The following is a 71,307-nucleotide window of genomic DNA, read 5'->3' as shown; positions in this document are numbered from 1 at the left end:
GGTTTGGCAGCAGCAGCGCCGGCCACTTTCCGGAGCATAGCATTCACACCTGGGTTATACAGTTTAACATTTATGAAAAGCTGCATTTAAATGCTATTTCTCATGTATTAGTGTGTCTAACACACTGTCTTACATGTACAAAATGTGCTTTCCCATTGTCGGTGAAGTTGTGTGAAATATGCAAATTTTGAAGTTGGAAGGAATGAGAAAAAGCTTTCACAAGCGGAAATACTAAGAAAACCTTCTGCTACCCTGGACTGTTGTTTTAGCCTTGATTCTAATTTAATATAATTCCAGGCTTGCTGTTCTCTTCAATTATAATGTCCTCAGAAGACTTTTTCAATACTCTGCCATGCAAAACTCCGCAAATGCCGAAGGATCCCTCAGGATGAATCTGAGGAATTCTGGGAGTGTTTGAAAAGTTTTTGCTCTGGTTTGGACCGTAGCATGGTTTTTACAGAAAGATGTGAGCGAGTTCATCATTTCTCTCTCATTCTGGGTGTTCCTCCCTTCAACCATCTAAGAGAGATGCAGCATTTGTCGTTTAAAACCATCAACATTTGTCAGAATTTGACATCAGTTTGCAATCAAAAAACACTCTTATGCAGCTCTTTTGCATCATGCAAAATCATAATCTCACAAAATAGTGTAAATCCAATTTGTAACCTGTCCATTAAGAAAAACTCAAAATGAAATAATTTTAATATCTGCATTTGCTCTTATAGGGATAAAATGGAGATCTTTTTCTGAAAAAAAACAAAAAACCTATAGAAATTTTTTCCCATTTTTAAACTTTTATTGTACAGTATGTGAATAATTTTGATATTTGTGACTACATTTTGGGACAGTGTTGTTATTATTACCTAAAACTAAAACACCTTTATTTCTATATAATTAATTATAAACATTTAAACAAAAATTTGAAATGTTGCCTTGGTGACTAACTGAATTAAACAAGTTGAAGTACTAAAATTACAAAAATTTAATAAAAATAAAGCTAAATAGAAATATTTAAATATTTAGAATTTTTTTTACACACACACACACACATATATATATTTAATGATTTAATTTAAAATAATATTTTTTTTTATTATTATTTTCAAAAGCAAATCAGATAAAAATAATAAAAAACTACTAAAATGACAAAAGCTCATAACAGAATTAGTAAAACTTAAATTAAAATTAAAATGAGAACTGAAAAGATAAAAAAAATAACAGCTCATTTAAAATATTAATAAATAAAAAACTAAAACAGAAAATTGTTGCATTGTTTTGAGACAAAGTTGATACCTAAATGAACTAGGCTCAACATTAAATATCTTGAAAAAGAAATCAAATTGTTACCACCATAATGGGTTTGATGCAAGGGAACATACAAATAGATATAAGACAATCCCTAAAATATCTGCCAAATGCATAAATGTCAGATTTGTCACTGTCACACCCAGGCTTTTGCTCCACTCGGATGTTTCTTTCCAAACGGCTCTGCCGTCTTACAGTTAAACAAATTGCTGAAGTGAACGTATCAAACACAAAGCCCTCAGTTAACTTTAACAGCCACATGACCCACTTTAACCACATCGCCCATCGTGATAAATGTGAATAATCAGCCCTCTTGCATTCTACCGTACGATAACATCTTCCCCGAGAGCCGAGTCTAGTCTGCAACATCTCTCGAGATGTTCTAACGTGACCGCCTGGAGCTCAGCTGAACAGATGAAATGAAATATTACCGAGAGCTTTCAGAAGTTCATCGAAATTCTCACTGCTCTTCATTTTCCAGGTGCCGGCGAAGTTGGGAGGCATTTTGAGCTTTGGATTGTCCTGCTCTGTCTCTCTCTCTTCTCCTCTGGTCCCTCGCTACTCTTGTTCTCCTTTTCTACTCTCTTTGTGATCGTCCGTTGCCTTTCTGTCTTATGTTCTCACTCACCCCGTCCCTCCCCTCTCGCCTCAACCGTCTCCTCTCTCTCTCTCTCTCTCTCTCTCTGTCTGTCTCTGTCTCTCTCCCGCCCACTGGCAGTGCTGCTGTCTCACCGTTGAGACTGCTGCATCAAACAACCTGTTCCAGCATCAGCCACAAAACCATCCACTAATGTTTCTTCCTCACCATGTATTGTGGGTGTGTCTGTGGTTTCCATACGGGATGCATCGCCCCATGTATTCCTGCCCTAATGTGTCCGGCCATCCGTGACACACACTCAAGCTGTGATTTTAACTCATGTGTTTGTGCAGAAGCACCTCAGCACAGGTGGTGTGTTTCCAGACTGGAAGTGCAATGCAACTTTCAGATTCGTTTCAATCCGTCTGGATAAAAAAGGGATATTTGTGACCTCACTGCAAAATTCTGGGGGGTTTTGTCTTATTTTCCGGTTTAAATACCTGAAAATTCTTTAAAGAAGATACATTTCCTCAAGAAGCAATTTTGCTTAACATATAAAGACTTGTATCTTTAGTAAGGGTGTATTTTTCTTGATGTTTTGCCAGGTTTATTTACTAAAAAAAAGTATAACATTCTGCCAGTGCACTGAATTTAAAGTTGGCATTAAGTGGAAATTCATCCTATTTCCTTAATGCATATTATTGATTATGTTGTGAGTTCATCCTTGCATGTTTAATTTTTTTATTTTGTAATTTAATTTTTCGTAATTTTTAATCAAATTGTCATAACTGGATATTCCAGTGATTACTCCAGCCAATCAACAAACAATATAAATGTCGTCCCACCCTAAATTGTTTTTATTTTATTTTATTATTATCATCATTATTTACTTTTTTTTTTTTCATAATCTGTTTCACTCAGATGTACATCATAATATGGAAGAAAAGATCTGTCGATACTTCAAAGATTTTTAGGTATTTTACTGGAAAAAGATGAAGTCATTTTTTTGCAATGTTAAAATCTTTGTTTTATTTGAGATATTTAGAAGCAAATTATTATATATATACACACACACACAGAATTACAAAAATATTAGCATATTCAAAAATGTATGAAAGAAATAAAAAAGGGGGAGTGTTTTATTACAGTTTTTTCAACTTCTTACATTTTCAAAACTTTACACTCAAATTCAAGAATTGCACACGCAAAATGCCTCACATCTCGTGCAAAATTAAGCACTGCATTCAAAATATCACAAAACAGCTCAAAAGCAAACATTTGCAAATACCTTTGCCATATTAATTCCTGTTAGATTTTTGTGTGTTACATTGTGAATTGTGTGTTGTGTTTTGCAAAATGTGTTTTATGAAATTGAAAACTGAGTCAAAGGTTCTGGTGTTTGAGTGTCAGGTTTCAGAAATTGTGTGACAAGTAACGATTTTGTTTGTAAGCAGTTGAAAAAAACTGTAATATTACAAACCATATTGTGGCGGGGGTGAGGAATCACACACGACAATGAGACTGTTTTGGGTGCAGGTGTGCACCGTTTGTTGCCAGGGCGACGCTGATGACGGCTCGGGACACGTGTCACACTCCCCCCAAGCGTTGTCCTGGTGTTCCTACACAACGGGGAAGAAGGGGGTGGGTGGGAGTTGAACCCTGACAGACCTGCGAAAGCTGCCCATCCACAGGAGAGTCCGTCTGCGTTGGCGTTGGCTGTTCCCGCTCGATGTTGTACGTCGAAGTGGAAGTCCTGGAGCGCCAGGAACCACCGCGTCACTCGGGCGTTTGTATCTTTAGCCGGGCCATCCACTGGAGGGCGTGGTCTGTGAGGAGGGTGAACTTCCGCCCAGGAGGTAATATCGAGCTCCAGGACTGCCCACTTAACGGCCAACGCTTCTCTCGACCGTGGCGTAGCGACGTTCAGCGGGGTCAGCTTCCGGCTGATGTAGACCACCGGGTGTTCCTCGCCGTCAACTACCTGGGAGAGGACGGCTCCCAACCCGGTGTCGGACGCGTCCGTCTGTAACAGGAAGGGGCAGCTGAAATCTGGGGCCCGTAGGATGGGCTCAGTCGTGAGTGCCTCCTTCACTCGTTTGAACGCTTGGTCCGTCTCCTGGCTCCAAATGATCTTCTCGGGCTGCCCCTTCCGGATCAGGTCTGTCAGGGGAGCAGCTAAGGAGGAGAAGTTAGGGATAAAACAGCGGTAATACCCTGCCAACCCCAAAAGGCTCGTACCTGAGTTTTGGTTGTAGGCACCGGTGCTGAGAGGATAGCCGCCACCTTCTTTTCCTGGGGTCGGACGATACCTCTTCCCACCTGGAAACCCAGGTACTTGGCGTCGTAAAGGGCAAGGTGGCACTTCCGGGGGTTGGCAGTCAGTCCAGCCCGACGAAGTTCCATGAGCACCCTCCGCAACCGTTCGAGGTGTTCCTCCCAGCTCTCCGCATGAATGATGACATCGTCCAGATAGGCCGCCGCGTAGGCCTGGTGGGGCCGTAGTAGGACATCCATTAGGCGTTGGAATGTGGCGGGGCCCGTGTAGGCGAAGGGAGAACCCGGTACTGCCAGTGGCCACTGGGGGTCGAAAAGGCGGTCTTGGGTTTGGCGCTTTCGGTCAGCGGGACCTGCCAGTATCCCTTTGTGAGGTCGAGTGGAGATGAACCGGGCTCTCCAGGCGGTCAATCAACTCCTCACGCGGGCATGGGGTAGCTGTCAAACTCCGATACCTCATTCAAGCGTCGAAAGTCATTGCAGAAGCGGAGGGTGCCATCCGGCTTCGGGACCATAACGACAGGGCTGGACCAAGGGCTCCGGGATGGTTCAATTACCCCTAACTTCAACATCTCCTGTATCTCGTCCTCAATTGCGTGTCGCCGAGCCTCTGGGACACGGTAGGGCCGCTGCCTCACGATGGTCCCCGTCGGGACGCGGATGTCGTGCTGGAGGACGTTGGTCCGCCCGGGCAGTGGTGAGAACACATCAGAGAACTGACTGACCAGATGTTGAAGCTCCGTCTTCTGGGCAGCCGAGAGATGGGGGTTGAGGTCCACAACCACGGGATCCGAGGTGGCAAGGGCCGACAGCTGAGCCCGGTTTCCGACCCATCGTTTCAAGAGGTTAACGTGGTAAAGTTGTTCCTCCCGTCGGCGGCCGGGCTGGCGAACCCGGTCAGTATCTCCGCTGGGATGCCGACTCGGCTACTCAGGAGGAACAGCTCCTGGGCGACGGCCTTGGAGGTGGCCTTACGAAGAGGGATCGCTTCCGGGTACCGGGTGGCATAATCGACAATCACCAGGATGTGTTCGTGGCCTCGGGCGGACTTCGGCAACGGCCCTATCAGGTCCATCCCGATGCGCTCGAAGGGCACCTCGATGATGGGCAGAGGAATCAGCGGGCTGGGGGGAGGAGTCCTCGGAGAGGTCCGTTGGCAGGTCGGACAGGCTTGACAGAACCGTCTCACATCGGCCTCCAGGCCTGGCCAGTGGAAACGGTCCCTGATCCGCTGGGTGGTATTCTGTACTCCGAGGTGGCCGGCCATCGGGTGGGCGTGGGCTAGCTCTATTACAACCTCCGTCTTGGCTTTTGGGACTACTAGTAGTGACTTTTCCTCCCCCCTCCGCTGCGCGACACAGTAAAGCAGGCCATTTTGGATGCGAAAGTGGGGGACCGGGTGCGGCGCTGGCAGGACCTCTTTCCCCTCAATCACTCGCACTTGCGCCCAACAGTGTTTTAGACGGTCATCCCCGTGTTGCTCTTTTGCGAATGACCCCCCTCCCGTTACCTGCTGGAACACATCATAGTACAGGTTAGCATTTTGAGAGGGGGACTCACCGTCTCGGGCGCTGTCAGATGCCAGCAACACGGGGCGACGGCGGAGACTGCGTCTGGGTTTCCTGCGACGGCGGTTCCCGGCAGGGCTGACAGGCTGGCTGGCGGCTAGGGAGCGGTCAAACCCCGGCCAGTCTCTCCCGAGGAGGACTGGGATGGGCAGGTCCTTAATAATCCCCACTTCCACGGGCCAGGTTCCTGGGCCGAGATGTTGACCCGCCGAGCGGGCACCTGCCGCGTGTCCCCATGGGCGCAGGTTACGGATAGGAGGGCCTTGATCTGACCAGCGGGGCAGGACGGCCGGGTGTACAAGGCTTACGGTGCTGCCTGAGTCCAGGAGGGCGGGAATGGGCGCCCATTAATCCATACCTCCGTCTGTGGGCGGAAAAGGGTGGTTCCTGGTGCAGGGTGCAGCCTGTCAGCCAAGCCCTGTTTGGAGGCGAGGGGTTCGGTGGGCATGGGCTCATCCTGGGGCCGGAACCGCTGGCCTGTTTACCGGTCGCGGGGTGCCCTCCGGCGCGTCGCTCCTGGACCACCCTCCGGGAAAAGGCGGCACTCGCTCCCCCGCCTCTCGATGAAGGGTGGCATCCGCCAGTTCGATGGCCTCGACGACTTCCCCGATGGTCAGGGGGTTGCGCATCCCAGCGGCTTGCCGAAGAAGAGAAGAAGCCTCGGAGAAGCCTGTCCACGACGACCCTCTCAGCCACTTGACTGGCCGTGGGGTTCCCGACGAGGAGCCAATGTCGGGCCAGTCGCGAGAGTTCGGCCGCCTGAGCGCGGACCGGTAGGCGGGGTTTGTACTCCCAGTCCTGGAAGAGTTGGGCCGCACAGATCGGGGACAGACCCACCCTGGCTAAGATCTCCTGCCTTAAGTCTTCATATGAGTCGACCTTCTCCGGGGGTAACGTGAAGTAAGCTCGTTGTGCCTCGCCGGTCAACAGGGGAGCGATGATTCGGGCCCATTCCTCCGGCGGCCAATCTTCCCGGAGCGCAACGGCCTCGAACATTTGTAGGAAGTGTTCCGGGTCGTCGTGGGCAGTCATTTTAGGGAGGAGTTGGGTCGCCCGGGATACGCTGGGCGGCGGCGAAACGGAGCTCGGCGAGTCCCCGCTCTGTCTCGCCTTGTCGAGAGGCCACATGCTCCATTATTTGTTGCTGGCGGATGCTCACCTCCGTGAGATGTTTGAGGAGTTCTTCCATGCTGGGGAGGGGAGGAGCGGCCGCCTAGATAGAACAAAGAAGGGAAAAAAAAAAAACACAATTTAGTCCACGTGTAAACAAGGGGTTAATTGTCGGCGATTCCTCACCGTCCTGCCCGCATTCTCCACCAGTGTGGCGGGGGTGAGGAATCACACACGACAATGAGACTGTTTTGCAGTCAAGAAAACCCCGGAGGGTGGATTTATTCGTGACAAGTGGTGAGTTCGGGGTGCGGTGCTCCGTGCAGTGTTCCAACTCAATCCTTTCGTGCTTCTGAAGTGGTGGATCGGTGCAGTGCTCTGTGGTTCGGTGGGGACCGGTCACACGCTGTCTTCTGTTTGCAGAGGAGAGAAAGAACAACATTAGGCGGGAGGCTTCCGTGGAACTCACCAGAGTGTGCGTGAAGTGTGGCTTAAAAAGGGTGGCTTCTGATGAGCTCCAGGTGTGACCGGTCTGCCGCTGATGCGGGGTGCAGGTGTGCAACGTTTGTTGCCAGGGCGACGCTGATGACGGCTCGGGACACGTGTCACAATATGAGTATATTAATGAACCTGCCCAAACATAAACATACATTTTATATCAGAAAAAGTATGTAAATTACACTTTAAAGTATGTAAAATATCCTTTTAATTTCATAGCTACTCAACAAGTAAGTAAATAAGTGCACACAAAATATTAATTCAAGTTGAAATTGTTTATTATATGAGAAGAACAAGAGCATGGAGTGATAGGAGAGACATTAAACTAGCTCAACGGTCACATATTTGACCACAGAGTGCTGCAATTGACCAATCAGAACCAAGTAAGTCAGAAAGCATCTTACAGAACTGATTCTCGTACGCCGTGGTGCATCTCATTATGTTTGCCGGACCAAAGCACTGCTACAGTCCTTCATGATGACAAAATACTTTCTGTACAAGGTCTTAATTAGGTTTAGACACAAGCTTTGTGCTTTGTCCAGCATGAAGGTCTTTATATTTCAATTCTAAAGTTTCCTGCCCTCAAAAGTGCTTGAATGAAAACGCAGTTCCCAGAGATAAACACTCCAGTGGCCGTGAAAAGGCTGCCTTAGTCATTTCTCCCTCTGGTGACGTTTGTTTCAGTGTATTAAGCCATGAGAAACCAGGAGCAGTCATTTTTCAGATGCAGTCTGAGAAGCTTCGAGAGCCTGTACTGACGCCGCACGCTGAGCTTTTCTTCTTGAAGATGGACACAAATGAACTCTACAACCTCTTAAACGCTAACTGGTTTCCAGAAGGCACATTAAAGGGTTTCTTAGTACAATGCATCTTGAGACAAACGGCTTCTTCATCTTGTTTCATTCTGAGAAACCGAACGAGGGAAAATGAAGAGCTGTTTTTACTGAGAAAATGGACTGGTTTGCATGAGCACAAAAACATGATAAAATTAAGCATTAATTACAGCTAAACCTTGATGGTGAATTTAGTTGAGTGTCTTTACTGAGTTAAAGCTCAAGATGAGCCAAAAGCAATTAAAAGCGGAGAGAAAAGAAGGAAAATGCACACAGACCCATATTAAACCCATCATGCAAATGGAAAACAGATGATTGAGTTTGAGGACTTAATGGTACTTAAGAAAATGCATTTTCTTACCATTAAGAAAATGCAACTATTTTACAAAGTGCCGATTGTATATGAATTTGTACGATGAAATTTGTATTGAAATGTAAGATTTAAAAAAATAAGTATGAAGATTCACCCCTAACACCCCACACCTAAAGCTGACTGTCAGTGAGGCGCAAGTCAATCGTACAAAAATTAATGAATGAGATTGTATGAATTCATACGAATTAGTGGTGCCAGTTCAATTTTTATGAAATGAAAGCAGTCAGGACAAACGGACTAATATACAAACCCAATTGTTGAAATGCATGATTTTTAGAAGAAAACAAAAACACCTTGTCTAATAAGCAGATCGTACAAACGAGATCGTACAAATTTATACGAATTAGTGGCAGCAGTTGCATTTTTATGAAATGAGAGTCTGTAAGGCAACACAAGTGACCTAAAAGTAGTACCGGTTTCAGTCGGAATGAGCGGACTGAACAAATGTGATTTTAATGAAAAAATTCAACTATTTCACAAGGTGATTTCACATAAATTTCTACAATGGGATTTGTAGGGAAATGTGCGATTTTTAGGAGAAAAAAAACATAAGCATGAAGATCTACTCCCAACCCCACGCCTAACCGTCAGTGGGGCGTAAGCAGATCATAAAAAAAAAACATACAAATGAGATTGTACAAATTCATGCAAATTTGTGGTTCACGCAAATTACCAGTTGCGTTTCTGAGAAAAAAGAGCACAGGTTCGCGATGTGATACGAGTGACATGAAAGTAGTGCTGGTTTCAGTCAGGATGAGTGGACTGATATACAAACTCAATCTCATGAGAAAATGCAACTATTTTTCAAGGTCGCAATTGCGTATGAATTTGTACGATGTGATTTGCAGTGTTGAGGAAAGATACTTTTAAAAGTATTACAATATTGCTTTACTCCATAAAAAAAGTAACTTATTGTGTATTTTTGCGTTACTTTTTGTTGCCTGGGCTGGCTTACTTATTTGTTTTTTAATAACAAAAAACCCATAGTTATATTTTTAGCAACTGTAAAGGCTTTTTCACACCAAAAGTGACGTGAATAAACCTCAGGCTGAAGGAAGTGCCTCTGTACTTCCAGTTTCTCTCAACATGGGGACAGGAGAGCTGTCAGTGAATAAATTGGAAAACAAAGAACTTGCATTACTTATTTTAAAAAGTAACTCAGATATTTTATTGTAAATTTAAAATGCATTAATTCCATAAAATTTACGGTAAAAAAACGGCACGTGGTTGCCGGGAATTCTATCCTAAAAAATATGGTAGCAAGATTTTAGGTTTTACAGTTTTAACTTAAATTTACAGTTAAATACCGTAATTTTATTAACTGATATAATGTTAATATAACAACCTATTGAAGTACAGAAATCTGTTTTGTACCTTTGTAATGCACTGATAACCACCAAATGCAGGTGTTGATGAGAAAGTCACATGATGAACCAAAGCCCATCACAAGCAGCTTTTAAATAATAACATATATAGAAGGTATACAGTGTCATTCACACAAGCACTAAACACCATCACGGTGAGACTCATTAAACTGAAATATGCAATAAACATTAATTTAACAACATTAGATGTAACATACAACCCTAATAAACATAACTGATAAGAAAAAACTAAGAAGAAACATAGTTATTTAAAAGAAAAAACATCCAATTTGAAATGCAACGCAGGGAATTACGGGAACGTCAATTTACTTTTTTTCCCTGTAAATTTTACATTCTTTTTCACTTCCAAAAACGGCATTTCAGCATAAAATTGTCTGAAATGTCTATTACAGTTTTTCACCGTATATATTAGGGGAACTTACCGTTAACCATTTAACAGGTTTTTACTGTAGCATTTTCACAGTTTTTTACCGTTAAAATCACGGTCATTTTTTACTTGGAAAAGTAATCTGATCACGTAACTTGCATTAGCTACTTGTAATGTGTTACCCCCAACACTGGTGATTTGTACGTAAACATACGATACAAATCATGTGAATTAACCATCATTCGCCAAAACACAAAATACCTACAAATTGCCTTGAGAGTATTGCATATACAGCTTCATGGATGTCATGAATATCTGAATGCTGCAATTGACCAATCAGAATCTCTAATGATTTTCTGGTATACTTAAGGCACCTTGAACTAATATGTATATACCATAGTATGTGAATATGGTAATCCAGTAACATGATATCGTACCATCTGGTACTATCATGTACCATATACAGTACTCTTTTGTAAGGGGGCCGGGTAGCTTATGTCATGCTGGAATGTGACTATATATACAATCATCTTCTTCTTTGTGCTACCCTATCATGGGTTAAAGTCCTTTTTGTCAAGTGCTGCTGTCTTGTTAAGAGGCATAAAATAGACCATATTTCATTCATCCAAACCATAAAGCAGCACATTCTCTCTCTCTTTCTCTCTCTCTCTCTCTCTCTCTCTCTCGCTGGCGTTGTCAGATCTAGGTCAGTCGATGCTGAATTCCCTCTGCGAGGCACATTGCACCTCAAAGGGCATCAGCTGAGAAACTCTCACTGCTCAAGACATAAAAGGATTAAAATCCCACATAGCATATGGACTTCCTTCTGTCCGACTCTCAAACACAGAGGAGAGGTCTTTGATTGGACTTTCCTGTAATCTTAATGCTGCAGTATGGAGAGAAATCTCATCTGACAGAGATTTAGTCTGTGTTTAATTGTCTTCTGCTTTTCTGTTCTGACTCACTTCAAGTGCCTCAATACTGTAGCAGCAGAAAGGAATTATTTTTAAGTTGGCATAAAAATAGAACAAATATCCATTTTAAAATATCTAATTTTAGAAACTCTGACAATAACCACCAAATACAAAGCAATAAAAGAGGTCAATCCAATAAAACAAGCTAAATAATTTTTATTATGTTTTTGTTTTAACATTTAAATGTATTATAGTTAGCATTTATTTAATTTTGTAAACGATTAATACATTTCATGTTTATTATTATGTTATTTATTTTAATTTTAAATATTGATAGTATTATTTAATTACTATCAGTGCTACCTGTTATTTGTATTCATGCTATAACAATATTGTATTGTATTGTATTGAATTTATTTATATCTATCTATCTATCCATCCGTCTATCTATCTATCTAATAAAACGTATTATTATTCTATTTTCATGTATTTGTTTTTATTTAAAATATTTATTTAAAATTTATTATACATATTTATTTATTTTATCATTTATTATTATATTATCTTTTATGTGTTTTATTGGTACTGTTATTACATTCATATCACTAGTATCTGTTATTTGTATGGATGCTTTGATAATATTGTTTGTTTGTTTATTTAAAAAATAATAAATACATTTATTATATTATTATCACTCATTTTGCTTTGTTTTTTTATTTTATTTTAAATACTGGTACTATTACTATCACTGTACTGATTATTTATAATATTGTGTAGATTTTTCGTACTTAGCATTTATTTAGTTTTTATTTATGTGTTATATTTGAATTTATTTGTTTTTATTTAAATTATTTTTAAATTGATTATACTTACCATTTTTTATTTTATTTTATTTATAATTACATTTATTATTATTATTACTACTACTACTATTTGATTACTATCAATGGCATCTATCATCACTTTTTGAAAGCCAGTTCAGGGAGGGCGGAGTCAGGCGATTGTTCCCATGGTACTTTGCGCGCAGGTGTCATGGCCGCTCTCTAGGCAGCATCGGTGCGGGTGTTTATTATTGTTAATAAAGCGCTTTGATTCTTTATCGCATGTATGTAACAAATCTTAAGGATTATCTGACTTTACCGCGAGCGCGCTAAAACTTCTTCAGGACGCGTCGAAGCCTTACAGAGGCAGTATATTTAGTCATAAGCTAAACTACGCTAGCAGTTTTGCATGAAGTGAGTTTATAAACTCAGAATAACTCATAATCCAGCTCACACACGCGCTTAGAAACTCAAAGGAGCTCGTTTCCATTACAAACAGCTTTTGATACGGAGACTATGAGCACACAGGTAAATTCAGCTCAAATATGAACAAACCCTTGCACCTTTTCTGTCTTACTGTATAAATGGTGATCAGAATAATGATTGAGTGTGATATAAATATGTTAATTGTTCTGTTTTTAGTACAGTATACTATTCAAGCAGGAGCATGGTGAGTCCACAAACACACACTTAGTCATCTGTTCTGATTTAGAGCCCAAAATCTAGTGAGCTGTCTATCTAGGCAGCATATTTGGGCACAGCCAATAGATCTCTGTGTTTCTGCAGCTCATGAAGATGCCATCTGGACGGCGGCATGGGGTCGCAGCGAGAAGGATGGGTCAGAAACCATTGTGACCGGCTCTTTGGACGACCTGGTGAAAGTGTGGAAATGGTAAATCAATGAATGAAGTGCAATCCAATTATTGATTAAAAAAGTGTTTGTGTCTGAACATACGCCACTTGTTCTGATGGCTCGCAGGTCGGATGAGAAGCTGGAGCTGCAGTGGACGCTGGAGGGTCACCAGCTGGGTGTGGTGTCGGTGGACATCAGTCAAAACGGAGCGATCGCCGCCTCCAGCTCTCTAGACGCTCACATCCGGCTCTGGGATCTGGAGACGGGCAAACAGATCAAGTCCATGGATGCAGGCCCTGGTGAGCTGCTTATTTCTTTCTTTTCAAAGATAGTTTTAAATGTGTGAGTGTGATGCAAGGTTAATGTCATTAACTAAAATTAAAACTAAAAGCGTATCAGACCATTTTTGATATTTGAAGTAAAATAAACATTAACCGAAATAAAATATTAAAAACCCTAACTAAAAATTTGTTGAAAATGAACTAAATTAACGGAAACAAATTGCTAAAACTTAAAAAAAAAAAAAAATTTTAAAGTAAACTCTAGTATCTAAATATACTAAAATAACACTGATGAACTCTTACTATACCGTCTGCAGTTGATGCCTGGACAGTCGCCTTTTCTCCTGACTCCAAATACATCGCCACCGGCAGCCATCTAGGGAAGGTCAACATCTTCGGCGTGGAAAGTGGGAAAAAGGAGCATTCGCTGGACACCAGAGGGAAATTCATTCTGAGTATCGCCTACGTAAGAGTCTCTGAGTGTCTGGAATAATGCTGCATGGACAACATTAATCTCATCTAAAGCCAGTGTCACTGATGATTTATTTCTGTTAAACAAAAAACTGAATATTCAGTGGATAATAATGTTGGGCTAGAATCATTTTATCCTTTTGTACTGAATTGTATCATTAAAATATAAATTTTTTTAAATATATTTTGAATTCTATATAAACAAAGTTTGGAGTTGGTAAGGTTTTACAGTAATGTACAGTAATATTATTACAATTTAAAATAACTGTTCTATTTGAATATATTTAAAAATGTAATTTAGTTCCTGTGATGCAAAGCTGAATTTTCAGCATCATTACTCCAGTCTTCAGTGTCACATGATCCTCCAGAAATCACTCTAATACGCTGATTTGCTGCTCAATGAACATTTCTGATTATTATCATTGTTGAAAATAGTTGTGTTGCTTAATATTTTAGTGGAAACTGGTTTTTTTGTTTGTTTGTTTTGATTAATAGAAAGTTCAAAGGAACAAAATAACTTTTGTAACATTATAATTGTCTTTACTGTCACTTTACTGTCGATTTAATGTATCCTTGCAGAATAAAAATAATTCCTTTCAAAGAAAAAATTTTACATACTCCAAACCTTGAAACTGTAGTGTATATCACATTTAATTTTGAAAAATAATTATTGTATTTATTTATTTAGAATATGTTCTTGTTCAAATGCTAAATAACAAGGTTTAATAATAATCCAATGAATTCAATTAAAACATTTTTTAAAAAGCCTATATTGAATATATAAATGTTTTGTCATGCTCAGCTCTAAAAATGTTTGTCAGCAAAAAACGTCTTTTTGAGTGTAATTGCTAATCCAGTAATCAAACCACATATGAAGTATTGGAAAAAAAAATCCTAAATATGTATTGGTTAAAAATTGTGGGTAGCATATAAATAAGTACCAGTTTAACAGTGAGCTTCAGTGTGTAAAAAGGAACTGATTTCACAAATGACACATTAGAATGAATATTTGAGAAAACGCTGATTTTCCATACAATATAAAGTTTTCCAGACCCTAATAATTGTCTCTCTCTCTCTCTCTAGAGTCCAGATGGAAAGTACTTAGCCAGCGGTGCTATAGACGGAATCATTAATATCTTTGATATTGCGACTGGGAAACTCCTGCACACGCTGGAAGGTGAAAATCGTCTCCCACGTGATTCAAGCCATCTTTAGTTTCCTTTATTAAAACCCTCTGTAGACGTTCTGTCCGTTAGTCTGCTAGATGCATTTAGGGTGATTATGGGTTATGTGAATGCGGTGGAAAAACCTGTTTGCGTCTCTGGCCGTCCCTCAAGGGTCGTAAACCTCGGCTCCTGTCACCGAGCGACTCCATTTTTCCTCTTTGTCTTCCTGCATCCTTCCATCGCTCACTCATCCCTTTCATTTGCTCCAGCAAGTACAGCTGGTAATAATGTTGAATGTTAGATGTAGTTCAGTTTTTATTGTATTACACTGGCGGTCAAAAGTTTGGAATAATTTACAATATTATTGCACTTTAAAAGAACTGTTTTCGATTTTAGTATATTTTAAAATGTAATTTATTCCTGTGATGGCAAAAAAATAAATTTTTCAGGATTCTTTGATGAAAAGAAAGTTCAAAATAGCAGCATTTATTTGAAATATAAATCTTTTGTAACATCTAGTAAGTCTTTACTGTCACTTTTGATCAATTTAATTTATCCTTGCTAAATAATTTTTTTAAATCTTACTCTCCCCAAAAATTAGAATGGTATGTGTATCACAGCTTTCACCCCCCCCAAAAAATGTGAATAATAATCAAAAATGTTTCTTGAGCAGCAAATCAGCATATTCGAATGATTTCTGAAGGATCATGTGACACTGAAGACTGGAGTAATGATGCTGAAAATTACAATAGAAAACAACTCTTTTTAATATTAATATTTTTCAGTTTTACTGTATCTTTGATCAAACAAATGCAGCCTTGATGAGCACAAGAGACTTCTTTCAAAAACATAAAATCATAATTATTCCAAACTTTGTCCACTTATGTATATTTGTACTGCTTTATTACTGCTTATGCTATACTATTTACATTCAGACATCTTAAAGGTACAGTAGCCAAATTGTGGGATTAATGTAAGTTTTTTTCCCCAGGGCATGCGATGCCTATCCGGTCTCTGACTTTCTCTCCAGACTCTCAGCTGCTGGTAACCGCGTCAGACGACGGCTACATCAAGATTTATGACGTGTAAGTTGCAAATTTGTGTGCATCTTTGGCCTCCTAACACATTTGAATCTCACGGTCTGGTTGTTTGTGTGTGTCTCACAGGCAGCACGCTAACCTGGCCGGCACTCTCAGCGGTCACGGATCCTGGGTGCTGAACGTGGCCTTTTCACCCGATGACACACACTTTGTGTCCAGGCAAGAGTTGATGCACTTCAGATGAACGGGAATTTAAAATGTAGTTTGTGTTCTTAACTGTTGTTTGTTTCTTTTTTTAGTTCGTCTGATAAGAGTGTAAAAGTGTGGGACACAAGCAGCAGATCCTGTGTAAATACATTCTTTGATCATCAGGATCAGGTGAGAGATGCATCACGGTTTCCACAAAAATATTAAGCAGCATAACTGTTTTCAACATTGATAAGAAATGTTAAGGTCATTGCACACCGAGTCCAAAATTTTCGCACGTTACCAAATAAATACGACCTCACGTTGTGTCAATCACGTTTACACACTGCCTCTGAAACTTTCGTCCGTCATAAAAAATTCGGATCAGGTTCGATTTTCTGCGTTTTCGCATCTGTAGCAAGCATTTTGATAGGAAAGGATGAAGAATATGAAAACACGCATACGAAAACTTCGGACTCAGTGTGCAAAGACCTTTACTTGAGTAGCAAATATTAGAATGTGACACTGAAGACTGGAGTAATGATGCTGAAATTCAGCTTTGCATCACAGGAATAAATTACATTTTAAAATATATTACAATAGAAAAAGGGTATTTTAAATCGTAATAATATTTTGCAATATTACTGTATTTTTTTAGGGCATGCTTATGTTCAAATATGTGTGTATTTGCAGGTTTGGAGTGTGAAGTACAACCCTACGGGCTCTAAAATAGTGTCTGCGGGTGATGACAGAGCCATCCATGTTTACGACTGTCCCATGTGAATCACCACAAAACTACAGCCTCCTGATGAAGCTCTGTAAGAGTCACAGCCTCTCAAGACCACAGCATGCATAAATGATTTTTTTTTATTTCATTGCCAACTTCAACATCTGTATATGGTGATACAAATAAATGTCTTTTTTTTTTTAGTTGTTGCTGTTTGTCTTGTTCAGGATTCACACATTCATTTTGACCAATGGTGTTGTGTGACATTTTTAGTAGGATATGTATTTTATTATGAAATGTATATTCATTATAGAGTTTAATTACTTAAAATCAAAATGTTAAATTCCCTGATCTTTCCAGCTTTTTCACAAAACTGATCGCTGTCTGCCCTCTACAGGACACTAAATGTTACTGTGCCAATTCAGAGTCCTTGATAGTTTGGTCTGTATTATAGCAAACGTGTGTAAAAATGAATTATGATACATAAAGATCCAAAGTAGAACTTGTTTGAATGTTGAACCCTTTCGGCTGTTCACACTGCTCTGTGTCTGTGCGTGCGTGTGTGTGTGTGTGTGTGTGTGCGTGTGTGTGTGTGCGTGCACTTTGGATGGGTTAAATGCAGAGCACAAATTCCGACTTGGCCACCTGTCACGTCACTTTCATGTGAGCAGCACTAGCAAAAAAAATCACAAAGTGTTTCATTCTCATTTAATTCACTCTCCATTGAGACACAAAGGATCAGTTAGAAACAATCTTATAGACAAAAACGACTACGGCAGTTATTTTTAAAACATGAAGCACATTTATAAAGCATTTAAACTGTAAAAGCTTTGGCCCCAAAATTGCTGACTGTTAAAGACAAGGCATAAAACAAACACAAAATATGACAATTCAAAGAAGATTCAATCAGACTGAAATATCATTCAAGAGAACATGACTCATTTTTCTCACAAGGCTTTTCACGTAACGTTTAACCCTGGGTAAAGACCACTTTTAAAATTAATTTACATGTTTTTACAGTTGTTGTTTTTTTTTGATCAACAGATAAAAGATTTTATCAATAATTTCAGCCTATTTCAATATTTAAGAGCTGAGCTTAATATATAATTAGTAAATTTGTTTTCCAAGTCTGAATTTAAAAATGAATTGCCTTATTACTTTTAATATGCACTGATATTTCCAGATTTTCATGACCATGGAAATGCTAGTTAAATGTTTAGTCAGTTATTGCCTCATTAAATATTCATGAGCACAGAGACATGAGGTTCAATATTCATGTGAAAAGTCACAAAACTCTTACACATGAGATCAACACTTAAACTGGAACATTAAATTAGACAATATTTAGTGTTTCAGAAGACTGAGAGCTCTTATACAAACAATATTAATAACCTTGTAAATAAGACAATACTGACTATTTGCTAGGGTTAAAAACGACCCAGGGTTTCAAGTGTGAAAAGCCATACATGTTCTCATTCTTCCCATCAATGTAACAGATGTGATGATCTCACTTCCTGTCAGATGAAGTGAAGAGCACTGCATGAGACTCAGAAGAAAGTGTCAAAGTCACCATTTCAAAATGATTTTCACTTCAAAACCTCTGATAAACAAACACATTCCAGGCGAAAAGCACAAGTAAGGTGTTCCATGATGTCTCATTACAAAATACTAGTTTGGGCCGGATGCGCTCAACTGAGTTCACAGGTTACAAAATATACAAAATCCACAAAAAAGGGAGAGAGGAAATATAGCTTCACATTTGAGCGCCGATTATTGCCTGGTCCTCATAAAACGTGAAAATAATAAAAGGCAACAGTTTAAAAGGCTGAGGTATGTGCGTTTTCACCAGTGTCTGCTGTCCACCAGTTCAGGCCGCAGACTGAGTCTCTTTAGTGTCTCGTACCCGATGACAATCATGACTGACGTGGGCATGGAGGAAATGATGCGTGCAGACAAACCCTTGGAGAGACCCCACATGCCCTCTTCAGCCAGGAGCTGCTTAAACGTCTCCATCACAGACGAACGACCTTCGACCTGCAAACACACACACACACACAGTGCATTAACTCACAAAGCTTAAATCTACAGTAATTACATCAATCATTTTAATGAGCCATATCAACAAGAACCATTTTGCTCTTTTGAAATACAAGCAAAAATGTCTCATTCAGAAATGAGCACATTATGGTTATGAGCACATTAACATACAATTGCTATTAAGCAACGTATTATCTACTTTATCTTAAAGTTAACATTTATGTTATTTACATATAGAAGTCTTAAAGTTACTTAAAGTAGTCTGTTAAAATGAATAAGAATAAATTATGCATACATGTTTAATACATTAATAAATCTATTAAAACAAATCTGTCATTTTGCATTATTGATATACTGCTACAGTTTTTTGTCAATATTTAAAAATAGATTGTTATATTTTCTGTTTTCACTTTTAATGAATGTTCTAGTAATTTAATGCTTTTGCCATTTTCATTAGTTTTTATGTCTATAACAGTTTAATTTTAATAATATGTTATTTTAGTATTTCAAGTTAAACTAAATATAAATTAGAAGAAAATAGTAGAAGAAATAGAAAATACTAAATGAGAAATATTAAATTTTATTTTTTATATTTCATTTCAAGTAATGTTTCAACTATAATATAACTATAATAACAACCCTAATTTAAATAAATATATTTTAAGCATTTTAAAATGATGTAAAATAAATAAATAAAAATAAAGAATATGACCTTTTTATATACTATTATTCAGAGGTTTGGTGCGAGTAAGACTTTTTGTGAAAGAAATTAGTACTTTTATTTAGCAAGGATTGTACATTATAATTTTACAAAATATTTCTGTTTCAAATATGCTGCTCTTTTGAACTTTCTGTTCATCTAAAAATAAAATAAATAAAAAATCCTGAAATAATAATAAATGTTTCTTGAGCAGCAAATCAGCATATTAGAATGATTTCTAAATGATCATATGACACTGAAGAAGAAAAAAGATCACAGGAATAACTTTATTTTATTTAAAAACTAAATTTTAAATTGCGATAACATTTCACAATATTACTGTTTTTACTGTACTTTTGATCAAATAAAGCAGTATTGGAGAGCATAAGTAACTTCTTTCAAAACCATTAAAAAAAACATCTTACTGCCTTATACTTAAATAATAACAATATGAATTCCAGCAGGTTATGGGTGAGTTTCTACCTGTACTCGGGCTCGGACCACATCCATGGGGTTTGTGAGGGTGGAGGCTGTAGCTGCAGCCATCGGTCCCGCCACGGCCTGCAGGAGGAGGTGCGGACAGTCCGCTGGAGCCAGTCTGGAGAGCTGCTCTGGAAAGAGAGAGAGAGAACTTTATTGTTACTGTACATGTACAATGAAAGTTAGGTGGCGGTGCCTTCTTGATACATACAAATAGTGGTGTACCATGTACGAGTCTGCACACACATTAAACACTAAAGACTGTACTATTATACAATATAATATACATAATACGCTATACAATACACTATACACAATGCAATATACAATATGCTATACAACACAGTACACAGAGGACACCAGATGTGCATAAATGCAGACATTCTGTGTGTGAAAAATAAACATTACGTGCAATTAAAGGGTTAATTCACCCCAAAATGAAAATTCTGTCATTAATTACTCACCCTCATGTCATTTCAAACCCGTAAGACCTTCGTTCATCTTCTGAACACGAATTAAGATATTTTTGATGGAATCTGAGCATTCTCTGACCCTGCACAGACAGCAACGCAACTGAAATGTTCCCAGGTCCAGAAACGTAGTAAGGACATCGGTAAAACTGTCCATGTGACATCAGTGGCTCAACTTCAATTTTGCGAAGCAACGAGAATACTTTGTGCGCGCAAAGAAAACAAAAATAACAATTTATTTAACAATTCTTCTCCCCCGAGTTACGTCTTCAGCCATTTTGGAGAGTAACCTAAGAGCGTAATCAGCGTTGTTTATGTTTGGGGGGGGAAGCACGAGCATGAACATAATCGGCGTAATCAGCATTGTTCACGCTTAGGGGAAAGCACGCGTATCATTTTGGGGTGAATTAACCCTTTAAGCAGGAGGCGACAAGTGCTGAGGTAGTGTAGTTGACATCTTGACCATGACAAATAAGATTTTACACAATGAAATACCGCACAGTACGGTGACTAAAGGCAGTATATTTACAGACCCACGGAATGTAAATCCGCCATCTCTTCCTCTTTTATGGTGGTTAAAAAAATAAACATGAATGAACATCAGAGATTACATTGAAAGAAAGAGTATAATTTACTGAAATATGAAAAATACGCTTAAAGATGCCAATAGCTTGTAAACAATCTCACGTAATGTTACATTAACCTCAGGAAAGCCATTCAATGTCCATAAACTTGACAGTCAACTAAAAAAAATTATAATAATCTGGAGATGAGCACGGTCCTAAATATATGCATTATAATACATACTGGATGTTCATTTTTTAATATATTTTTTACTTATCTTAATGTCGTCGTTTTTTATTGTATGTTTGAATAATAAATGTCACATAGATTTTTTCCAAAGATACTGATTTTCAATATTAAAACAAATAACCAAATGAATATTACTTATTCAGGATATATTTTGCTTAACCTGTTGTCAGTTTGAATACATCTGTTATGAAAACAAGTTATGACGGCCATTTAAATGTTTATATTTCAACGATGAACTGGATCATTTTATCATTAAAAAGTTCATATAAAAACTTCAACAATGTCAACTTGTTCATATTGTTCATTGTAACAAAAAAGCAACATTTCTTTTAAGTGCAACATTCTTTTTAGTATTAAAAATGTGTTCTTATTTTTTAAATGGTTGGTTATTTTTTAAATGTTTATATGCAACTCTTATTTGAGTGCTGATTATTAAATTAATTGTATTAATTCATTGATTATTCATTGATTATTAATTCATTGATTATTCTTCTTTTCAATAAGGTTTTCAGCTAAATTAAAGCTTTAATATCAGTTTTAATGTTGGGATCCAATTTTTTTTCTGCATCATTAATTATGTGACCCTGGACCACAAAAGCAGTCTTAAGTCGCTGGGGTATATTTGTAGCAATAGCCAAAAATACATTGTATGGGTCAAAATTATCAATTTTTCTTTTATGCCAAGAATCATTAGGATATTAAGTAAAGATCATATTCCATGAAGATATTTTGTAGATTTTCTACCGTAAATATATCAAAACTTCATTTCTGACTAGTAATATGCATTGCTAAGGACTTAATTTAGACAACTTTAACGGCGATGTTCTCAATATTTAGATTTTTTTGCACCCTCAGATTCCAGATTTTCAAATAGAATTTCAAACCATACATCAATGGAAAGCTTATAGAAGATGTATAACTCTCACTTTCAAAAAACTGACCCTTATGACTGGTTTTTGTGGTCCAGGGTCACACATTTTGTTTACCTCCATAAAAGTGATAAAACGGCCACCAGATGGCGCTGTTGGGTATGTAGGTGAGGAGCGACGCCACATATCCACGATAAAAGCCCCGGAATCCATCCGCGTGGAAAATCTGCACCACAATGTCTCTGGTCTGGCCAAACGTTACTTTGTGTTTGGACGTGGCCATCACCATCTTGGGCTTGAGTTTGAAGCGTGTGAGCTGACACCCCTGACCCTGCACCATCAGCTGCTGGGACACCACGTCGATGGGCACCGTTATGCTCTGGGCCACCAGCGAGGCCGCGCCGCCCGCCACCAGAGACTTGACCGTGTTATTGGACGAGTAACAGGACACGTATTTCCTCACCAGCTCGTAGGTAGTGATGTAGGCCTGACCTGAGATCAGCGTGAGCGAGTTGACCATGAACCCTCGGTAAAGGCCACGCGCCCCCTCGGCCTTCAGAATCTTCCAGAAGGCGTCAAAGGTGCCGTTATAGAGCGACTTCCCCTTCTGGACCTGCAGTCTGGTGCGGATCAGGGTGAACGGGTAGACGGTGGCCCGTGTGGTCATGGTCATGAAGACGCCCAGAGAGTAGAACTTCCTCTTGTCCAGATCCTCCCATTCGATGATCTGAATGTTGCGCTTCTGTTGCATCATTGCAGCCGATGACCTCACACACAAAATCACACGCTCACACACTCGCTCCGCTCCTGCTCGACCTGAAGAAATGACAAAATCACAACATTTCTCAACAGAGTTCAAAGGTCATGTGACTGTAGTGTTATGCTATAATCATATGCTCTGCAGATAAGAGATAATTTCTTGACACGTGTAAACAAAAAGCAGATATTGAACGTTTTAAATCTATGAAATAAGCACATTTTTACACCTCAGCAGTTTTTATTTTTGTTATATGAAGGTTTTTTATATGAATGAACCCTTTAAATGCATTTTTTGTACAGATGTATTGTTTTAGACTTATCGAAGACCAAGATTTTCAATCTTAAACAGGCAACTTTAACGAGATGAAAATATTTTTATTTTTAATAATTGCATTATTTAGTAATATAAATGTATTCATTTTTGTTACAGTGAAGAAGATGAACAAGTTTACTGCGAGCACAAAACTAAAAATTTTAAAACTAAAAAAAAGTGTTAATAAAAAGTGAAATAAAACAACATCCATCATAAAAATATAATAAATAAAAATAATTACGTTTTAGAAATAATGCAAATCTAAATGTAATGTAAATCTTTAATTCTAAAAATGCCACACGTTCTCTGGGATTATACCTGTCAAAATGATAATAATAATAATAAATATTTGTTTTTAAATGATATCTTTATTGTTCCAAAGTAAACATTAAAAATCATATTTATAGCATCACATTCGGAATTAATTAACCAGAATAATAAGGCTTGGCAAAACTGCATTAGATTACAAATTAAATACCACCAACCTTTTAAAAAATAAAAAGTTGTATTCACAAAGTGAATGTAGTGCTTATATGAAGCATTGCATATTTGTTACCATGAACAACACTTAAATCAGAATGTTTTGAAAATCTTAATTTCTATATTAATTTCTAAATCACTAGAATGCCATAGTTTCCACAGAATTTTATTTGTCAAAATAAATAAAAAATTAAAAATAGGGCTTGGCATTTAAAAATAAAACATTTATATTACTAAAAAGAATGTAATCCTTTTATATGAATCTGTAAATTACTAGAATACCACACATTCCTCAGGATTATACCAGTCAGAATTAAAACAAAAGTTTTTAATAAATATTTATTTTTAAATTATACCCCTGTTGTGCCAAAGTAAACATTAAAGAGGAGACAATTATTATTTTATTAATATTATATTATGTAATTGATATATTATTTAAATTTAGAATTAACCTGATGACAAATCTTTATAACAACTGGGAATTTGTCAAAGGAAAAATTGCATTAGAGTAGAAATCCAATAGAAAAAAAATATTTTTTATTCCTAAAAATAATAATTTAATCTTTATGTTACTGAATTTTGAGGGACCACACTACCTTGATGCAGCTCTTTTCATATGACATGCATAACCATAAATAGCCAATGACAAATCTAACAGACACTCTTTCTTCCACTATCTTCTGTCCTCCATCAGTTATTTGGCTCTGACACAGAGCTGAATGTTTATCAGAATCATTGTGACCTTTTCATGGTGAAGCATGGTATCTACTGCACACGCGCATTGCGCATTACACAAGACACCAGACACCCCCCTGAAACAAAAAGCAGCTTATGTTATGTCCCTCCCCTCGCCCATCAGAAGTACAGGACACTTCATTTGACCTCTCAGACACACGCTAACTCACCCGGTTAACTCGCCATATTTGCTGTTTCTCCATCCAGCGGCCTCAAGCCGAGCTGCGCGGTCTTGTCATGAGAGAAATTCGCTGTTATGCCTCTAAAAACCGCATTCTGCCTGATCGACTCGCGGCCTGCAGCTCCTGACAGAAAGTCATGCCGAGCCCGAGCGCTCCTCCACACTTCCGGCGCATGCTCAAACGTCACTGACCGCTGCTGCCTGTTGATTGGTCAGTGACACAGGAGGAGCTGTTTGATGATTGGGCGGTGATGTGTGCCATTCAAGTTGTTATTTGTGACCCTGGATCGCTGGGGTATATTTGTAGCAATAGCCAAAAATACATTGCATGGGTCAAAATTATAGATTTTTTCTTTTATGCCAAAAATCATTAGGAAAGATCATGTTCCATGAAGATATTTTGTAAATTTCCTACCATATGTATATCAAAAGATAATTTTTGATTAGTACTATGCATTGCTAAGAACTTCATTTGGACAACTTTAAAGGCGATTTTCTCAATATTTCGATTTTTTTTGCACCCTCAGATTCCAGATTTTCAAATAGTTGTATATCGGCCAAATATTGTCTGATCCTAATAAACCATACATCAATGGAAAGCTTTCAGATGATGTATAAATCTCAGTTTTGAAAAATGAGCATGAGCAATGTTCTTCAAGAGAAATGTTGCATTCTTTTATTATTACAAAGAACAACATGCACAAGTTTACATGATTTAAACCGACATGACAATATCCAAATGACGTGTCATCATTAACCCTTTAAAATAATCAATAATTATAAATCAATAGATTTTTTTGGAAAAGTGTGTGAAAAATTGTGTTTTATGGTCGGTCACAATTTTTTTGTTTTTTTTGTTTGTTTTTTAATATTTTGTTTATTGAGTTTTCACATTACAATTTTAAACAGTACTCTCCCCCCCACCCCACAACCACGGCCTTAAAAAAAAAGGCACATAATGTTGAGTCAAAAACATTCCAGAATTTTCAGAGTTTACAGTGAAAAAAAATAAATTAATTAATTAATTTTTTTTTTGAATAGAAATAGTGTCCCATGCTTGTTCAGTCCATTTCATTTAACGCAAAAGGCCTAACAACATCCAAAGATAAATAAATAAATTAAGTAATTAATAAAAACAATAAATAAATAAATAAATAAAACAAATTGCAGAAGAGGTACATCTTCATTAAGAAAAAAATAAATAAAAAATAAATAAATACATAAATAAATAAATAAATAAATTAAGTACACACTTTCAGAATACCTGTCTAGATAACATAGTAAAGGAACTAAAATTACTGGTAACAGAGGCAGATATACATGCATACATATATACTCAAACCTAGATATATTAAATAAATAGGTGACCTTTAGAAAAGAAAAAGGAAAGGAAATAAATAAATAAAACAAGATATAGAAAAAAGATATAAAAAAAGAGGTGGAGGTTGAGACTGGCTACTCCATCCTAAAGGCCAGGGAGCTCTTCAAAGTATTTAATAAAGGGAGACCATTTGGATGGTCGGTCACAATTGTGACCGGTGGGATGAGTACTGAATTAACATATTTCTGTGGTCATAAAAATTGTTATATATTTTAGCCCAGCTATTTTAAACTGTTTGATCACATTCTAGGGTTGCTATTGTGCATTAAAAAAAAAATACAACATTGATAAGAATACTGAGATAAAAGGCAAAAAAATACAACCATCAACATATTTCAAAATTTTTAATTTTTTTGTAAAATGCATCATCAAATTTTTATATTAGTGCTACCAGTATTACAACATCAATATTGTAACTTATTTGTAACATTTGAACTTTTAATTTAGTGCAATATTTTGTCATTGCAACATTTTATTGCAATTTTCACTAACAACTGCAATTGGATTTATATTGTATATCTAAGTTCACTGTTAACCCACCGGTCACTATTGTGACCGTCAACATGTTTACTCATTCTATGACCACACTCAACAAAACTGAATATATGTGAATTCATATATTAATACTAGACACCTTAAAGATAATGTGTACCAAAAATCTTTGTCATATCTTTATGTTAACATACTTTACTAGCCTCTCGTTTTGGAGCTTTGATGCTGCCATCATCTTCTCCAGGTGCAAACAGGAAATAAACTGCTCTGGTCATGTGACAATTTGCACTAATCATGTGAAACTGCACATATTAAATTTTTCCATATTTGCAGGAAGTGCACTAAAACATCAGTCAGTAAGGTTTTTAGAGCTATATAAATGAAAACCTTTTTTATGGGATTAAATGGGCACATTTGTATGTTATATATGTAATAAATACAATATAGATATATATATATCAATTTTAACAATATTATCTAATATTACTTCAAATGTAATATAACACCATTATATAATGTTATGTAAGATATTATATAACATTATATTATATTATATAACATATATATATATATATATATATAACTTATGTATATAACACACAATAAGATACATTTTACAAATAAAAAAGTGTTGCAGCATAATCCAAAAAAACACATGAGGAAAATGGGATCAAATTGGGGTCAAATCTTCTTTTAAAATGCATTACATTAATACAAAACACAAATATAAAATATTGATTAAAATAATTGATTAAAAATGTACAAAAATGTAGACAGGCATTTCTGTGAACTTATTTTTCAACTTTTATATGCATATAAACATTAACAACAGGCAAAATGGTGCATTTTTGCTGCATTTAACAATATGAACAATATTTTAAAAATAAAATGAGATCAATTAAAAATAAAATGGTTCAACAAAAAAGTCAGATAAATTAAAAAATGTTAATAAAACAACACAAAAGAAGAAAAATCACTACTTTCCTATTTAGTTAAAATTGTACATACAAAACACCAAAAGAATATTGCTTGAAATAATTTCTAAAATTAAATAGACTAAATGGTTTGTATTTATAGTAATGTATGAATATTAATGTTCTCTCTCACACACACACACACACACACACACACTTATATATGATAAATAAAAATAAATTTGATGTCTTCAGACATTTACACTTGTAAATACTGTCGATATAAAGTATTTAACATTATTAATATAGATAGGATAATTAAAAAAAAAAAAAAAAAGATAATCTCTATATCCACTTTCATATCCATTATATTAAGATTTGTTGATAGAAGAGTAGTGTAGGAGATACTGTTTGTTGATTGGACGACGCTGATCGAGATCCTGTACTCTGATTGGACAGTCCTCCAGGGAGGAACTGTTTGCTGATTGGCTAGCTGTCGTGGCTCGAGCGAGTGGAGTCGTGTTAATATTAGTAGTCATCATGGCGCTCGGTTCACCTCAGCACGGTAAGGGCTGGTTTTACAGATAAAATAACAATAATCATCTCATTTACGCTCCGACAGAGATATATATAACCGGTTATATGCGAAGTCACAATTGTGTGTTAAAACAGCCCTTAAATATTCATATTTAGAAGGATGAAGACGGCGGTTTTGTCGTTAGCAGTGCGGCTAGCGGCGAGAGAGCGACTGACATCCAGATCGCGTGCTAACATACAGCTCACGAGATCACAAACTGATGTATCAAAACCTAGTGAAATGCCCACCTTGACAACATCTGTTTTATGCATATAGGATGCTAAAAATGTTGTCTTGGCAGGGAGCTCATTAAGCATCGAGACACAACCTATTATGTACAATGTTTGATTATTATGCATTGTTTACTTTACAATAGCACATATGTACCATGAGTGGACACGTACCATGAGTTTCCGTAGTGTTCTTACTTTACTGTACTATGTAAATAATATAGTATGTGAATATGGTAATCAACATTCTTTTATGTGCATATATTTGATTTGAAGTAGTATTACTGTCGTTTATTGTCACTATACTATGGTAAGAGCAAAGCATAGTCTTTCTCTCTATTTATTTATTAATTATTTCTTCATTATACAACAAATAATACATTATATAACAAAACCTCTTTATCTTAATATGAGGTTGTACTACCTGCTGTAAAACGTTCATAAATGTCCCAAATAGTGTCTTAAAATGAACTTGAAAATTAAGTGACATGTATACATTGTGTGAACCAAATGTCCCCAAAACTGTAAAACCTGCATTGTGGGAAACTTTGGGAGGGAATTATCCTCAAAAATGTTCTATATGTTGTCTTAATTAAGGTCTACAATGCCTAAAGCTTTCTTTTAGAAGTAAAAAGTGTGTAATTATAATTAACTGTGTGTATGTCAGTGGACTGATCCTTCTTTAATCTGATTGTCTGTTAGCGAGAGTGTTATTTACTTTTCCCACCCAGTGTCTTTATCTTCCATGTCTTAAATATAGATCAGGCATTTGTGTGTGTTCGTAGGTGGCATTGTAAGTTTGTATTCTTTGCTGCAGTTTCTGTTTAATCTGAACTCGTCTAGCCTAATCTAACGCATGCAGCAGACGCAGGCTGTGAGTGATAAGCGTGTGTCTGTGCATGTTCATCCACCACACATGCAGTCACATTGTGTCTCAATATACTGCAATACACTGCTGTGCAGCAGCACTGGTGTGTTTATATCATGCACAATAATGAGGATTTTTTTGTTCTCTCTTTTTTGGCGAACTGTCAAGCCTTCTGCATGGATAGTTTAAATTCTTCTCTCTTTTTTGTGTCAGAATTTCTTGTGACAGCATGCAGATCTGACTGCAGCAGTGCTAGTGTTACTTTAACACAGCCTGTTTCTCTTTTGTGTGTGTGTGTATTAGGCATTTTAGTCTGTGAAAGACTATTTGATCAAACTGATTCGATCTCCTTTGAATGCAATGTCATGAGAGTCAACCAAATTAATGAATAATTATTGCATGTATGTTGGCATGATTAAAATAACATTAAACTTTAAAAATATGCATTTATTATTTATTATATTGGCTACTTGTATATAACGTTGGTTCAAAAGCTAGTTTTTTCTGTTTTTGAAAGAAGTCTCTTATGCCCACCGAGGCTACAATTATTTGATTAAAATAGTTTATTTGTTTGTTTGAATTCTAAATTGAAACATAATAAATGTCTTTACTGTAACTTTTGCTCAATTGAATGTGTCCTTTGCTGATTAGAAGTGTTTATTTTAATAAAAGTGCATGCATATAGATAGATCGAGAGAGAGATAGGTAGATAGCAGTACTATTATGGATGTATTTTTCCATGCATTGTTGACTCTAAACAAAGTCTACTCCAAAAACATGATAAATGTTGTTTTTTAAGACACAATTAAGATAAAAATAGTAACAGTGATCTTAAAACTTTGAATTTAAATAATAATAGAAGTGTTTTTTAACAATAGACTGTTTGGCAACACACAACAATGGACAAAATGCCTATTTTTTCTAGTTTTGAATAGAAAATAGACAGGTTCTTTAGTAACAGAAGCATCTCTACCTTCTCCAATGAGAAAACATGAAAATGGTTTATTACTGTCCGCAGTATCCAAAAGGGTTTTTGCTTCTAGGCACAACTAGGAAATGCAAATGCTTAATTGTGTTTGAATTTTGATCATAATATGTTTCTATAAATGACAATGTCTGGCTTTGTACCTGGATCATATCACTTTTTTTGTTGCTAAAGTTTTGGTGCATTTCTAAATTGAATGTTCAGATGTCTTTTAATGCTTGTGTATCTGCCCTAAACGGCTGTGAATTGGGCTTGTAAGCTCTCAGTACTCACTGCCAACACAAGTCCCACAGCTGTACACTTGTGCCTTCTAAAGGGGACTTGAGGAGGGAAGAGGTGAAGGCCTGCGAACAGAGGAGGTTTAAGAGAAGATACTCTCTCTTTGAGTTATATAAGCCTTGCAGGTGTTGGTCTGCTGTAATCTGGGCCAGTTTTTGATTCTGTTTGGTCGTTGCAGGTGCACATTACACAGTCACAGCCAAACCCAAATCCAGATCAGATTAATGACTTTCAAACACACAAGCCGTTCTTTTCCTGTCACAGTTACACAGATGACATTCATTTATCAGCTCGAAAATTCTTAATGAAGTCTTTTTATTCTGTACAGAACATCCATTCGGCCATTTGATCGACACTCTGCGGAGCGAACAATATGAAGAGCGGCGATATTTCAACCCACAGAAGCTGAGTGATGTCAGATACGGTGAGTTGCTCAATGCTTTAATGGAATTAAATCATGCACGGATGCAAGTGACTTCACATGTTTTAAAAAAAGTGTAATTAAACTCAATAGATTTCAGATGTAAAAATAAAGTCTTGCAAAAATACTAACTGGCTCTTTCTCTTGTAGAGAAACTGCCGTTCTGTGTGCGGGTTCTCCTGGAGTCCGCCATCCGGAAGTGTGACGGGTTCTACATAAAGACAGATGATGTCTCCAGTATTTTGGATTGGCAGACACAGCAGAACCAGTCTGAGGTTGCGTTCTCGCCCGCCAGGGTTCTGCTACAGGATTTTACGTGAGTAATTGACTCGGTCGGCCTTGATTTTGGGTGAAAAAATAAATGGAATTTTTTCCCTGATAAAAACTGTGATTGCTATTTTTGCTATATGTGATTAAAAAAATTCCAGGTTTGCTGTGCTTGTTTGTATGGCAGTATTTTGCTATTAAATATCAAATATGGTTAGTTATTATTAATATTACTAAACAAAAATTTATAAATGAAAACAAATTAAAATGTTACTATTGTAATGTTTCACTGTAAAACAAAAAATCATATAATAATCATTTTATTTGTCTTAATTTCTTCATTTTCAAAGGATAGCATCTTCATTTTCAAACGAACAAACTCCTTTAACGGAGGGAGCCTTTAAAGCTTCTATTTTGTTGATAGGCGTTTCTTGTCAAGTATGGTAATATTGCTTAGATCGCAATAAATCATATCACAGTGCTTTATTTAGATGAACAGCCCTATCTTCAGTCGCACACTAACTGGGCCTGTTCATAAGGTTGGATATATCCTGATAGCTCCATTGTGTTCACAGGGGAATTCCTGCTATGGTGGATCTGGCAGCCATGAGAGATGCTTTAGCTAAACAGGGGGTCGATCCGAACCTGGTGAACCCCAGATGCCCCACAGACCTCATCGTAGATCATTCTCTGCAGATCGACTACAGCAAATGGTGAGAGTGAACGCAAAGGCTAAAGGACGGATTAAGGCAATGTTTATGTTTTAAAACCCAATAATTACAACATTAACATAAACAATTATTACGGCTAGAACTCCTAACGTACACAGCAATTAGGGCGATAATGTATTGTGCTACTGTTTTTGTGAAAACAGTCCCTTTTTATGAGCTTAACCAGGCACGATGCAACACGTTGTTACCATCAAGCGACAAAATTGCTAAAAAGCATTTGCCTCATTTCTCAGTGCCATCCAGAGCCCTCCAACCCCCACGGACGAGAGTCACGGTGCCGCTGTCAAATCTCCTGCCGGCCGACCATCTCCACGAGGGAGCAGCAGCGGTCACTGTTCAGGTCAACGACCGAGTCATCGGGGCGGCTGCAGTAAAGCCTCCTGCTCCGACGCTCCTAGTGGCAGAAGCGCAGCAGTACAGATAGAGAACACACCCCTCCTGTGCCCCTTCCACCTGCAGCCCGTGTCAGAGTACGTCTCATCTCACACACACTCTAGCATGAATTTGTCTGCATTCTTTGATGCCCTGATGTCTGTCTGACCCAAACAGGCCTGAAACGATGGTCAGAAACCAAGAGATGGAGCTAAGCAGAAACAAAGAGAGGCTGGAGTTCTTTAAGGTGAGCTTTCGGAGCTTTCTGTGATTTATATTTACACGAAAATATTACAAAATGCAATTTATATCACATTGAAGTTATGAAAAGTGAGATAATCGGAGATTTATCAGGAAGTAAATTTAACTGGATCGTGAAAAGTATTTATTAATATTATTTCCTGCCTACTTGGTTACATTAGCAGAAAAGTGTTTTAGAGGTGGATATCATTTTTAATTATGAAAACAAATATTGGTTATTCTTTAAAGTAACATTTACAGTCATGCGCAATAAAACCAGGATCATTTATTACAGAAGTGAAAATTCACAAACGTTCTGTCAAAGTGCTGTCAAATGATTAATCGCGTCCAAAATAAAAGTTTTTGTTTACATAATATATGTGTGTGGTGTATATTTATTATGTATATATAAATACACACACATGCATGTATATATTTCAGAAAAATATGTTATGTTCATGTATTAAATATATTTATTTATAAAATAAATTATATGAATATAAATATGGACATGTAAATATTTTCAATATATACTGCATGTGTCTGTATTTATATATACATAATAAATATACACAGAACACACACATATGTTATGTAAGCAAAAACTTTTATTTTGTATGCGATTAATCATCTGACAGCACTAATTCGAATAGAAAACGACTATTTTAAATGGATAATGATATTTTACAATAATAAAAAAAAAATCTTACAGACTACAAACTTTTAAACAGTACTTGAATGCTTATTTTTCACTATTTTCTCTCTAGTGGTGTTCAAAAGCCTTTAAAAACATCAACGTAGTTCCTCCAGACATCAACACAGTGCATCAGGTGAATCTAGAGTACCTGTGTCAGGTGGTACAGGAAGGGGAGGGGTTTATTTATCCTGACAGTGTGGTGGGAACAGACTCCCACACCACCATGATCAACGGCCTTGGGATCCTAGGCTGGGGTAAGCATGATGTTAGTTATTGTGTTATATTTGTGCACTATTCTGTCTGGTTTATCTCACATTGTCTCTCTCGTGCTCTCTTTCAGGAGTTGGAGGCATTGAATCAGAGGCGGTCATGTTAGGTCAGCCAGTGTCTTTGACTCTGCCACAGGTCGTCGGCTGTAAACTCGTGGGGACCATCAATCCTCTTGCCACATCCATTGATATCGTACTAGGCATTACTAAGGTACATCGAGGTCCTTGTTTCCTTAATGTATAACATCATCAGTGAATTTGCAAATCTCGAAAAATGACGTATCATGCACTGATCAGATCTTTGTGTCTCAGCATCTGCGTCAGGCAGGAATTGGCGGGAAGTTTGTGGAGTTCTTTGGGCCTGGTGTACAGCAGCTCTCGGCTCCCGATCGGACCACCATCGCTAACATGTGCCCGGAGTACAACGCCACTGTGAGCTTCTTTCCTGTGGATGACATCACCCTTCAGCACTTTAAACACACCAGTACGGCCCATCCTGTGTACTTTAGATTATCAAGCTTCAAGTTTTTGTAAGGATGTAACTTGACGCAAAAATGTTTTTCTTATCAGTTTGCAGTGAGGAGAAGCTTCTGGTTTTAGAAGACTATCTGAAGGCTATCAAACTCTTCAGAAGCTACGGCGACCAATCAGAAGAGCCACAGTATTCAGAGGTTGGTTAAATTAGTTTTTAATGAATATTTTGAGAATTAAACAGGCTGTTTTTGCTACTGTACCTTTTATATGTCTTTATACACAACAGTTTAAGAGTTTGGGGATTTATTGTAATGGAAAGTTTCTTACGCTCATCAAGGTTGCATTTATTGGATCAAAAATACAGTAAAAAGAGCAATATTTTCAAAATATTATTACAATTAAAAATTGTTTTAAAGTTGTTTTCAAGATATTTTAAAATATAATTTATTCCTCTGATGCAAAGCTGAATTTTCAGCATCATTACTCCAGTTTTCAGTGTCACATGATCCTTCAGAAATCATTTTAATATGCTGATTTGCTGCTCAAGAAAAATTCTTATTATCAATGTTGAAAATTGTTCTGCTTCTTGAAATTTTTTGTGAAAACCCTGATCTTTTTTTTCAGGATTCTTTAATAAATAGAAAGTTCAAAAAAGCATATTACTTTCTTTATTGTCACTAGCCCCAAACTTTTCGATGGTAGTGTAAATCACTGAGTAACCGAAAAAGCAATAAAAATTCACAGTTTGCCCCCTATAAAATTTCCAAGTTAAGTCAAGTCTGTTGTGATGCGGTTGGTGTCGTAGGTCATCGAGATGAACCTGAGCTCAATTGTGCCTCATGTCAGTGGACCCAAACGGCCGCAGGACAGAGTCGCTGTGACATGCATGAAGGAAGACTTTATAAACTGCCTGAATGAGAAGGTGAAGGCACATATTAACATATTCAATTGAAAATAATATTGGTAGCCTTTGACATCACTAATACCAGTGTATGTGTTTTGTGCCATCCATGTCTTTGTAGGTGGGTTTTAAGGGCTTCCACATATCCAAAGAGAAGCAGGCAACTCAGGTCCCCTTCCTGCACGAGGGGGCCGAGTACAACCTGGCGCACGGATCTGTCGTCATCGCTGCTGTCATCAGCTGCACCAACAACTGCAACCCGTCCGTCATGCTGGCCGCAGGTCAGACGTCAACACGCCTCTAGATCTGATATGAGCTGTTTGCACAGTGTTTAGTGCATCTCACATGTATGTCTGTATTTTGTTCAGGTCTGCTAGCGAAGAAAGCTGTCGAGGCTGGTCTGACGGTAAAACCGTACATCAGGACCAGTCTGGTGCCCGGCAGTGGAACTGTCACACATTACCTGAACACCAGTGGAGTCCTGCCCTACCTCAGGAAACTCGGGTACACACACACACACACATACTCACTCACTCACTCACACATAACAAGGTTATTGTTAGCAAAAGCTATCATTAAAACCCAAACTCTACTAAAGTGATATAACATTTATACATTTATAAGATGTATGTAATGGTAATATGTATGTTTTGAACATCAGTAATTATTGTTGTTATTTTGTATTTATTTTATTTCTAAACATTATATACATTTTATTATTTAATCTGCATTTTTAATAACTTTTTATTTGTATTTTTGTTCAATTTCTCTAATAAATATAACACTTTGTTATTATTATATAACATTAGTATCTCTCTCTCTCTCTCTCTCTCTCTATAAAGCAAATTAAATAATAAATCATATTCAATATTTATAAATGTATAAATTAAAAATGCAAATTAAAAACAATAGCTCCAAATGCCATATATATGCACCCACATAGGTTATTATCATTAATGACAGCTATCACTAAATATATATAAGCACACACATTTAAATAATAAATATTTTATGCAATCAAAAAACTCATCAATCCAAGGCACTCGAAAATATTATGAAAAATTAAAAAGCCATGGCTGTGAATAAAGGCTTTTTACTTTTTCACAATATATTTTTTGAGTGAATTTCTTTCATCCAAAGAGCACCGATTCATAGAGTTCACACCCCTGCAGAATTTTGTGCATATTTTTGGATGAATAAGAATTTTATATTTATTACAAATAAAAATAAGAAAACTAAGTGGATGTAACAATAAATATAAATGTATAAATAATAGATTATTTAGAAAAAAAATAATAATAGTGACATTTTCAAAATTATATATAAATTTTGTTGCACATAAACACATTCACAGTTGTCTGAATAAGCATTCATTGTGATGATTTTTTTGTTTCAGGTTCGAGGTGGTGGGTTATGGATGTGCCACTTGCGTGGGCAATACAGCACCTTTACCTGAGAGTGTGGTGGACGCCATTAAACAGGTGAGACAGTTTAATCTTATTCCTGTCTCACTTCTCTCCGATCTGCTGTGTATTAATCTGTCTGCTTGTGTGCAGGGTGATTTGGTGGCTTGTGGTGTGCTGTCTGGAAACAGGCATTTAGAAGGACGCCTTTGTGACTGCGTTCGGGCAAATTATTTGGCTTCACCTCCACTGGTGGTGGCGTATGCGATCGCAGGCACAGTCAGCATCAACCTGGAGACAGAACCGCTGGGGATGAACTCAGAGGGGAAGGACGTGTATCTGCGGGATATCTGGCCGTCCAAAGAGGAGGTGAACCACACGGAGGAGAACATCGTCATCGCCTCCATGTTCAAAGAGCTGAGGAGCCGGATGGAGGTGCGAGATTATAATGGCACATGTTCCTCAGAAAATATAACAGTATTGGTTATTTGAATTGATTGATTCACTGAATCAGTTGACTCAGAAGAGTTGTCTGTTAATAATGGCTGATTTGTGTGATTGCCTGCAGAAAGGAAGTATGTTCTGGAACAGATTAGACTCTGCTGAATCTGCCCTCTTTCCGTGGGATCCCAAATCCACCTACATTCGATGTCCGTCCTTCTTCGGCAAACTGGTGAGTGTCATGCAGTATTATTTATATATTATTATAGTATTTTGTTAATGTTTTGAATTAGCTTCTGTTTTTATATTTTCATTTTCATTTTAATAATTTGGTAATTTAATGTTGTTTTGTAATTGTTATTAGTTTTTACTTTTAAATATTTCTATTTAGCTTTATTTTTATTTCAGTTTAAGTTTTAGTAATTTTGTCGTGTACTAATTTTTTTATATTACTATTTAGCTTAGATTTCTTTTTATTTCAGTTTAAGCTTTAGTAATTTCATTATGTATTCATTCATTTTTATTTCTTTATTTCTGTTTAGCTTTAATTTTTTTCTTTCAGTTTCAGTTATTTTAGTAGTTGAACTTATTTTATTTCAGTTAATTGCTAAATGCAAAATTTTTCATTTCGTATTTTATTTCAGCTTGATTTCAATTAATGAAAATAATTTGTAATAGTTTTAGTTAACAGTAACAACACTAGTGTTATGTAGATGCAGATCTCCCCATGCATCACGTTCACAGTATTTTGATATTAACACAGCCCCGTTTCTATCAGTCTTTTTTCTTCTTATTATTATTATTATTATCAATTTTATTATAATAAAATATATGTATAATGCAATGCTAATCGACATAGCCTTTATCACTGCTTTTTTTTTGTCTCAGTCTAAAGAGGTGTGCACTCCTCAGTCCGTTGAGGGCGCGTACCCGCTCCTCTTTCTGGGTGATAAAGTAACAACCGATCACATTTCTCCAGCGGGAAGCATCGCAAGAGTCAGCGCTGCCGCCAAATACCTTCAGAGCAAACGGTGAGATGATTTGGAAGGGTTTTTGTACTGTTTCTTATCAGTATGTTCATATATTTGTCCTTAACATCATTCATTATAATTCCATTGCATTTAGCAGTAAAAATGATTTTTCGTTCATATGTTTATAAAGATTATTAGAAACTAAGTTCAGTTCCTTTATATATTTGATTCAGTTTGACCCCTCGTGAATTCAATTCCTATGGTGCACGGAGAGGAAACGATGCTGTAATGACTCGAGGAACATTTGCCAGCATAAAGCTTCAAAACCGTCTCATTGGGAAGACCGGACCCAAAACACTGCACATTCCATCAGGACAGACGGTCAGTGACTAGACTGAACCGGTTTGAACTTGATTCCTTCTGAGTCTGTACTCGTGGTTTGATGTATGTTTTTGTTTTCTCATCACAGCTGGATGTGTTTGAAGCTGCTGAACGCTATCAGAGGGATGGAGTTCCTCTCATCATCCTGGCAGGAAAAGAGTACGGCTCCGGCAGCTCACGCGACTGGGCCGCCAAAGGACCTTATTTAATGGTACTGGTCCCATAATCCTTTTCCTGAGGAACTACTTTTTGTTCCTGTGATTAATTCTTAACATACGGACTTGTCTTGACTGGGTTATTTAGGGTGTCCGTGCTGTGATAGCGGAGAGCTTTGAGAAGATTCATAGGAATCATTTGGTGGGGATGGGAATCGCTCCGCTGCAGTTCCTGCCAGGACAGAATGCTGACTCGCTGGAGCTGTGTGGAAAAGAGCGATTCACTATCAACATCCCACAGGAGCTCACGCCCAGACAACAGCTAACAGTACAGGTAGAGCGACTCACAGTGGATAAAACAGTAGTGAGATGTGCTCACAAGTGGCACACAGTAACAGCACAACCAGTGTTGTATGATTGACAAACAAACAACTCTTATGAACTGTTTTTTAGTGAATTGAAAACAGCCAATGTAGTCTGATTCACAAATAAATGACTCTTGGGAATCAATTTTTTTATGAATTAAAACATACAGCATCATCAGTTTAGTCTAATTTAAAAAAAGAAACAAAACTAAAGCATCTGTTGAACCAGTTGATTGTAGTGAATCAAAATCATTCAGAATAACAGGTGACTCTTATGAAACACATAGGAGAATCAGTGTAGTCCGATTCACAAATAAACAACTCTGATGAAAAGATCTACAACTCAGCCACTGTAGTCTGATTCACAAATAAATGACTCTTGGGAATCTTTTTTTTTTGTACGAATTAAAAAGTACATTGCAATCAATGTAGTTTGGTTCACAAACAAATGATTCTTTTGAACTGATTCTTTGTAGTGAACCATAGCCACACAGCACAACCACTGGAGGCTGATTTAAAAAAAGAAACAAAACTAAAGCATCGTATGAACCGGTTCTTTGTAATGAATCAAAAGCATTCAGAATAATCAGTGTCATATGATTCACAAACAAATGACTCTTTTGAACTGATGATTATTTATAGTAAATCAAAAACACAGCACAACCAGTGTAGTCTGATTTAAAAAAACAAACAAAAAAGAAACAAAGCATGTTATGAAACCATTCCTTTAGTGAATCAAACAAATGCATTGTATTCTGACTCACAATGAAATGACTCTCATGAACCAGTTCTTTTTAGTGAATCAAAAACACATAGCACAATTAGTCTCATGTAGCCAGACCTTCAGACTGACGGCAGAAGGTCTGGAAACCTTGGATGCTTTGAATAGAGTCCATAGAGCCCATATGACAGACAGGTAAAGCAACCAACCACGTTTCGTTTTGTGCCACGTCATGTTTCGGGGCGTGGAAATGTCCCCACAACAACAGACTGGTTTGTAAAACTCTGATATATTTTAAAGATTCTGTGCCGCGAACTTTAAATATTTCACATACTTTATAAAATCCAGCATTTAGTTGATCCTGATTAGCGCTCATCGTCACAGTTGTAAACACGACGTCTTTCTTCTTCCATGAGGGGGTTTTGCATCACGGCATCTTTGTTTCCAGGAGGAACGTTAAAGAACGCGAGACATATCTAGCGGAAATCCTGTCTAATTTAACCAATCCGGTGACGACGTCGAAATTCCTGAAGTGTTTCCAGTTTTGTGTGCTGTGTGCATCAGACATGACGTCTGAGGCTGAGACTATATCACAATCAGTGTAGTCTGATTCACAAACAAATTACTCTTTTGAATTGATTTATTTGTAGTAAATCAAAAACACAACAGAACCAGTGTAGTCTGATAAAAGAAACAAAATAGCATGTTATGAAACAGTCCTTTGTAGTGAATCAAAAAGAAACAGCTCAAGTTTAGGTTGATTCTCAAACAAAATACTCCTTTGAACTAGTCCTTTTAATGAATCGTTCAACAAGACTCACTAACTAATCTGTTAGATAAGTAGCAGTGGCACTACATGTTTTGTGACCGCCATCATTAAAATTAATATATAGGCGTTAGAAGTTGTTTATAGCAATAGCTAAGAAAGAATTTCTTTTCTGCCATTACATTTAGTAAATTGTTACCAAAATAGAAAGCTTGTGCCCAGTCCTGCTCTTAATTAAACTGCAATTGCTTGCACACACATTTTTGTCCATGCAACATCTAATATTCATGTCTGCCTTTGTTTCCAGGCGAGCACAGGGAAGAGTTTCAGTGTCACGGCTCTTTTCGAGAACGACATGGATGTGGCGTTTTTCAGGCACGGAGGCATCCTGAAGTACGTAGCTCGTTCTCTGCTGCCGTAGAACAATCAGATTCATAGCCACAGAGACGCCCATGGACCTCTGATCAGTACAGCGCCACCCAGAGGCCTTCTGGAGGCCTTATGAACTCTGAACGCTGTGCCTCTTGTCTGCCGAATCCTCCCGTCCCAGAGGACGTCATTGTTTTGCACTTAAAAGCAACAAATGTCCAAGGTTTCTCTCCAAATCATTCTCTCCACACCCAGATGTGCTACATTGTGTATTTCTACGGTCTGGATGTGGAGCGTAAACTTTGGTAGGTTTGATTTGGGCATTTCGTATTGCAGTGCCTGCAACGCGTGTCAAGAAACTGTTCTTCTGAACTGAGCTCTTTGGTGCTGGACGCGAAGGCTGCACGACGACCTCACAGCCAATGGAGGCTTTGCTCTTCTTTCATGGTGCTGATTTTAACACGGCCAATTTGATGGAGCGAAAATGTCCACATATTCAAAGCTTTTTAGCGCACTGTTGTTTCTTCATTTCCCAGCTCTCGTTTCTGTATGAACGTCCACATATTGCCGTCACGGCAAAAAAAGAACTCTTCAATTTCATCCGATCCAGTAGAATATCGATTTATTTATTATGAGCGTCCACTTAGTGTTTTCTGTTACTGGGAATATGAGTGACAGTGATGACTAAGGAAGTATGTTAATCCATAAACATAATATATTACTCTGAGCTCACATTAGAGAGTGAACGATGGCTGGTTTTGGTACTATCAGTGCTGTTTGCCTTGTTGCGATGTTTGGCTTCAGTCCTTGTGTTCTGTATCAGTATGTGAAGACAGTATGCAACTCCTCAGCACAGGAGTGAATAATGCAGTAGAAAAAAAAAATCATTCTTTTTTTTTTTGATTATGCTGTTATTGTAAATAATTTTTAATAAATAATGAGATTAGCATGCTGAGTTTGTCCTTTCTGTATTTATAATACCACAGGCTGTCAATACAGCACAATCAGTGTAGTTCAAATCACAAACAAATGACTCTCATGAACCAGTTCTTTGAAGTGAATCAAAACCATGCAGCGCGATCAGTGTAATCCAAATTACAAATGACTCTTGTAGTGAATCACAAACATACGGGGTAATCAGTGTCCAAATCGCAAGCAAATGACTCTTGTGAACCAATTATTTGTAGCATGACAGAATATTTCATTTAATCTTTGTATTTTAAGTATTTAATATTCAATTGTAAAATTAGATTTAATTATCTGAAATGATTTGAAGTATTTTAATATGCAATTTGGAATAGATTTTTGGTTTAAAATATGCTCTGAAATATTCACAGTTGGTACTTTATGATAAAATGTATGGCATTGTAGCTTCCCTTACGCTAGGGGCGCTGTGGAACTGAACGATTCATTTCTGTAGGATGTACAATCTAGCTCACCCACTCTCATCAGCACAAAGAACCTGTAAGCAGACGGTAGAAACTAATTATTCTTATGAACCAAAAATGTACCGTTCGACTACTGTAGTCTGATTTCCCAAATACATGACTTTTATGAACCAGTTCTTTTTTATGTTTTAATTTTAACATAAAATTAATAATATTAAACAACGTAAAAAGCTAAATTGCGAGCACTTCCGCTAACTAAAGAAAGGAAACCAATCACAGTGCTTCACGTAGCACACGTGACCGTCCATGGAAGTGAATCCAGAGTGGACGCGCTTCTCGCTGCAGTGAGATTCTTTAGCGGAGTCGGAGTCGCAGCAGTGAACAGGCAGCGCGAACTCAGGCTTTAGGTATGAAAATAATTATACTTTGCTATATTTTACACACTATATATGATGCCCATTACAAAGTAAAGCCTTCTGTGCGTGTGTGAAAAGCTAAACAGATGTAAGATTAATTGAGCGTAGGATATATTTAAATTAAATGAAAAGTTGCTGCTTCATGCTGTTATGCAGGTGCTAATGCTAAAGCTAAAACACATTCATACAGGAGAAACTGAAAGCAGCTTTAAAATTCATATTTATGCTTACGTTTCTCGTTTAAATTAATCTAAGACTGTAAAATAAGTGTATCTAGTAGGCTGGATGTCGGTTATAGTTGTTTTCTGCTACTTTCTGTTTCATTTTGTTGCTCTATGAGTGTGCAAGTTAAGTTCTTTAGATTCTGACAGCAGCGCAAATCAACAAATTATTAAATGTAATAAATATAATAATTATAAATATTAATGTATGTGGAATTTGTTGCTGATCAATTAAGCATATTTTCTCCTGTTTGCAGGATTCATTTTATTTAAGGGCATAATGGTAAGTGTTGCATTATTTGTGGATTTTATTAATCTATTTTTAATCCAGTTTAATATTGATTTGCTATATGTTCTTATCACAACGATTCACAATTTGTTTTTTGTTTTGTTTAACAGTCTCGGAGATATGACTCAAGGACGACTATCTTCTCTCCAGAGGGTGAGAGCCCCCATATCACTATTTTATTATTTTTATTGTGTGTTCTTATTATTCTAAATGTTGATTTGTTGTCATTTGGAGAAGGTCTCAGTTTGTGAGTGTTGTGTTGTTGGCAGGTCGTCTGTATCAGGTAGAATATGCCATGGAGGCCATCGGTCACGCTGGCACCTGTCTGGGCATCCTGGCCAATGACGGCGTGCTGCTGGCGGCAGAGAGGAGGAACATCCACAAACTTCTGGACGAGGTGTTCTTCTCCGAGAAGATTTACAAACTCAATGAGTGAGTCCAATAATTCAAATTCAAGTCATTTATGTGGCCTTAAAATTATTCTCAGGATTACTTGAACACAAATAATTTCATAATTATGGCATTTGAGGTTTCCCAAGAGAAGCTGAAGTTCTAATTAAATTATAGTCTTTATTCATATTTAGATTTTTCTATTTTATTTCTGTAGATAATGCTAAAGATCGTTATCTTTTTTAGCTCTGGTATGGGAGAAAATGCATTAATTTTTAATATTTGAAATAAATACTACTGCATTTTTTAATATTAGAATTAATATTTAATTACATTTCTGTCTTTGGCAAATCTCTTTATGGCAGTGTTAATTTAGTATTGTTTATATATTATTATGGTGTTTGTTAATATTTGAATGAGCTGTTATTTTATATTTCCAGTTTATTTTAACTTTTAGCTAAATATTTAAGCATGTGATATGAGCTTTTTGTCTTTTTTTTTTTTAAAGGAAGCAATGATTATTTAGCTCTGATATGGGAGGAATTGCATTGATATTTGAAAAGTAATAAAAAAAAAAATTCTAGCAGCATTGATGTATGGTGATTCTGTAATGCAGAGACATGGCATGCAGTGTAGCGGGAATTACATCAGATGCCAACGTCCTCACAAACGAGCTGAGACTCATCGCACAGAGGTGAGTGAAGCATCACTTTGACTCCTGCTGAAGACTGCACTTTTGTTATTAGGGCTGTCATTCGATTCAAATTTTTAATCTAATTAATTACATGATGTGTCGATTAATTAATCTAATGAATCACAAAATAAATTTGACTGTGAAAATAGCTATTGTTGTGTTAAATGAGAAAGTATCAAGTAGACATCACAAATTGTAGCTTTAGAAAGAAATATTTGATTTGATTTAACATATAATGTATTATACGTAAACATTTAGGCTATAACGGCCTAACATAAACTATGGAACATAACAGAAGATAATTTGAGATGACAGATGACAATTAAAATTTTTTGGGGTGGACTATCCCTTTAATGTTTTAATATTTATTATTATTATTTTCATTTTTTAATGAAATTATAGTCTAAATAAGAAACTAAAACTGCCAGATTATGCGGTAAATGTCTTTGAGTCATTCATTCATTCATTCGATTTGTTCAAACAGCTGATTCATTCAGGAATTCAGTAAATGGCTCACTTTATAAATCATCGATTCACCCGATTCATTCAGAAACTAAACTGAACTAACTATGTTGCTCACAGATGCACAACAGTTCTGCTGTGGCTTTATAGGTAACATTTTTGTCGGCAAAACTGAGCAAAAACAGACAATATTGTTTAAAATATAACATAATATTAACTTCTTATTTACTGTACTGTTGTATAAAATCACACATGCACTCGTTATATTCAGGACAAACGGCTCTCATGTGATATTGCTCTCGCTGCTCGTGTGATATCGCTTATCATGTGATATAAATATGAGACAGAAACTCATACAGGAGCATTTTTGCCCCAATATCTTGAATTTTAGGGCATAACTGCATTTATGGAGTTGTTGCCCTGCATCATATTTGTCAACTGTATGAAATGTAAGATGACGTACAGGTCTGGGGGCGGGGCCAGTGCGTTAAATATTTGAATCGCATTATTTTTGCATAACTAATTAATTAAGCTAACACGTTAAACTGACAACCCTAGTTATTATAAGACAAAATTGGTTTATTGTGCATATGAGAGTCTTAATATTGATGTAGCATGTGATGTTTGTGCAGGTACCTGCTGCAGTATCAGGAGCCCATTCCCTGCGAGCAGCTGGTTACTGCGCTGTGTGACATCAAACAGGCTTACACACAGTTTGGAGGTATATTTTAATCTATTTCTAACGTGATCCTGGTGAAGGTTTGGGCTGTGGAATATAAACCGTACGTGTGTTTTGTCAGGTAAAAGGCCCTTTGGTGTGTCTCTGCTGTATATGGGATGGGACAAACACTACGGCTTCCAGCTCTATCAGAGTGACCCCAGCGGAAACTATGGAGGCTGGAAAGCCACTTGCATCGGCAACAACAGCGCAGTGAGTGAAGCGCACGCATTCAGATTCTTATGCTGGAAACAGAGTAAACGAACGCTTCATTGTCCTGTTTGAACTTATGACACACTGAATCTGTCCAACTAGTTCATATGAATCATTTGATTTAATGAATCAGTTCAAAAATAGAAAAATAGTCATTACTAGGCTTTTTTTTTGAAGAAGAAATTAATTCTTTCATTCAGCTAGGCTGAATTAAAGGGGGCATAACACACAGTTTCACTCAATCTCATGTTAATCTTGAGTACCTATAGAGTAGTACTGCATCCTTCATATCTCCAAAAAGTCTTTAGTTTTATCATATTTATAAATGAAAGATACAGCTTTACGATTCTCTCCAATAAAAGCCGAGCTCCTGGAGGCGAGCCGTGGGCGGAGCTAAAGTGTGACGAGCACTTGAGCACCGATTGGGGAAAAAAAAAAAAAAGAGACATTTGATGCCGTTTCACTTACCGTCTGCAGTTCTGAATCATGACCGGGGTCTTTTATCGCTGGGACTGCTCCATCTTTCAGTATCAAACGATGTGCAAATCCAGCGTCAAACTGGGCCTTGTTTACAAAACGTTCATCAACAAACACACTTGAGAAACTCTGTTGCTGCCCCGAAAAAACAAACTGCATCCACTGTTTACGTAACGCTGGGTTCTTCGGGAGCTGAACAATGTTATCTTTCCCTTACAACCAAAAACACTTCTTTAGAGACATTCTTCCCGAGCGAGTCCCGTGCAGTGTTGAAGCGCGCTCTGACTCTGGTCGATGTGTGCACGGGCGCGTTCTTCCAGGAGAAATGCCCATATAAGGAGTTCCACCCTCGTTTAAGTCATCAAGAGCCATGATCGAAAATACTCTCCGAAACCTGTATGAACCCGGAAGTAAGATTTTTGGCACAGAAATACTGTTATACATCCAAATTGTTTTTTGAAACTTTGTCCATGCTTAGTACCAGAATCCAACTCTTTAACAGTGTAAACAACTCTGAATGCATAAAACAGCATTGTACCCCCCCATTTAAGGTAATCAACCGTGACAGTAAAGACATTCATAATTTTACAAAAGATTTCTATTTCAAATACATGCTGTTCTTTTGAACTTTCTATTAATAAAGCAGTCCTGGGAAAAAGTATCGCCGTTTTCACAAAAATGTTAAGCAGCACAACTGTTTTCAACATTATTAATAATAATAATATTTTTTATAGAATGTTTTCTGAAGGGTCATGTGACACTGAAGACCAGAGTAATGATGCTGCAAATTCAGCTTTGCATCACAGAAATAAATTACATTTTAAAATATAATAAAATAAAAAGCAGTTAATTTAAATTGGAAAAAAAAAAAAAAACATTTCACAATACAGTTTTACTTTGGTCAAATTAACTTTGGTCTTTAAAAAAAAAAAAAAACGTAACTGCTCAAACTTTTGAACAGTGGTGTATAATATTTTGAGTATTTATTGAACGTTTTGGCTAATTTGATTATTTCAGAAACCAATAAAAGTGTAGTATTCTCAGCTCTATTTAACATATATTAAAATGTATCAGATTTTCCCCTCAAAATCAACACAGAATTTGCAAGAAAAAAACTACTAGTTATATCCTCAAAAAGCATTTTACATGTTATACCGCCTTTTGTCACTGATTAAGCATGTAGATTGTGTCAAATATTACTTTCTTTGTAAAACTGTGGGGCTGCATGTTGGAATCAATGTTTCTTCTTAAAGTTGAGTGATTTGTTCATGCTGCTTAAAAAATAAACTGAAAAAAAAAGACAAGTCGGACATCACAATGTCCATCTACTAGTGTACTGTAATATCATGATTTGGCCAGTAGATGGCGACAAGGCACCTGTCCGTAATTCATGACTTCTGTTCTGAACTCTGACAAAAAAAAAAAAAAGATATGAAAACATTCAGAAACGTAAAGTGTGTCTGTGTGTTTCAGGCTGCTGTGTCAATGCTGAAGCAGGACTTTAAAGAGGGAGAGATGACTCTGTCTTCTGCCCTCGCTCTCGCCGTCAAAGTGCTGAACAAGACCATGGACGTCAGCAAGCTCTCAGCAGAGAAAGGTGTGTGTTTGGAAATACGGAGATGGAATAAATGTTTTAGCATGCAGACGAGGGCTGGTAGATTGAGGCAGTCTAGCGGAGAGCAGACTTTGCATTATGAATGATAATGACACCATGTACAGACCCACAATCCATCTGAGCTCTCAGCTTAATACAGCTGATCACGTGCTGAATTGCGGTAACAAACACACTGCAGTCAAAATGGTCATGCAGCAACAAAATAAGTCAGTTAACTATCTATTAACAATTTTAGGAATTTTTGGTGCATTTGTGACTTTGTGTCATATATATATATTTGACAAAAATCTAATTGCTCCCTTTTTCTGTCCATCTTCAAAGTGGAGATCGCCACACTGACAAGAGAGAACGGCAAGACCAGAATCAAAGTCCTCAAGCAGAAGGAAGTGGAAGAACTCATCAAGAAGCACGAAGCAGAAGAGGCCAAAGCAGAGAAAGACAAGAAAGAGAAAGAACAGAAGGAGAAAGACAAATAAAACACATGCACTTGTTTTCTATTAAAATGCAAACGCCCACTGGGATTCCCAGAGAAATTCATATTGCTCTGTCTGTCAATCTGTCATTTTCTTTATTAAACACAAAACGAAAAGATAAACATGTCTAGTAGTTTTGTTTCTTCAAATCGAATGCACATTCTGAGAAAATTCTAGAAGGTTCCTCAATGTCCACATCTGGTGGTTTTATGTTGAATAATAGATAAAATGTAAAAGCGTTCATCTGGAAATCTCTGCCTCTAATGTGAGTGTTGTGTAACTAAGAGTTTTCAGGTTGGTGTGGGCTAAGACTGCATTTCGGTAACCATGAAACGACATTGATGCTGGTCAATTGTACTACATACAATATGTGTATGTACATATAATCTTTGACAATTTATAACTTATAGACATTAATCAGGTTAGATGCCATATTGAATTTAACACATTTAGTGAAACTGGTTACTATACTACTTTAAAGCGCTATAGAAATGACACTAAATTGTCACAAGATACTTCCAAATAGAAAAACATTCTGTGTGTGGTGTAAGAGTTAAGACTCTTATATCAAAGAGTGAGTCTTTTATGGGGGATTAATCAAATCTCTGACTGACTCTGACTCGCTTTCTAAGAACCGCGGGAAAATTCGGCACGTGTTGCATAAGCGCGGGAACGGATTACGGTCTCAGAGGTCAGACCTGAACACAAGGACGAGCTCGCACAGTAACCCGGCAGCACAAAAATCTTAACGTGTTCCAGACTGAGAGAATGTAGGTCATTTTAATGGACGGGATTACTATGATGTAACCCAGCACGGATCGTTAAGTGCATATGGCCTGTAGGTCTGTTTACAGCGACAGACGCTCTCCAGTTCAGTCTGTCAACGGGAGTTTCTGAATGAAGGTACCTCCAAAATAAATTGGTTTCAGATTTTTTTTTTTTTTTTTTTCCAAGATGCCATGAAGTCATGAATAAATAAATTTAAGTGAGCTTTAGAAATAAGCAAGCAAGCATATTAGAGTTTTAGGTTCAGTCTATTTGTGTTAGCTTTGAGATCAACATAGCTAGTGTATTTCTAACCCAATTTAAAGCTTAGATTTGATATTTACAGTCTTCATCTTCTGGTAAAAAGCAATAAATTGTAAATATGCCAACACAGAAAAAAACTGCAGTCGTTAAGCAATTGATTACGATTGTTTCTTGTCAGATAAACATGGACATTTTATAAATTAGTGTGATTAATTTTGCCATGAATGTGTGTTATTTATGCTCGTGTATTGTATTATTGTGCTGCCTCAGAGAATGATGGGAAATGTAGTTTGGTTGTAGCTGTCAGCTTATAAACATACTAAATGAGTAGTGTTTTCTGGTGAATTTTATCTGTTTTTTATTAACATTACACACAATGTGTACAAATTAAATTGTACTATAGCAAGTTAGCAACTAAATCTTAATTAGGATAGCTATGTTTAATAGATTCCTTGTCACTGATTGGAAGAACACCATTTTCTGAAGACCAAGAAGACCATTTTCTGTTTTAATGTGAATGACATTTGAGAACTATGAATTATATTATTTCAATAAATATCGACCATTTTTCCATAGAAGACCCCCCAAAAAACCCGGTAAGTACACATTTATTAAGTTTTACTTTAGTTGCAATAGTTTAGTCTTAAAGTTCACCTTTTTTCCCCACTTTTTATTCAACTTCAATAGCTAATTTCTGACAAAGAATTCATCTGGAATAATCAAATTTTATTTGTGAAAGAAAAACAGGTACGTCATGAAGTTTTGTTTTATCACGTGTTTTATTTGGACATAAGGAAAAAGTTCAAGGTATACAAGTGTAGATTGTCATTAAATGATATCTGATTTACTCTAAATTCTGCACTACAAAAAAATCAATCGGTATAGACAAAATAAATCATATAGATAAAAATAAAATTTAAGTGAATGAACAAAAAACATTCTCTAAAAGCTTATTGTCACAGCCCATGAGGAAAGGTAAGATCTATTTACACATGCAAAACCTAAAGGCCACCCTGCTGAGAAGTATACAGAACTGGATTCATTGCACCTAATTTCCACAGAGATGACCAAGTATTAAAGAAACAGAGGCTTCCATTTCAGGGAATGTTTTTGCATGTTATACCTGACTACACTGGGACCGAGCCTGCTATCTGAAGGTGCTGCTACGGTAGATTCACCAGTCTTATCTGAATGAAACTTGAGGCGTTCTCTTTGAATGGAGACCATTATCTTTGGCAAGTATGTCAAGTTCACTAAACACTGCAAGACATCTTGACAGCTCAATGCACATCTCTCTGTAATGAATGTGCAATGCACCGTCGGCTGAATTGCTTGTGTTTTCCTAAAGTGCTTGTGTTAAAGCCCCTGAGGGGCAGAGGGTGGGGTTGGTTTGCTCTCATGTTTCCTTTTGGTTTGGGATGATGAAGACAAAAGGTGTGATGGACTACGGTAAGACTCACGCAGAAGACCTCTGCATCTCCCTAAATAAAAATAAGGACCTTCGGGATTTCTAAAACCAGAATGATTTCATCACAAACATGCTCATGCATCTAGAAGTTTTCAAGTCTGGCTTTGTTTTAAAGAGTAAAAGCAACAGGCCTGATTGAACAACTTCTACTCAAAGAATTCTTGAAAAGCAAACCTCACAACCAGACTCAGAAAAAATTCAACTAAAACTCAATCTAAACTTACACTCAAGTGCCTTGTTGGGGTCTGGAATGATGCACAGTTTTGAGGAACTTACGCTAGAATGCTGCGTTCCATCCAATATTGAAAGATATTTCTTATACTTAAACATTTATTGCATGACGTTTGGATGATGTATATAAAATGGTAATGTGCAGATGTGTGATCGTCAACAGTGAGCTGTGCACATCATGAAATAGCAGTTTTCATAAAAGTCTGAAGTCCAACTTTGCATTCTATTGCACTTTTCTATATTGGAAGCTAGAAATTCAAACATTCTCAATTGAATGGAACACAGCATGAATCCTAATGAGTGTTCGAAGGGCGAACTACGCTGCTGAAGTGAGTCGAGTCTTAGTTACTAAGAGCTATTCAGCTTGTTTCCTCTGAGAACATTGAATGATTAACAAGTGAAAGTTTTAGCTGAAACGTCTAAAGAAGAGTAAAACAGAGAAGACCTGGAATAAACAAACCAAAAAATCCTGATTCACCATTATCAGCCACCGGAAACAGTCTACAACCGGTTACAAATACATTCCCTTCTGTAAAAACTATCGTTACTATGTCTGCAATCTGTATCCTGTTCTGAATGTTCTATACATAGTGTACACAACAGTATAGACAGTTTGATATATGGTGTGAATTAACAGAGAGGATATGCTAGATTTCTGCTTTAGCACCAACCCACCTGCTGATGGAACGACCAATCAGAACCGATCGGTGGGATAATAATGGAAACTGAACCAATCAGAGTGTTAGTTGGCCCAGCTTCGCCCCTCCCCCTGTCTTAAAAGTCACTGATGCAGAGGTATAGAGGGGGAGGAAGTGGGGTGGGGGCATTTTAAGAGTGAGCGAGAGTGTGATGGTCACTCTTCATCAGAACTGCTGCTGTCTATGGAATAGACCATAAAGAGAAGATCAGGCCGGGGTGGCACCAGTGGATGACCTGGTTTCACCACTTCAAAACCCATGTAGTGGAAGGTCTTCATAATGGACACTGCACAAGTAGAGACAAAGACAGTTCCTTGTTTAGTGAATTATGGTATCAGACTCATTATTCAATTTAAATGATTAAATAACCCAAATGAAAGTTCTATTATCATTTACTCACTCTCATGTTGAAAATGTATGTTTTTAGAGGGAACATCAATCCTCTCAGTGATGGAGTTTAGGTTCCTTGCCACTGAACTTTACAGTTATTTAGCTGAACTGAATGAATACTAAACTGACTTGAGCTGAATAATGTCACTATTGTTTTTTTTATAGAGCTGCATTACAGCAGAATTTAAATTTAACTCATTTGAATAAGTTTGCGTTGCTGATTCTGTTATTTTCCTGTTTATTTCTGTGAAGCTGATTTGAAACAATCTCTTTTATCGCAGTCATAAGGCTGTCAAGCTCCAAAAATGACAAAAAGCATCATAAAAGTGATGGATGAGCCATATTTTTGGAATCCAACTTTGCTTTCCATTATGGATGAAAAAACGTAAAATATCTCTGGTTGTGTTGCACAGAAGAAAATAAAGTCCAGTTCACACCAAGATGATAACTTTAACAATAACTATGAAGTTGTATGAGTCCACACCACAAATATATCGATAACGACAGAAAAACAATATTGTTGGATATCGATGAGCAATTAATGACATTTACAGCCAATCAGAATCCTTACTTCTTTAAAGCGCACAAGTATTTAAAGTGACAGACGACAAATCTGCAGCGCATGTTTATAATTAACAGAATGTTATCAAGCATTGGTTTTTGGTGCAAACTGTGCTTTAAATCATATTGAATTGGTACAACATGAGGGTGAGTCAATGATGACAGAATTTAATTTTATTATTTTTTTGGTAGAATACTTCTTTATCGTGTTTAAATGTATCTTACATCGATCGTCTCTGTTTTTCTGAAGCCACAGGAACACGTAGCTGACTTTCAACTGCTCCTCTGCAAACTCCAACAGCCTGGTGAAACTGCAGCATAATGAGAGAGACAGAGATGGTGACGCACTGCTGCTTTTACATAATGTCTGCCTTATGTAATAATGCAGATGTACTAGCCACAGAGCAACACACACACATATTTAATGCTTTCTGACAGTCCACCACCTGCTTGTTGAAGGTAAAACACTCTGTTTTAATGCCAGCAGTGACCTCACAGACAGCACATGCCTGGACGTGATGGACTTAAATGAGAAATTACTGGAAGAACTTTCATCATGCATATTTTACAGCTTCATACCAGTGATGAAACGTCACATGGAAAACCAACTCGAGCTGCTTTTGACTAAAATTAAACCACCCGTTCGTTCTACTGTGACCTAAAACTGTCTGTTAAAGAGAGACAGATGGATATGGTTCTGCTGTCATCTTCAATATAGAGCTGCACGATGACAGGCTATTAACCCAACGTACCCTTCTCTGCTGCCACTGTGAAGAGCTCCAGCGGGGATTTCCAGGTAGAGTGCGTCGTCCGACAGAACCGTGTCCCAGCAGGAGGACCGTCGCTCGCTTAACTGGTACTGGAAGTGCAGGACAGGGGGCGCGCCGCTTACCGACCCCACCTGGGTCACTGTCAACTTTTCGTCCTGGAGGAGACATAGGCACATAGAGTTTACACACAAGCTTGTTTTCAAAATGTTATTTATAAGAGCCCAAAAGTAAATGTTAGCACAAAGGTTGTTCTTTAGCTCTTTAGTCCTAATGGAGATCTCAGTTACGTTTTGTTTAAATATCAACTGTGCCATTAATGTTTCTCCAAAAATGTAACCTAATGACACAATTGCTGTTGCATGAATTAGCATAGTCTTATTCTCACAATATAGCATCCATATTTGTCCCTAGAAATATATAAATAGCAATATTTTTTTTTTATGATACACATATAATTTCCAACGGTTAAAGAGATAGTTCACCCAAAAATGAAAATTATGTCATTAATTACTCACCCTCATGTCGTTTCAAACCCGTAAACCTCGTTATTTTTGTTTTCTTTGCGCTCAAAAAGAATTACTGTTGAGCCGCTGATGACAAATGGACAATTGTAACAATGTCCTTACTACCTTCCTGGGCCTAGAATGTGGTAGTTTCATTGTTGTCTGTGCAGGGTCAGAAAGCTCTCGGATTTCATCAAAAATATCTTAATTTGTGTTCCAAAGATGAACGAAAATCTTATGGGTTTGGAACGACATGAGGGTGAGTACTTAATGACAGAATTTTCATTTTTGGGTGAACTATCCTTTTAAATGTAGACTTTAGACAGCAGCCTTGAACCCAGTTCTCAGACGGGAGAGCTACATTGTATTGAATTGTGACATCTGTAGTGCAACATGTATCGCATTGTGAGTTGGAAATACCCTCGGTAATGTGGGAGTATTTTTGGTAATGAACCCAGTGTTATCCTATACCTTTTCAATTGATTTTGTCTAAATGTTACCAGAGTGGTATATTTAAACAAAATCAATTGATATAAAAAATGAGCTCAAGAGCAGCCAAAAGTCACTTGCACAATAGACCGTTTCACAGGTGTGCGTGATCCAAAACCTCAACCTTTTTGAGACGGTCACATGTCTGCACACAGACAGTACTGACATCTATAGTCTCACACACATGGTCAGCTGTATTCAGAGCTGGAGTACCAAGTGCCAACACCGTGCGTATGTAGGCCAGATGGAAACTCTAGCTGTAAATATGGCACAGAGCTACGTGACAAATAACAAGCTCTAGAGATCTCTTCACACCAGTCTCCTCCCTTGGGCTGGTTGTCTGTGTGTGTTTTTTGGAAATGGCATGGTTTGCCGCCCCAGTGTCTTACTGACTAAAGTATTCATTTACTGTTTAGGGTTTTTAATTTAGGATCATGCTGTGGTAGTAAAGTAGTAAACTGAGATGGACTGCATCCCATTTTGTCTACTGTAAAGTATTGATTAACTAATATATCTACTGATATTCTAAAATGTTGAGTAAATATTGTGTTAAAAACAGTGTATTTCATTACAAGGTCTATATCTTAATTGTATTACTTCACATCACATGCTTACTTCACCAGTGGATCTGCAGTGAATGGGTGCAGTCAAAATGAGAGTCCAAACAACTGATAAAAATGCCTTGTGAAGTATAAAGTTTGTAATAAACAAATCCATCAAGATGTTTTTAACTTTGAGTCCTCCATCCGTAATTTTGCTTTCTTCAAATAAAAAAACTCAACATGTTTGAATCAGGAGAGAAATATGCACAGATCAAGCACCATTTACAAGCAGCCCAAAACAGTTCTAAATGAATATGTCATGGGAGGAAGCATTATTATGAATTAGGGACTAATATTTTGTCCAGAAGCTATGGTTTAAAATTAAAGTGTCTTAATGATGGATTTGTTTATTACACAGCATTTCACTTCACAAGACATTAACTGATGGACTGGAGTTGTATGGATTACTTGTGGATAATTCTGGTGTTTTTATCAGCTGTTTGGTCTCTCATTCTGACGGCACCCATTCACTGCAGAGGATCTGTTGGTGAGCAAGTGATGTGATGCTATAGTTCTCCAAATCTCCAAAACAAACTCTTGGACAGCCTTAAGGGTGAGTACATTTTCAGTAATTGTTTCATTTTTGGGTGAACTAAGCTTAATGTTAAAATGTGAAAATTGTACAAATCTGTGTTCTTACCTTGTGCAGTACGCTGTGAGGGAGATCCCTGCCTGTCCCTCGCCCACCCGGGATCTTCGTTAGTGGGAGAGGGGCATCAGGAGCACCACAGAGGCCCTGGAGCCTGCTGCCTCGAGCCCAGAACGGCACAACTACAAGACAGAGAGAGACAGATCATTTTAAAGCTGTGTAAGTTTATCCTCAAGTGCATTAACAAAAATTGGCTTCTAAAAGCTTCCTTCACTCTGTTTGTCTCCAGAATCATGAGTCGAGTGCATGACGCAGCTTGGCACAGGCCTCAGGGTGCCAGCTGATAACAGATACCCATCCTGCCAATAGCATAACAACAGTCTGACTGTCTGCTTCACAGAAATGTTGGCACTTTTAAAGCCTCACTCTCTCTGTATTTCTTTTTATGCCTTATCAGATGCTGTCACCTTGTAATATTTTCTGCAGCACTGTTTTCACATTAACACTCAGTTCTCTGATTACAGACTATGGCAGCACTTGAGACATTCAACTGGAGAAAAACAAATGGTGTACTAATATCACGCCCTTCACACTAATTCCAGAAAGGTATGCAGCTTTTTGTTAGCCCAACACTAACTTGGCAACATTCTAACGTTCCTAACAAGATAAAGTTTGTCAAGACAAACTTTGATGTTGGCTTGAAAAAGCCTTGCAATGAGCATTTTTGGAGTTTCAGGAGGCCAACATCTAAGACTTTATGGAAAACAAGTAGGCTACTGATTTTGCACAAACTGCATCAGGTCACAGTGGACGAGCGTAAACTGACCCGATGTCATATTTACATTAATGGTAAGCAGCGACATTTAGGTTCTTGGAGACAGATGTTTCACTTTCAACGAGACAGAAGGGAGGCAGTTCGTGCAGATCACAAACAAGCACATGATTTGAAAACAAGTCTGTAAATAGCAGCTTGGCTGAGAACATTTCACATCCCAGGGGGCTTGAGTTACAGCACTGGCTTTTAGAGATGGTAATAACAGACATTTACGTCCCCATGACACATTGGGAGATCTTTGGATCTGATGTCTCATCTGAAGCCAGCATAAATCTCTCATGATTGAAAGCATTCCCACTTTTCAAAACAGCCCTGTTTATGGAGATCTCATGATCACTTATTGCCAGTGTGCTGATCAGGAAACAGAACATTGATATTTTATGCCATTATCAGCTGACAGCCATCAATGACATGGTTACAGCACGCTGGCACAAATGAAATGGCTGTTCAAAGCCAGGGTGCTTTTTCACGTCTCATGAGCCAGATTACCCAGCAGGCAAAAGAAAGGAGGGAGGCGTAGTGCTTTCTGTGCCCTGGTAACTGAACGTAACCCAGGTGACAAAATCTGCATGGTGACCACATGAAAACAGGTGAAGCTGTTACCGAGGATGTTTACTTTCTGTATTTGGTTACTCTACAGATGTTGTTCCTTAAGCACAAAGAATTAGTATGACTGATTTTTCAATATACTTTTGAGATGTTCTTTATTTGTTCCTTCTCCTCCCCTGGTCTCTATATAGAAGCGGTGGGTATCTGCGAGTGAAATGTCAGCTTGTTTTGAAAGCCGACACTTTCACCCTCTGACATTCAAGCACCTTCCCCCCCCTTCACCGTTTCAGATTATACGCTCTGGATCAAAAGAGATTCAGGACAACTTTAAAGAAAAAAAAGAAACTAAAACTTTGGGACTTTCTTGGATTCATTTAACATGCAAAGAACTCGATTGTTGCACTTTCATGCGTGTCCTCAATGTTTGCATGAGACTTATATTATTAGGATATTTTGAGTGGTTGATTTTTTTGCACTGTTTGGTCATTTCATTGATCACTTGAAAATTTATTAGCAAAATTTCCTCAAAAAGCCATAGCAATCTAGTCTGTTGCACAGGGCATGATGATTGGCATCATGATGATTGGTTCCACCTTTAACATCCATGAAACCTTTCCACTGGACAAAAAGTTCTTTAGGTTAATAAAAATAATTTATTTTCAAGAGTGTAAATGGGCTTTTTTTCAAATTCCAATAATGAACAACAGTAATATAAGATAGGAATAATGTTTGATTCATAAAATCCAAAAGCAGAATCCATCTCCAAAACGATCCAATATCATTGAATTTCATTCCTGACTCCAGCTGACCTCTAGACCCGCACTGGGTCCGGATCTGTTTAAAGACTGAGATTCAGGTTAATCTTTAGAGCAGTAATTACTGGCTCTAGTGAGTGTTTGGAGAGGGACCAGGAAACAGTCAAAACCAAAACAGGATACTGCAAGTCTTCCAGGAAAACAGTTATCATTTGGCTACAGAGAGTGTCGAAGGGTGACATCCAACCTTCAACTCACAGCGAATGTGTTTTGGACCAATCGCTAAACAGGAGAAATGGCAGGTTTGTGTTTTTCGTGTATCAGATTACAAAGCCACAAGCAAATGGCCTTCTTTGACAACAAGTCTGCCGTGTTTCTATTTTGTCAGACTTAGTGCTGCTGCAATCTTCAGTAAAGTGTTTCTCTTTTGAGTGTTGCAGGTCTGGATGGAGTCCAAGTAAAATAACAAAAACACAAACAGAACGTGAGGTTAAGAAACAAGACTTTGCATGAAATGTAAGTGTGGATGGATTTGGAGGAAATATGAATATTAATTCAATGCAATGAATTCACAGTGATGTTTGAATTGTGAATGGTTCTATAAACAGGGCCACTGCAGTGATGTTGCAGCTGAACAACAGAACTTTCCAGGTACTGTCTTATGTAATGTTTATCTAATGTTCTGTCCCCGTATTCCTCGCTCAGAATACCTTAAATCTCAGGTTTAATGTGGTTTATCAGCTTCTCACCTGAACTTGCACTAATCTTGTTACAAAAACAAAAACAACTGCTGATGGTGTCCAGAGTTTCACAACAGCATGCTTGCAGGTGATCTGTGCTGGGTTTTCCATCCTCAATCCAGATTAAGAAATTGCAAAGGAGAAATTAGATTGTTTAGGAAAACTAATGAACTTTGGGGCAAGGCGAGCGATTTGGTTCTGTTACAAGCTCATGAATTCTAATTGAGTTGATGGGGTTATGGATGAAATATTTATAGCATCAGTTCTCTCTCTCACGCGCACTCATCTGTCTGCTCGACATTAAATCCGCTTTGATAACTGTCTGTGAGTCTGATCCTTCAGAACATCACAATAAATCATGCCCATTCATGATTTACATGCATGACATTTCTATATCCAAACAAAGCATCAAATAGATTTCAATGTGAAATATTACTGAAAATATAATTATACAATTATGTAAAGGGAAAATTATATTGTAGAACGTTTAATTATATTTAAATATTTTATATTATGTAATAAATATTTAAAATAAATATTAATGTTCTGAATTATTTAATAAATCAAGTTTATGTGTGCATTTAAATAGGCATTTATGATATTAATGGCATATCAAAAGACTGAACAGATATGTCAAATAATCATAATCATCAGCTGCAAAAACTTGCACGAAATTAAAATGTTGCATGACTGTGAAAAATTAAATATAATAGTATATTTTCTCACCTCTCCTCTGTGTTGCACATGTTTTCCTCGTAGACCGCTTTACTCTGGTAACCCAAAGAGTGACTGTTGTGCAGAAAGTCCACGGAGAAATGCACCATCTATATAATAATTCTCACTGACGCGTTCTGCTATAAGCGCTCCGTGCTTTGACGCTGAGCACTGGCTGCACGCTGACGTTGAGGAACTGCTGCTGAATATTAATGAGACTCTGGAACGTCTGCCAATCGAACGTCGCGTGAGGCTGTCGACAGACACGCAGCTTTATTAATATTCATCGACGTGCAGCGCGGAGAATCATGGGAGACAGACACAGAACAGGGAAGTGACAGTGTATCTATTGGTATTATTGTATTTTTAAATATCAGTGAGGTCAGCATAGTGAATTTGCAATGTGTTATTCCAAAATATATAGTATTTAAATGGTATTTTAGAGAGATTCAGAAGTATAATGTTGAAATTTGATAGAGGGTTTCTGGGAAATGAAGTTTTCAGCTTTGAACATGCCAACAGAATTTCTGAATAACCTAATTTATGTGTAATTTACCTAAAAAATCATATTTTACCTGCTGAAAAATCAACAGAAAAATCATTTTAAAAGTCAGATTACTTACAAATTGTAATATGTTACTGATTCCAGATTACATGACAAAAAATTGTAGTCATTAACGTAATCCGTTACAATTACACATATTATGTAATGTAATCAGATTACTTTTAGATTACTTTTGATTTAACTTGTTTATCACATTGATTTAAATGGGATTATCTTGTACCATAATGATGTGAAAAATGCGAGTAAGAAAATGTGTTCCATTCATTGTAATTTACAACATGAAGTGCATTAAACATTATATTACATCAAGGTTTCCCAAACTAGGGTTTGTTAATGAAAAGTTAACAATTAATTAAATCATAAAAAATTTAAATTAAAATAAATATTTTAATGAATTTGAAAGACACAAGCGTTCCAAAGACATAACAAACCTGAAATGATTTTCGTAAATCCAATGGTCAAATGCTGTATCGCCACCTGACTAATGACTGTGTGAATGTCCACAAAACTGGACTTTCTGAATGTATATAATCGGTAGGCTATTTTAGAAAGGAAAATTTAAAAGACGAAAAAGAGAAATTAGGGAGAATCAATGGATTATGAACAATTTATTGCTATTGTGTGAATATGTAATCCATAAAAAAGTAACTGTAGTCTGATTACGAGTATTTTAAAATGTAATTTACTCTATTTAAAAGTACTTAATTTTTGGAATCTGATTACATAATCCAGATTACATGTAATCAGTTACTACCCAGCTCTGTTCTCAATTATCATGTGAAATCTATGAAAATATGCTTAGAAATTAAACTGACGAATCATCCGAAAATACTTAAAATATTTTTGAAGACTTCTACAGGACTTTTGGAGCAGGACTTATGTAAGAGCTGATAATGGAAACAACCCTGGGCCAAGAGATTAAAGGATCAGGAACCGGACACCAGGCGATGTGATCGTTACACGGCGGAGGGTGAAGATCAGTCTCAGTGAGTGAAGTGTATGACCTCCAGAGAGAACCCACAACACGACGCAATCGATATCTTATTGGGTTTAACTCTACAAGGCACTAGGTTTGAATTTTCAGTAGTAATGGAAACCCAACAGGGTCCCAAATCATTCTAGATAGCATAGGGCAGGGGTTTTCAGCTGATTTTGCTCCAAGTTCCAGTACATTTTATCCTAAATATGCATTATAATTTATTATTTGCGTTTGCTGAGGTTGAGAACTACTGCGGTATGGGAACTTAATCAAGATGGGCTATGGCCGCCTTTATAGTTGAATCTCATTATGAGAACAGAAACCACAGAAATGAGAGGCAACTTTTGCAATTTGCTTCATTTGGTTCGGTATTAGATTTCATAGCTCATTTGTTCTTGTTGACATGTGATTACGTTCACTGTGTGTTTGATTGCATTTTCTTATGGGCTACAGTAGGTGTGGCGTTAGCAACCATCTGGTTTGGTGGTGTCTGAAACTGATAAACTAGTTGGACGACCTAAACATAGAGTATATCACCTGAGATCTCACCACAGTACTGTCACACTCCCTCTGTGTGTTTTCTCTCAAACTTAGGCATTCTGAACCCTCCCGGGCTAAACAAACAACAAAAATATATTCCGGATGCTCAGTAATGATTCACCCTGCCTGCCACTGACAGATGAATAACAACAATACTCGTCAAATAATTGAATATTTGATAAACTCAAAGTTTATTAGAGTAGTAACTCATAAAGTAAACACAAGATTCAGGACTACAAAACCCCTTTGGCATGATTTCTCAGACCTGCTACAAACACATGTAGGACAGGCAGTTCTGATGGGCCAGTAGGAACAGAGAGTGTGTTTTATTCCATGGACAGCATCGGCCTGCTGCTCTATTAAAAGCTCCATTGTATCTTTTCCTCTCTGGCGTTCTTGTACATCCAGGAAATGCTTGTTTATTGTGTCAGGTAATCAGCTCAGAGCCGAATGGAGAGATTCTCTCCGTCACAGCAGACAACGCCTGTAAACTGCTTCTGATTTCGGCTTCATTCGTACCTTGTTTAGTGGTACTTAATTAAAAAGACTGTGATTTGTTGAGAAGACCCAAAATACCCCTAGCGATGTCCTAACACCCTAGCTATCACCCACAACTTCCTAGTAACATCCCGGAATTCCCTAACAACCACCCAGAAAAAAATCTTAGCAATCAAAGACACAGAAGAGAAGAAACTGTTAAATAAAGTCATTATTTTTGTTTTCTTTGCGCACAAAAAGTATTCTCGTAGCTTCATAAAATTAAGGTTGAACGTCACATGGACTATTTTAATGATGTCCTTACTACCTTTCTGGGCCTTGAACGTGTCAGTTGTGTTGCTGTCTATACAGGGTCAGAAAGCTCTCGAATTTTATCAAAAATATCTTAATTAGTGTTCCGAAGATGAACGAAGGTGTTACAGGGTTTGGTGAGGTCACATGAGTGTGAGTAATCAATGACAGAATTTTCATTTTTGGTTGAACTATCCCTTTAAGAATGTGTTTGTAATGTGAAAGTGTCCTGTCTCAATCCTGACCTGAGCTGTGATGCTCTCTCACAGTGAGTTCTGTCCCATTCTCTGTGAGACGGGCTGCTAAGCAACAGTGAAATGTCCCAATCCAGCCAAATGAACTTTGCTGAGTTCAGACTGTTCCTCATACACACTCACCTGAGTATATTCTGTCCTTACTGACGTAGACAGAGGTGTATCAGTTGCTACACACTTCAATAAAAGACATTCTGTTCCCTTTTGACCCCTGACCCCTGATGGATGGTTAGGGAGGCTGGCGTGTGTCTGGCACGGAGCAGAGGTTCTGTGTACACGCGTCAGGGATTTTGTGGTGTAGGGTATTAAGCTGATTGGCACTAATACTTTGTGTTCTGGCTTTGAGTTTCCATTGCAGTGTTCCCCACAGGACAGCTGATTACCCACGCTTGTGTGGCGTCTGATTAACCTCCAAGAGCACAGCACGCCATTTCCTCTTACTGTCAGTTCATCCATACTGTCATACCTTACAGAATTTACATTTAGTTCAACCAAAAATGAAAATTCTGTCATTAATTACTGTTAATTAACTCTGTTCCAAACTCCCAAGACCCCAGTTCATCTTTGGAACACAAATTAAGATACTTTTGATGATTTCTGAGAGCTTTCTGACTCTCCATAGACAGCAATGCAACTGATACGTTCAAGGCCCAGAAAGGTAGTAAGGACATCATTAAAATAATCCATGTCACATCAGTGGTTCAACCGTAATTTACAAAGCTTTTCTGTGCATGAGGGTGAGTAATTAATGACAGAATTTTAATTTTTGGGTGAACGATCCCTTTAAATTTAGACAAGTTAAAATATCATCTAGATTTTAAATTCCATTCATAGCAGATGTTATTTTTAAAAAAAGAAGACTTAAAGATACAGCAGCACAAACCTAAGGGTTTGAGAGGGAGGAAAATGTTCAAAAAGACACCTTAAAAGCTGAGAAAAATAACTTACTGACTTAGAAAAATTATTATTGATATTAATTCAATATTTAAAAGTGTCTACACACACACACACACACAGAGAGAGAAAAGAATGTATATATATTATGCACACATATATATATATATTTTTTTACACAAAATAATTGTTGTATATTTTTGTATAATATGTATATGATATGTATATAATATATTTATAATCTAAATATATTATTGATATATATTATTTAAAGAATATATTTATGCTTATTAGAGTATTGCACCCTTCATTTCTGTCCTGAGATCCCTGACTTTTCACTGTTCCCATCTGAGTCTATTTTTGCACACCATGCTTTGAGGAAAAAAAATCGTACAATCTTTTAGTGAACTGTGTGAGTGTGTGAGTAGGAAGGGCAGGAGGTCGTGGGAATGGGTTCAGCGCACCAGCCTGGGCCGTCAGCAGAGACTCACTTCCACCAAAAAGCATCAGAAGTCCAGTAAAAGAACAACTGAGGAAGTGGAGAAACAATGTACGAGTCTGAACAAACACACACACACACACTGCACTGGATCAGGGTGTGGGACTGTAGTGCAGTGACAGCCGTTTCTCTGGATCCAGAAACCCATAGAGAAAAGAAAGTTCTGTTTCCCATAATTCTGTTTACGTTTCCACTGGTCACGTTCCCACGGTGACCGCTCTTCTTGTTTATTGGTCTATTTCTGTTTCCTCCTAAACTAATTTTAAAACTGGTTATAGGATATAGGTTATAGGTTATAGGATGGTTATACATTTCTGAGTGTGTGTGTGTGTGTGTGTGTGTGTGTGTGTAACTTCAAAGGTCTCCAGGCTGGAAATGAACCATGTCTGTTTTAGGGTGTTGTTTATTGAAATGACTCCTGGTAGGAAGCTAGAACGTGACCAATACAGCAGCTTGAGCAACGAAAATGTGAATAATTATGAATACACCCTGTTCCTGTCTTACAGAATGGCCGGTAACATTATATTCAGTCTTTCATCAAATAGAAAGCTACGATCAACCACTTCTGGTAACTGAGGCCCACTTCTCTCACATTATTGCTCACTTCTTTATGTAAAACACCAGCTTTGACCAGGCATGAATTTCTGTTCTGGTTTAGGTTAGTTTATGCCGGTCTGGTGGGTGGATTAGTCTAACTATAATTTCATTTGAGGTCTTATTATGTCTGTTGAACCTTATTCTTGATGACTATCTTAGCAAGCATCATCATTCTTATGCCATCTCTCCTGGTTTTGGGTGATTTGTGTAGTATGTTCTCTGAAATAGAACTAAAACATAAATGTAACCTCTAGGTCATTCTCAAATATAGTGAGAAACCAACCCAATATTACAGGAAAACTATTTTACAAGATTCAACGTTATAACGTTAAAAGTAAGCATGAAAAGCCACTCCTAATTCTATGTGCAGACTGTACAAGAACGAGGTTGTAAAAATTTATATGTATAAGCCACAAATTCACCAAAATGTAAAATAGTTACAAATTGCCATGAGATTGTGTTTTTAATTTTTAGTAATGATATATAATCTTGATTCATATAATCAAGAAACTCATTAAAAGGGCATCATTTTGTAACTTAACAATTTTTTTTAATTAAATGGTTATTTTAAATGGCTATTTTGTTTTACACATTTTTTATTTGAATTTGTCTCATGCATGAAAAAAACATTGTCCCCGTCACTGACATATATTAACTAAATAATTCATTTATTTATTTTATTAAAAGTACTTCCAAGATCAAAGTTTAAAGAAAAGTCTGTTCGGTTCTACACTTACTGATTTTCGCAGAATGTAGAAGTTATTGATTTATTGATTATTGTTATTTTGTTAATTTAAATGTATCATTAATGTTGAATTATTTAATGTTGATGTGAATGATTTTTATTTTTATTTTTAAAAAGAAAGAAAAAAGATCTGAGGTTGACTGCGTTTTTTAAATTGACTGATTCCATGAATTTTCCATGAAAATGAATTTTTGTGTGAATTTCTCATCAAATAATATAAAGAATAAAAATGAAGTTGTCTTTTAACAGCTTCAACATTAAGCCTGAATAATATAAGCCTGAAAAATCAACATTTTTGGAGATGACCCTTCTAAAACCACAGGCAAAACATACTGTAATCTTCAGGGTCAAGCACTGTAGGAATTCCATGATACTGAAAGGGCTCTTGTTTTGTGGTATTAGATATACGAACACACTGAGCTGCTAAGTAGAACTTCTAGTAAACACGGACCGATGCATGACGTTCTGACACTAAAACATCGTTGAGCACTTAATCGGCATGTTGTTACTGCCCTGCTTTCCTTAATCTCTGTGTTTAAACACAGAGCGCTTGGAGAGGACAGATATTCCGGGTATGTCCGGGCCTCTGTGCTCTTCCCAGCAAGCCTGTAAACATCTGTAGAATAACACGGGTTTCAGCATTCTGGCCCTGCTCTGTCCACACGGCCCAAAGTAGGCCAAACTGCACAGCAGGGCTTTAGAGGGGCAGATTTGTGCCGAGTCGAGGGAATTCCTCCCATACTTCCCCTCGCTGAGTCCGTTTCTGCGTGACTGAATTGCTGCAAAACAAGAAGCGGGAAGAGCTCCGGTCTGACTCATACTTGGGGTCAAGTATATGAACAAAAAAAAAAATAAAAATCACACAAACCACAGAGCACATGTTTTTCTCTTTCAACTGACACAGCAACCACAACATTACAACAGTTCATCCAAAAATAAAAATGGAAATTTACTCTCCCTCAGGCCATCCAAGATGTAGATGAGTTTGTTTTGGAGATTTGGAGATATGTAGCATTACATCACTTGCTCAGCAGTGGATCCTCTGCAGTGAATGGGTGCCGTCAGAACGAGAGTCCAAACAGCTGATAAAAACATCACAATGATCCACAAGTAACCCACACCACTCCAGTCCATCAGTTAACATCTTTTGAAGGGAAAAGCTGTGTGTTCATAAGAAACAAATCAATGATTGAGACGTTTTGAACTTCGAACCATTGCTTCTGGCTAAAATATGAGTTCTCCTTCCATAATATAGCTTTCTCTAGTGGCAAAGCCATTTTGTCTGAAAAAGGAGAGAAATATGCACAGATCAAGCACTGTTTACAAGCGAAAACAGTTATGTGGGTGGATTTCAATGTGAGAGGACAACATTTTTAACGCATTATTATTGATCGTGGCCAGAAATAACAGTTTAAAGTTAAAATGCCTTAATGATGGATTTGTTTCTTACAAATATGCAGCTTTTTGTTTCACAAAATGGAAGTGATGTGGATTACTTGTGGATTATTGTGATGTTTTCATCAGCTTTTTGGACTCTCATTCTGACGGCACCCATTCACATCCATTGGTGAGCAAGTGATGTAATGCTACATTTCTCCAAATCTGATAAAGAAACAAACTCATCTACATCTTGGATGGCTTGAGGGCAAGTACATTTTCAGCAAGTTTTAATTTTTGGGTGAACTAAACCTTTAATGTAGAAGTTTGCTGTTGTTGTGTTAATTGTACAGCACTGCAGAGACAGAGAGAGGAAAAGCATGTGCTCTGTGGTTTATAATGTGATTTTTATCACTCGGTGTTTGGTCAGAGTGTCTTTGACCTCAAAGCGCAGCAGCGCTGTGTGTTGGGAAACATATATTCCGGAAACTCATTGCATGAAGAGGAAACCTTAGATCAGTGACATGAACATAAAGACAGAGAGAGAAAGTTGAACAGGATCTAAGCTCGTCTTTGTTGCTGCTGAGTGTCAAAATGACACTGAAATATCTGTATTAAATCTGAAGTACTGAAAAATGTAAGCAATCACATAGCAATGCCTTGAACCGACCATAACACTCTAGTATTGTGGGTGCCAACTTTTGCATGAGCAAACAGCATTTATATTTTCCTCAGAACACACTTTGTATGTTTTTCAGTGGGTTTGTTTGCAATGATGTGGAACACTTGGCCTATATTCATCACATGACTCTCAGTGCCTACAAATAAAGCCTTCAAAATACAGCAGCTGATGTGAGACTGTCCTTGATTTATCAAACATCTCTTTGTAATTAAAAAAAAGGATTTATGTGAAAATGTCTGTCTGTGATGAAATTTTTTGCATAAACCTATTTCAACCTATTCATGCCTAAGACAATAAACTGTGAAGTTAATTCAAGATCTATTCTCCAAAAATGCATATCTTTCACAATTTTGCTTCTCATGTAAATGGATCTTATTTTAACAATGTTTAGACATTTTGTATTGGGAAAAATGCAAAAAATAAAATACAGATTTTGCAGTAAAAAGACCATGTGATTTTGGATGGTTTTTGCACATTTTATTTTTTTCTTTTGTATTGCACAAAAAATTAAAACATTCAGGTTTGGATCAACATGAGGTCAACAATTCTTTAGAGAAAATATCTGATGATTACTCTCACATACAACTTTTAACAGTTTAATAAAGATCTTCAGCAGCACACATGCAGGGTAAAGGGGAAACAGCTGCAGTCAGTGTGTCGGGATGAACTGACTCAGATAAAAACCTGCTGTTGAACTCTAGACATGCACATCTTTTGCTTGGTATTGGTGTGCAGGAGGCTCATACACATACATACAAGAGTATGACATAATGCTGTTATGAGGATCATCACACACTCTTAAATAAGCACACACTCACACACACATGATGTAAGCTTTGCAGATGCTTTGCGTGGCGTCTCAGCAGCATGTGTTAGTGATTTAGAAAAAATCTCCAAAAATTTCTGAAAAATGTGTGTGTGTGTAAAATCCTTTCTCTGTGCTGAAAACAGCAGAAAGCCACTGCTTGGGTTTATATTCCCAACAACCAAACCCTGACCTAAATACACATAAACACACACATAATTCAAACTCACAATTGACCAGTGATGAGACATTGATTTTGCCAGACAGAAGCACACGGAGAAATTGTGTTACTGAACACAATGCTGTCACTGAATTTGACTGACATAAATCGATTTAAGAGTCAAAATTCAATCCATTGCATAAAAGGTCAGGAGTCAGGGACAGTAACTGTGTGAAAAACAAGAGCTGATGTGTCATTGTTTAGTTGTTCTAGCAGACAGCGCCATCTGCTGTTTGTGGTTGAAAATGAGAAAGAATTTAAGTGACTTGTTGCTTTTATCCACCGTATTTTTCAAGGCAGGAGTAACCCATATTTTTTATAAATGTGCAAGAATTCTGATTCATTAGTCGCTTTAGGTGAAGAAAGTGTAGTAAACAGTTAAACGATTTGCGTAACAAACAGTGTGTTTAGAATTATGAAACATTAATAAACTGATAAGAAATACCACAGTTTAAAATAACCGGAAGCGGACGACACCGAAGCCTCGAACATAGACGAACAATAAAAGACAAACGATTAATCGCATCCAAAATAAACATTTTTGTTTGCATAATATATGTGTGTGTTTTGTGTATATTTATTATGTATACATAAATACATATATTTAGAAAATATTTACATGTCTATATTTATATTCATATAATTATATGAATATAAATATAGACATGTAAATATTTTCAAAATATATGTATTTATGTATACATAATAAATATACACAGCACACATACATATATAATGTAAACAAAAACGTTTATTTTGGATGCGATTAATCGTTTGTAATAAGTAAAAATTATCATAATAATAAACATTTCCCCACAAACAGGAAGTAAGTTAGTCAAGTTTATTCTTATTTTTTAATTCAATTTTATTTTCCTCATTGATTTCCGGGACACTGTCGGTTGAAGTTCATTTCACGCAAGTCAAATTATTTTACAGTTATATAACCGGCAACTAACTTGTTTGTCGTTTTTAAAAACACCAACGATTTGTATGATATTTCTGATACAGGCGAACCTATAATAACGTGAAAAATAATAATGACAGTTTCATATTTTGTCGATTTAGGGATTGAGCGGATGTTGCTAATAGCAACTGTCCTCACGTGACTTCTGTTCGCGAACATACACACAGCTGAAGCGTATATTCTTACATTTAAAAAGTATACATAATTTAGGACCTTTCCGGGAGCTACTTTTGCACGAAATAATTTTAAAAGGACCATATTTTTTGCCACTCGTTAACTGCATCGTAATAAGGTCACGGATAACAAGGTAGTGTCCCTGTAGGCCTACTGTTTTTGAAATGTTTATATTTTTATTGTATACTAAAACTAAGTCCACAAGGGGACGCTATTGTTTAACAAGTATTACAATAATCGACAATAAATTCTTATCTTTCACCAGGTTCCTTGCCAGTTTGATGAAAAGTCTGTTGTGGTGTCATATTACTCCTTCCTAATATGAGCTGCAGAGGTCAGTACCAGTAAACTACAGTTGAGATGTGTATTGTATCATGCTATGTGCAAATAATATGAGCAAATCATTTATACTGTATTTACAGCTGTGTGTGCTGTAAAAATCTGAATTCTAATTGGCTGAAGTTGTCAAAATGATCCAGAATCCTGGAGCTCATAATGAAAAATCATCTTCTCCTCACACATACACACGCCTCCAGAGCTAACAGCTGGACACAATAAGCAAAATCTCCTTCTGTCCTTCTTTCGACTGTTTTTCCACAGTATTGTGTTTCACCAAGCACGCCGATCATGTGAAACCTGTTTGGATGTATTAGCAGATCTGAGAAGCAGAAAGCCAGGAATATTAGTGCTTTTAAATGATCCAAACGCTTCGTGATAGAACTTCACCCTCGCCAGAAATACGCAAAATCCTCTGAATTCTTCCATTACGTGAGAGAGAGAACGTGAAACTTTCAAACCTGCAGTGATTCAGAGAGAAAGACCTAACGCAGACACATTTCCATAACTACATATTCATGAATCTGACAAAACAAAGGAAGCTCTAATGATTACTCAACCATTCTGACCTCATGGCAAAGTATAATATTTGAGAGAATGACCCATATTTTTAGTAGGCTAGCTATTTTGCTATTTTCGCCATTATCGTTGACAATGACATTTGGTGTATAGGTATGTTCACTTTTTGACTGCTGTGATGTTTTTATTGTTTGAATGCCGATTCAGATGGCACAAACCTGTGCATTGCATAATATTAGAGGTTGTGCATATAATCTCATGCATGCATTCCTCCTCCTCCTTGCTCTCTCTCTATGGACATACCTGCACTGATCAGAGGAAAGGAGAGATTATGCCGCAGGAATCTGATTTATCGAGGAGAGTCTTTCATTGTGATGTCACTGCACTGGAATGTGGCGTGGTTGATGAATAACGAGTGGAATTCCAACCGGGAAAGTGCTCGTTATCCCAGCGTGGAGGAGTTTTCTTTTCTTTAAGGATTGCATCATGGTATAAGCACGAAATCTGTCCAGCATCCCCCAACGCCTCGCATCCTTCAACCGAAGGCCACAACAAAACCGAAATAACTAATTTACCCAAATTTATGTTCTGCAGTTTAACACAGATTTGGCAATGCGTCAAAATGAATCCCATTTACTTTTCTTATTTTTGCACAATTCAATAACAAGAAAAAATCACTGATTTAAGAGACAGTGTACAAAGTCCGTCAAACCTTGTGTTGTTTCTGGCTGTGTGTAGAACCTGCCACTCTGCAGATTTAACAAATTCCCATTTCCTTTAATACAATATTAACAGTTTCGGTGCAAATTGTTTTATGATTATGTCACAATATGATGCAGCTTTGCAGAGAGGCTGTTATTAAAGAACGACCGAGGCAGTTAAAAACTATAAACACAACTGCAAATAACTACGAAAACTCGTTTCCGCCACAGGATATAAGAACAAAAATGTAAATGCAACTTTTTATCTCATACAATTCTGAGAAAAAAAAAAACTAGTTTATATCTTGCACTTTGAATTTTCCTTTTTCTACCATGGAATAAAAAAAAAAAAGGAATTGTGACTTTTTTTGATCTCTCAAATCTTCTATTTTTATTGCAATTCTGAGTTTGTACCTCGCAACACTCGCTTTTTCTCTCAGAATTAAGGTTAATTATCTCACAATTTAGAATTTTGGTTTCTGCCACGAAATAAAAAGTAAGAGTAATTGTGACATTTATCTCACAATTCTGACTTTTTTTTTCTCTCTCTCTCAGAACTGAGCTTTTATCTTGCAATTCTAAATTTTTTGACTGAAAATGTCAGAATTGTGAGATGGAAAGTTGCCACTACCAGATGCCAGATTTATTTTTAATCGTGTGGCAAAAACAAGCTTCCGTTTAAAAAAACAGGTTGTTTAATTGTAAGGGTCAAAAAGTTTGGTAAAAAGTGGTTGTGAATAACTAAATTATGATCAAACCAGCAAGCTTTTTTTTTTAAAGAAGTGTTTTTTTATTTTTTAAAAAAAAGAGGGAAATAGAGTTGTTGAATGATGCAGGCTGTGTGGAGTATAGGGAGCTGCAAGCGACTGGCGCTCATCTGTATCTCTGAACTCAAAGTGGCAGTTCGGTGCGAGCATGAAATATTTAACCTGTTAAGTGGAGCTCAACGGGATGGCTCTGATGTGAAAGGAAGCCTGGAGAGACCTGTGGGATAACCGCACACACACGGCTCCATCTCTGTGATCTGCATAGAGACACAATAAGGATATAAAATTAATTGTGACGGAAGAGTTTTCACAGTTTAAGCCAAGGTTACTGCGGTTTCAAAAAGTACTGCAACGATTTTTTTCGA

General features: G+C 37.2%; 6 protein-coding genes and 1 long non-coding RNA gene across 9 annotated transcripts in view; 3 read left to right on the top strand and 4 right to left on the bottom strand.

Annotated features, from left to right (window-relative positions):
• crabp1a (cellular retinoic acid binding protein 1a) overlaps window positions 1-2,301 on the bottom strand; it is an 11,931-nt gene extending 9,630 nt beyond the window's left edge. The window contains exons 1-2 of the mRNA XM_058766976.1: window positions 1,737-2,301; window positions 1-49 (exon numbers count right to left, since the gene is read on the bottom strand). The exon at window positions 1-49 is cut by the window's left edge and continues 130 nt beyond it. Coding sequence (XP_058622959.1) covers window positions 1-49; window positions 1,737-1,809 — 122 coding nt within the window. The 5' untranslated portion in view covers window positions 1,810-2,301. The remainder of the gene's footprint in view (window positions 50-1,736) is intronic.
• A 9,881-nt stretch (window positions 2,302-12,182) lies between these two features.
• On the top strand, window positions 12,183-17,251 carry skic8 (SKI8 subunit of superkiller complex). Its single transcript, XM_058766975.1, has 10 exons — window positions 12,183-12,553; window positions 12,668-12,695; window positions 12,812-12,917; window positions 13,005-13,177; window positions 13,477-13,625; window positions 14,714-14,807; window positions 15,788-15,881; window positions 15,963-16,055; window positions 16,136-16,214; window positions 16,716-17,251. The coding sequence occupies exons 1-10, from the start codon at window positions 12,542-12,544 to the stop codon at window positions 16,803-16,805; spliced, it is 918 nt and encodes a 305-aa protein (XP_058622958.1). The 5' UTR covers window positions 12,183-12,541; the 3' UTR covers window positions 16,806-17,251.
• A 181-nt stretch (window positions 17,252-17,432) lies between these two features.
• slc25a44a (solute carrier family 25 member 44a) lies at window positions 17,433-24,815 on the bottom strand. 3 transcript variants are annotated; one of them, XM_058766972.1, is made up of 4 exons: window positions 24,576-24,809; window positions 22,236-22,934; window positions 19,970-20,097; window positions 17,433-18,783 (listed from the first exon to the last, which is right to left on the bottom strand). In XM_058766972.1, exons 2-4 carry the CDS (start codon window positions 22,870-22,872, stop codon window positions 18,592-18,594), a joined length of 957 nt encoding a protein of 318 aa, XP_058622955.1. In that variant the 5' UTR covers window positions 22,873-22,934; window positions 24,576-24,809; the 3' UTR covers window positions 17,433-18,591. The 3 variants fall into 3 exon arrangements, with proteins under 3 accessions (XP_058622955.1, XP_058622956.1, XP_058622957.1); XM_058766973.1 differs by lacking the exon at window positions 24,576-24,809 and adding an exon at window positions 24,267-24,406; XM_058766974.1 differs by having other exon boundaries at window positions 18,612-18,783; window positions 19,970-20,092; window positions 24,576-24,815.
• A 3,015-nt stretch (window positions 24,816-27,830) lies between these two features.
• ireb2 (iron-responsive element binding protein 2) lies at window positions 27,831-41,203 on the top strand. The gene is made up of 21 exons (XM_058767758.1): window positions 27,831-27,938; window positions 30,641-30,736; window positions 30,884-31,049; window positions 31,576-31,713; window positions 31,965-32,201; window positions 32,281-32,350; window positions 33,111-33,294; window positions 33,381-33,520; window positions 33,622-33,793; window positions 33,880-33,980; window positions 34,589-34,705; window positions 34,806-34,965; window positions 35,053-35,188; window positions 36,081-36,165; window positions 36,241-36,522; window positions 36,656-36,760; window positions 37,417-37,559; window positions 37,733-37,880; window positions 37,969-38,091; window positions 38,184-38,369; window positions 40,195-41,203. The coding sequence occupies exons 1-21, from the start codon at window positions 27,914-27,916 to the stop codon at window positions 40,306-40,308; spliced, it is 2,928 nt and encodes a 975-aa protein (XP_058623741.1). The 5' UTR covers window positions 27,831-27,913; the 3' UTR covers window positions 40,309-41,203.
• A 732-nt stretch (window positions 41,204-41,935) lies between these two features.
• psma4 (proteasome 20S subunit alpha 4) lies at window positions 41,936-47,734 on the top strand. The gene is made up of 9 exons (XM_058768117.1): window positions 41,936-42,051; window positions 42,539-42,564; window positions 42,681-42,723; window positions 42,840-43,002; window positions 43,577-43,654; window positions 44,749-44,837; window positions 44,917-45,047; window positions 46,998-47,121; window positions 47,461-47,734. Exons 2-9 carry the CDS (start codon window positions 42,562-42,564, stop codon window positions 47,613-47,615), a joined length of 786 nt encoding a protein of 261 aa, XP_058624100.1. The 5' UTR covers window positions 41,936-42,051; window positions 42,539-42,561; the 3' UTR covers window positions 47,616-47,734.
• A 1,650-nt stretch (window positions 47,735-49,384) lies between these two features.
• On the bottom strand, window positions 49,385-58,865 carry oaz2a (ornithine decarboxylase antizyme 2a). Its single transcript, XM_058768118.1, is given in 6 exon segments — window positions 49,385-51,324; window positions 52,215-52,300; window positions 52,742-52,914; window positions 54,994-55,071; window positions 55,073-55,124; window positions 58,548-58,865. Coding segments are annotated over 6 exon segments (618 nt in total). The 5' UTR covers window positions 58,646-58,865; the 3' UTR covers window positions 49,385-51,193.
• Window positions 58,866-71,003: 12,138 nt separating this feature from the next.
• LOC131534973 (uncharacterized) overlaps window positions 71,004-71,307 on the bottom strand; it is a 3,321-nt gene continuing 3,017 nt past the window's right edge. The window contains exon 3 of the long non-coding RNA XR_009269475.1: window positions 71,004-71,199. This is a non-coding gene — a long non-coding RNA (uncharacterized LOC131534973). The remainder of the gene's footprint in view (window positions 71,200-71,307) is intronic.

Source organism: Onychostoma macrolepis, chromosome 25 (assembly GCF_012432095.1).
Source record: "Onychostoma macrolepis isolate SWU-2019 chromosome 25, ASM1243209v1, whole genome shotgun sequence".
Taxonomy (NCBI): domain Eukaryota; kingdom Metazoa; phylum Chordata; class Actinopteri; order Cypriniformes; family Cyprinidae; genus Onychostoma; species Onychostoma macrolepis.
The sequence above is the reverse complement of the archived record's forward strand: the minus strand, read 5'-3'. Positions and strand labels throughout refer to the sequence as shown.

What these genes read in the sequence shown, in the direction of transcription:
- slc25a44a (XM_058766972.1), bottom strand. Translation starts at nt 22,872, where the DNA reads ATGATGCAACAGAAGCGCAACATTCAGATCATCGAATGGGAGGATCTG. An exon ending in GTTTTATCACTTTTATGGAG is followed by an intron (nt 20,098 to 22,235) that starts GTAAACAAAATG and finishes CTCTCTTTCCAG; the next exon opens with AGCAGCTCTCCAGACTGGCT. An exon ending in TGGTCCGAGCCCGAGTACAG is followed by an intron (nt 18,784 to 19,969) that starts GTAGAAACTCAC and finishes GTGTGTTTGCAG; the next exon opens with GTCGAAGGTCGTTCGTCTGT.
- skic8 (XM_058766975.1), top strand. An exon ending in CTGGTGAAAGTGTGGAAATG is followed by an intron (nt 12,918 to 13,004) that starts GTAAATCAATGA and finishes GATGGCTCGCAG; the next exon opens with GTCGGATGAGAAGCTGGAGC. An exon ending in GTCCATGGATGCAGGCCCTG is followed by an intron (nt 13,178 to 13,476) that starts GTGAGCTGCTTA and finishes TACCGTCTGCAG; the next exon opens with TTGATGCCTGGACAGTCGCC.
- ireb2 (XM_058767758.1), top strand. Translation starts at nt 27,914, where the DNA reads ATGGCGCTCGGTTCACCTCAGCACG. An exon ending in CCTTGGGATCCTAGGCTGGG is followed by an intron (nt 33,295 to 33,380) that starts GTAAGCATGATG and finishes GCTCTCTTTCAG; the next exon opens with GAGTTGGAGGCATTGAATCA. An exon ending in CCAAAGGACCTTATTTAATG is followed by an intron (nt 38,092 to 38,183) that starts GTACTGGTCCCA and finishes TGGGTTATTTAG; the next exon opens with GGTGTCCGTGCTGTGATAGC.
- psma4 (XM_058768117.1), top strand. An exon ending in GGCTTACACACAGTTTGGAG is followed by an intron (nt 44,838 to 44,916) that starts GTATATTTTAAT and finishes GTGTTTTGTCAG; the next exon opens with GTAAAAGGCCCTTTGGTGTG. An exon ending in CAAGCTCTCAGCAGAGAAAG is followed by an intron (nt 47,122 to 47,460) that starts GTGTGTGTTTGG and finishes CCATCTTCAAAG; the next exon opens with TGGAGATCGCCACACTGACA.